Raw genomic sequence first — 72,089 nt, 5'->3', positions numbered from 1 at the left:
ATGTACTTATATCCGTATTTACACTTGAACTTGTTATTTGGATTGCCTTATTATTTGACCTTGGTTTTGAAGTTATCTATTATTCTCTTTTGAGAGATAAATAAATTTGCTAGGTCATCTACAAGATCACGACTCTGAACAATATTCAGAAGGTTTTAGTCATCAATCGTTTTTTATTAAAAAGTTATTAACAAAAATATTTAAGAAATGTATCGGTGCCGATTTATGCCAATGTTAAAGAATTCCTATATGTAAATATAGTACACGTGTGAATATGAAAAAAGCTCCCATATTGCTTTATGCTTCGAATGCGAAACGAGGTTTATAATACGATTTCATCTAGGTTTGCAACTTTCTGCGCGGAACAAGGTCCATCCCATGTTGCTCTATGCTTTGAATGCGAAATGAATTTTATAATTACATGATTTTATATGAATTTGCAACTTTCTGTACGAAGCAAGGTTCAACGCATGTTGCCTTGTGTTTAGGGCGAAACGAGATGACTGAAATATAAACAGAAATTATATAATTATAAATCTCGTTTCGCGTAGCACCCAAAGCACAGGGCAATATGGCATGGTCCTCGCTCCGCACAAAAAGTTGCGAACTCATGTGCAATTATATAATTCATCGATGCTTTCTATTAGATAATAAGTTCTCTCTATCTATTAAATAAATCAATTATTCTCTGTTTTATCAAAAAACACTGTTCAATATATCAACATTTTACTGCTAATGATTTATTTTTTCATTCATACATGTATTATTTTCACTACGTATTAGTTGTTTATGTTTTTCGACACTCAAAATTGCTGCTATATTATTCAAACATTTTTTGTTCATAATTTTTTAATGACGGCTGAAACTTTTTGAATGTTATTCAGTGTCATGACCTTGACAACATATTGCAAAGTCATCAGAGGTGCCTCATCATCATTTTTACCCAAGTCATTGGCATTTTTATTCTTATATGTGCACTATACAAGGTGATTCAAAACTATCGGATTTCCTCTTAATGCTAGATAATTAAATAAGTAATTAAAAATCAAATCATCATTTAAAAAATTTTAATTGTAAAGTAAATTAACTAATTACAATAAATATTTAAAATGACTATCATTGCATAATTGTAATAAATTTTTGTTGCTGATCATTTCTAATGTTATTATAGCAATTGCTTCAATAATTTATTTTTCTATTTTTTGCGATTATTAATTTACCGCTTGTAAATATATTCTTTTATATGACCTCGTAAAAATTAATCTAGGGGCGTCAGCTCTAAGGAGTTCTTTGGAGATTTGCTCGTTTTTGCCATAATTTGAAGAAAATCGCAAGAAAAAACGATTTTGATAAATCAATATTCAAAAAATTGTTATAAATATTGTCATTAAATCTTAATAATCGAGAAGAATTAGAAGAGAAATTAATTGAAGCAATAGCTGCTATAACGCCAAAAATGGTCATCAATGCAACAAATAATTTATCAAGATGCGCACAATTATGTATTCAATGCAATGGTGGTCATTTTGAACATTTGTTATAATTTAGTTGATTTTGCAATTTAATTTTGTTAAATACGTTAAAATTTATTAAATTAAAATTTGATAAATATGTTAAATTTTTATTTGCTTATTTAATTACTTAATTATTTTAATTATTTATTTTGTTTTTTGTATGATTGTATTTCATTGCAAACATATTCTAAAATATTGTAAAATGCAAAATAAATAAATGTTAAACCTGAATCTGTTACAATTTATTTGTCTCGCATTCTCGCATAGCATATCATCAGTAGATACCTTCACGGTAATATTGATTGACCATTTTGATAGCTGAAGTTAAAACATGTCGCAAATTTTTACTCGAATCATTATGACATTTATGACATTTTAGTTCTCGCATTCATTATTCGTAAAAAGAATGTGCTAAATGCGTAGAGAAGCGGCAAAACATATAATGACAATGTTATTGTAAATTTATACGATAATCATAATATCATAAAAAAAGGCACCCGTATAGAGCACTTCTTTCACTTGTTATTTCGCCGTGTCTAAGCGCGCGAAATCTCAGCCCTCTCATTCGTAAAATATAATTGCTTCCTGTTTAAAAACTATTATAGTCTTGACATTTTGGTATTAGGATTTTCATCTTAAAATGTTCTAAGGAATCTGCCATTAAGAGGAAATCCGGTATTTTTGGGACACCCTATATATAGGGTATCTGATAATTATCGCCCCATTTGGATAACAGATAGAGCGAGTTAAACGGAGCAGGAAAGTCATTTACATTTTGTGATTTTCATAACAATTATTAAGAAATTAAAAAATATCGATCAATTCACGCAAGTATAAGTACACAAGAAGAGACAATCCGAAATGAAGTGCGCAAAAAATTTTAAGAAGAGCACTCTACAAATGACAATAGTTACGAGCGGTGGATTCGATCACAATGCAACCATATCAATGCTGCCCATATCAAGTCGTCCTTTCTCACCGCACAGTAATTTGCACGAATTAACCAATCTTTTTGCTTTCTCATAAAAGAAGCTTTGTTTTCATGAAAATTTTTTTTTCTATTTTTGATGCGTTGCTAATGTTCTGAAACGTCAAAAAATCACATTTTTACAAAATGTCTGTATGTACGTATGTATGTGTACATGTGCACAAAAGGACATGATTACTCTTCCACAATTTTTGACATATCGGACTAAATTTTTTTACATTAATGGAGTATTATTAATAGTTAGTTGGTATTGAATTTAGCTAGAATCGGTGAAAAAATTTATTTTTTATAAAATTTTGAATTTTTCCAAAAAGAGATGGGGTTGCTCTAACTTCCGTAAATTCTGAAATGTTGGACTAAATATTTTTACATGAATAGAGTATCATTAAAAGATGATTGATATTGCATTTGGCTAGGATTGATAAAGGGGTTCAATTTTTATAAAATTTTGAATTTTTTAAGAAATGTCTGTATACCCTTTAACTTTTCTAAATTTTGAGATATCGGACTAAATATTTTTATAGGAAGAGGAAAGAAAATAAAATTATGAGGAAGCAATGTGAAAGTTTCTAATTTACACAATTTTTACTTGTTTAATTAATTTTTCATTAATTATTGCGAAGATTGTAAAACGGTACAGGATTTTTCTACTTGGTTTAATCCACCTTTATCTGCACATTATGGGTGGGGCAGTTATTATCAGGCACCTTATATACGCTTGACTATATAGTTTATTTTTACTTTTTTAAATGTTTTAAACATACATTTAAAAAATAAATGAATGATGTTTGAATGACATGAATCGATAGAATATCAAATTTATATTGATATTTTTCCCAATTGTAATTGATTGTCCTTCACATGTTCTTATATAAAATATAGCCGTGTTAGCAGTCTAATATATTACACAGGATGTCTGATAATAATTGCCCCACCCATAATGTGCAAGTAAAGTAGGTTAAACAGCAGGAAAGTCTTTTATCATTTTGCGATTTTTAAATTAATTAAATAAACCGAAAAAAAAAATTTTGTTAAATAACTCTTATTAGAGTGTTTTTTATAGAGTTTCGGCCACAAAAAAAAATTCCACAAACCAAATTGCTCCATCACATCAGGTTTGAAAGTTATTTTGAATTTTAAAATAAAAAATCGTTAATTTCTCATAATAAAATTCAAAATAAAACCCAGTACTCACGAAGCTGATTTCAAGCTGGTTTGTTCTTGTGGATAAATAATCATGCTGGATCGTAAGTAGGCAACAAAGTTTGATATAAAGCTAGACGCGCTGCAAGATTTGCGTCACATGGAGCTAGGTATTGTGCGTGGAAGCATGCGTGAAAATGCGTGATACATTTCTTCTTTGTATGCATTGATTAATACCAAAATTTGTTCCCTTGTTCACTACGTTAACTGGTCAAATTATGCCATAAACCGCGACATTTTTACGAAAGTATCTAGCTCGGCAAACATAAACTAAATCTGGCTCACATCACGAAACGGATAAATTATGCTAGAATTCGAGCAACACGCTTGAAAAATAGCACTGAATCTATCTTGAAAATCTAATTGCCGAGTCCAGCATGCCGCGAGTTACATTTCTCGCCACAAAACAAACTTAGCAGCACGTATGGCTACATAATAAAAATAACTTTAAATCACGGTCCATGAACACTGGGCTTAACTTTAAAGCTTGACATAATGGAGCAATTTAGATAGCGGCATTGTTTTTTGTGACCAAAAATCTGTAAAGCTGCGTCCTCACTGGAGCAACAACGAGCAATTTTTTGTTGATGGTCCATGTTTCTTAAAATAGTTGCTAGTTGTTACCAAAAGTTTTTTGAGATTTCTTACTGTTTCTGTTGCCAGCGACAAAAGTTGTCGCTTGTTGCGTGTTTCCATTCGAAACGATAAAGATAAAAGAAAAATTAGTAACACGTATCAACAAGTCGCAACAGGAACAAATGTTCCTTCGATGTGGACATTCAGTTGCCAGTAATACAGTCGCAATTACGGTTGCATTATTCAAAAAAGTCTTCCATAAAATGGGATAATGAAATAATTATCAAGTCAATAGAAGAATATAAGAAATATAAGGACACTTTCTGATAAAAAATATAAATGCAAAAGAAGATGCTTGGAATGAAATTTTCAAGGCTATTGGAGTCGATACAGCGAAAACGAAACGGAAAATGAAAAATTTGATTAGTCAAAATTTTGTAGGGAACGAAAGAAAATGTGTTTAAAATGTGAAAAAATCAGGAGCTGGAGCTGTATATATTTGTAAATGGTTTGCTTACAATTCCATGTTATATCTTCGAGATAAAAATAAGATTCGTAAATGTAATGATGAAACTGGAGTAAGTTATAATTCTATCTATATTTTTATTTTATTTAATTTTAAGATTATTTTATTAATAATTTTTTATTAATAATTTTCTTAATAATAATTTTATTAATAATTTTCTTGCCATTCTTGACCTGCAGATAACAAAACAAAAAATAATCAGTAAATTTTTCCTGAATATTTTGCGCTTCTTGAAGAATTGCGTGTTTTTTTACTAATAGAAACAAAATTTGATTGATCTCTCACTTCCTGTCTCCATGAACCGGGTATTATGTCCCCTGTCTTTCGCCCTTTATTCACATCTTTATTTTCAGAATCAAATGTTCCGAGAGGTGTATATGACTTTCTAGAATCAGAATTATGTCTAAAAGAATTGCAAGTGAATACAAGCAGCAACGATTTTTTAAATTTTAATTGGATTTAAAAGTAATGGCTTTCTTAGAGCTCTAAATCTAGCAAATAAAATTCCAAAGATATTCTCTGAGATTTTTCTTGATCTTGATAATCTATCGTTAAAAATTCTTTGAGATAATCCTTTTATTTGAGTTCCTGGATAGGGTTTTAATAAATTCAGACTTAATAAAAAAATATCATCTCCTAAAAACACGTAAAAAACTGCCTTATCTGCCATCCTGGAAGAGAGCCATCAGGAGGTAAATTTAATTTAATTTAATTTACATTTTTTTAATAACTTTTTAAATCAACTATTTGCAAATACTTCTCCATCGGATATTCGGCCTTGACAATCTATATTGTAGTACATAATTTGATAACTTGCGTTTGATATTGCAAACAGTACAACACTGAAAAATCCTTTATAGTTAAAATATTCGCTTCTACTATTTTTTTAGGCTTGCATAGCAATATGCTTTTCATCCATAATTTCTACACATTTTGGAAAATTTCATAATCTATCAAAATCAGCTGCTACATTCTTCCAATCTTCTCTTGTTTTGGGCATCTGGCAAACATAATATAAATAAATAAATATATAATTAAATAATATATTATTTTTATAGATAATTTATTATATATTTATTATATTTAGATAATGAATAAATTATTTTTATAGATAATATGTATATAGATTTTTATAGATTAATTTATAGATAATATAAAATAATTTTTACTAAAAAAAGACAAGTCATAATATAAGTTCCGAAAAGGTTATCCTTCGATTAGTTATTTTGAGTTAAAACGTATTATTTTTTTTCTTTCAAGGATTTTTCGCATTCAAATGGAAATGATATAGAAGTCGACAACTATGATTCCGAAAATATACACGACGATATTAACAGAGAGCACAATACTGAAACTATTGTGGATAACAATGAACAAAATCAAAATATATAACCAAAAGTATTACAAAAAGATCGATCTCTTCCAAGTACTTCTTCAACTCTTTCAACAGCAGATAATACCTCTACCGATAAAAATTCGAATAATTCATTCAATCAGAGAAACACTGCAGAATTTACAAGTCCATCGACGAAAAAAGCATCAAAGAGAAAAATAATTTATGAATGTATAAAATGCAGCGATGAAACCTATGCAATAATGAAAAACCTTGAAAATAAGCAACATTGTGATAGATTTACAGTTTCTGGTCAACACATAGCATGTAAAATGAGGATGCTACGTACAGAAAACGCACAGAATATGGTATAGCATATTATTTGCAATACTTTATGGGAAGTTTCAATGGGTAAGTACGATCAATCATCGTTTGGGCTGTATAATGCATCGTCAATTTCGCCATCTCCAACTTTGCAAACATATTTATCCTCACATTCAGCACTTTCAAATGCATTATATTACTCTGAAGATACTTTATATTCTGAATCACTATCACCTTTGCAAGCAAATACAAGTGCATTAATTCATGACTGTACAATAACAGTACAACTGAACCTACTGCCTAGTGGAGTAGTAATTTCATCTATAAAGCAATGCAAGATATTATTAATTAATTGTTTCAGTATTCAGCACCCTATTAAAATTACTCTCTTTAGAAAAATAATATAATAAAATGGAAAAATAAACCAGATATTTCTATTAAAATGTATACGTTTTATTACACTCATACTATGCTATATCATCTGATATATCTGTGTTATTTAATATTAAAATTGTCTTACCATTACTTAATCTTATAACACTTCCACAATTGCATTACAAGTCGCAAGTATAATTTCAGAAATCACTTGTTTTGAAATTCTGAAGAGATACGTTCATGAATGATAAGAATTTCCTGAAGCCTTAGGTACTTTAATGTAACAAGCAGAGGGGGCGCTATTGCTGCTCTGCAGTTTGTGTTTTTGTGGCTTTTCTTACAATAAGATCAATACTCCGAAGTAAATATTCTACATTCGAATGTGACAAACGTACAAAATTTTTTAGATGTTGCCTATCAGTGATTAAATCGTCATTTCTTAAGAAGGGAAGTAGAGGATAGAGACTGGTTCTAACCCAGATTCTATGAGGGGGGTGCGGGTGGAGGGGAAACTTCACGAGGAATTTGGAGACGCGGGGTCTGATGTCGCGCAGACAGGGGATGCTTATCGCGGGAGCGGACGTTTATGACCGGAGCGAAAAGGCGAGTGTCGATGATGTTCAGATATATGAATTTCTAAAAATTATAAATAATATCGTTTTGCACTATTGCACGTGCGGTCTGAATGCTGGGAATTATTTCTACGTCTCCTTCTTTCTTCTTCTCAACATTATAGATGCCTCGCGCTATTCTTCTCCCACGTGCATGTAACCATTAACGCTTTCTCTTTCCCACACTTATGTTAACGCAATCCTTGTTGCACCGTCTTACGAACACCTCGTGCTATATCTCCAATATATTGCGAATACCATTAGCGCTATCCTTCTCCGACATATTACAGACGCTATTCCTCCTACCCATACATTTTTTCCTACACGAATGCCTCGCGCTATCCCTCTCAAACACATTGCCATATCATTGGCGATTACCCTTCTTCCGTACATATACTAGAGCTATCCCTCTGTCATACCATACTTTTGCGTTCTTCCCGCGAATCTCTCATCCACAGGTCGCGTAACGATTATACAGAGTGTCTCATTTTAAAATATGCACCTCGATAATTTTTCAACGGAGCATTTTCAGCAAAAATGTTTTAGACAAAAGTTGTATAGTTTCAAGGGGCCATAAGATGATACATTGGTTTGATCTTCAAGAATTATTTGAAGGTCACATAAAGGTCATTTAATTTTTTAAATAAAATGTTACATTTTTTATTGCATATTCTTGTAGCCCATTGAGAGCTTTCCAAAACACTATAATAATGTGTTTTTTTAAAGTACTTTTCGAGTTATAAGACTTCAAAGTTGCAATAATTTTACATAAAATACAAAATATCTTGTATTGTTGTCATGTTATGGGGTCAAGTTGACTCTTAGAGATCATTCTAAGGTCAAATCAACTTTTCCCATATATCTGTAATTATGCATGTTTCAAAAAATTAGAATCATCCTACTCTTAGCGCTATCCAGGAACAATAATGTGAACGTAGTATAATTCAGACAGGGGAGTTCCAATACCGCTCCTTCGAGCGGGGTGCGGGGACGAGGGAAAATTGCGCGGTGATATGACGTCATACGGGGGGACCGCGGCGCGATCGATGTACGTGGGATTCGCGAAGGGAGAGGAGGACCGCGGTGCGACCGGTAGAACAGGGGAAGAGAAGGATACGTACGGATGAAAGAAACGCAGAAATAATTGATACATTTTAAATAATAATAATATTTATTTAAAAGTTTAAAATTTGTTATTTAAAGATATAAAATATACAATGTGTGTATGAGTATTTGTGTAAAATATAAAAAATATATAATAATAATAATAAAAATTGGGCTACGCTCCATCTGAAACAAAAACACATTTTATTAATTAATTAATATTAATTTATTATAATTATACAAGAATACTTACAATAATTACCACACTTTTTCTTCTTCTAGGGCTCCAGTCAAAACAATTTTCTTAGGTAGAAAAAATCAACATCATTTAAAGAGGGATACCGCTCATCTCATTCACAATCCTTTGCAGAATCCCTCCAAAATATCTAATTCATAACGCTGACTGCTTGCGCCGCAATCACCGCATATATTGTCGGTGCAAAATATTTAAAAATCGCATTTCTTGAATAAGGTGAAATATAATATTTTATTAATACATATATACATAACGTTACACACAGAGAGAACACTGAACACTCTACTTACATAGTGATGCGGCAACATTACTTAAATGTAAGTGCAGTTTCACGTGTGTTCCATTATTGTATTTTTTTAAATTCATTTCTTGTTAGACAGGCGTTCTTGATAGACACAGCGTTCTTGTTTCATACTAGCTGTCACACACAGTATAACAACCACAACGTGGTAGACACGGTCTTGATTAAATATTTTAGAGTAGGAATGTATCACTTTACAAAGAACGTTTATTTTCGGCACGATAAGAAAACAAAAGTTAGCATGTTTTCACAGACAACTCTGTGCAGTTAAAATTTTTTAAATAATATTAGGTTGGGGAAAAAGAAATCCATTATTTTTGCGTACCATCTACCGAAAAAATAATGGATTTCTTTTTCCCCAACCTAATATATTGTTATATTGTTACGTCCTTACAAGAGTGTTCGATGTGTGTGATATGAAATCGATATGAAAATGGAACATCTCCAAGCTTGTTGTCGTGGTTTGTTTATGAACAACGGCCATTTTGAGAAGAAGCCGCCATCTTAGTCTTATGACAGATGTCAATCCGTGTTGTGATTCTTTATGTCACCGAGATTAATTATTCTGAGTTTGTGTTATAATGCTGTTCTGTGTTATAATTAAAGTTTCCTTGTTCTTTTAAAAAGTGTCTTTATTTTCAAAACTTGCAGGTGCATTACACAAAGGCATAACTGTAAATTGCCATAAACCATTTCCAATAGAGAAAGCTGTCTTTTCTTTATCTTGAGGACAGATTTTAACTTGCGAATAAGCACTCTTCAAATCTGAGATCGAAAACCACAAATTCTCTAAAAGACGGTCAAGGATATCATTTATTCTAGGAAGGGGATAGGAATCTTTTTTACTGCATTTAACTTCCTGTAATCTACAAAAAAACAAATTGAATAATTTTTCTTCTTAACCAATACTGCAGGAAGAGTGGCCTTCACTTGGACACAGTACAATTGGACACGGTGCAAATGGACATGTTACAAATGGATACGAGATTTTGCACACGGTTCAATTGGACACAGTAATTTTGAATACAGTTTTTAGACACATAAGAAAATACGCATCGTATTTACTTGGACACCGCTCACTTACAAGGGAGGGCGCGACCTTGGGATCACCGAATTTAAAAAGGTTTTTATATATTGTAGTACTCTACTAGACGAATACTTCAGCAAAGTGATAGGGCGCCACGCTCAGCCATTTTCAAGAAAAATTTATTAAAAAAATATAGAGTTTCTTATATTCGGCTCCGTCGGACAGATTATCGAGAAGTCGGTGTAGCTAGTCGGGTGCTAAGCGCGTGGCTATTATGCAGCAGACCTGGGTTCAATTCCTAACTCTCGCAATTTTTTCTTATTTTTTTTTATAAAATCCAGCAATAAATATTTATTTCTATAAAATAAAGTTAATTTAACTAACAATTTTGTTTTTTTTAAATTTGCATGTTTCAAAGGTAATTTTTTTTTAATTTACTCCGAAAGTGGGCATAATTTTTATTCAATTTCCAAACTTATTATTTTATACATTTTCGATATAAAATGAAGCAAATAAAATCGTCATTTTAACGAGTGGCATTCACTTGGACACAGTACAATTGGACACGGTGCAAATGGACACGAAAATTTGCACACGGTTCAATTGGACACAGTGCATTTGGACACAATAATTTTGGACACAGTAGCTTTTGGACACGTAAAAAAATACGCATTGTTTACTTGGACACTGTTCATTTGGACGCCGTTCGTTTGGACACAAAAATACGCGCACCGTTCACTTGAACACCGTTCATTTGCTCACCGTTCATTTGGATACTGTTCATTTGCCCACCGTTCGTTTGGACACCGTTTATTTGCTCACCGTTCGTTTGGACACCGTTTATTTGCCCACCGTTTGTTTGGACATCGTTTATTTGCCCACCGTTCATTTGGACACCGTTCATTTGCCCACCGTTCATTTGCCCATCATTCATTTGCCCACCGTTCGTTTGGACACCGCTCGTATGCAGGTACGCGCGCGGTACATACACACACGCACACACACGGGAGGTGCAAGGAGGGTCTTCGGCCCCCCTCCCGTACCCGCTACACGGGTAGGCAAGGTGAATCTTTTAATAACTTATAAAGTACATGCTACATTGTGTGTGTCAAATAAACGGTGTCCAAACAAACGATGGGCAAGCGATCGGTGTCCAAATGAACGGTGGGCAAATGAACAATGTCCAAATGAACGGTGGGCAAATGAACGGTATCCAAACGAACAGTGGGAAAATGAACGGTGTCCAAACAAACAGTGGACAAATGAACGGTGGTCCAAATGTACGGTGCGCGTCTTTCTGTGTCCAAACGAACGGTGTCCAAATAAACGGTGTCCAAAATTACTGTGTCCAAATGCACTGTGTCCAATTGAACCGTGTGCAAAATCTCATGTCCATTTGTAACGTGTCCATTTGCACCGTGTCCAATTGTACTGTGTCCAAGTACGTCGCTCCCATTTTAACATAGTTATAATTTAATACAATAACTATTTTATTTATCATAATTTTGTATCATGACTCTGGGGAAGCAATTTGTACTTTGAAATTCATACCTTCAAAATGTACGTCTCTTTGTCAACCATGCGACGTATATTTTTATCGGCAAGTAAAAAATTTTAAAAGACGAATTCAAAATGCACCTGCTTTACTAAAATATCAACGAGAAATAGCATCGCGCGAAGATGCCATAAAAATACATTCTATATACATTCTATATACATTCATAATTCACTACCAATTGAGCGTTCTTGTTTTTTTCCCTATGTTAAAATATGCTTGGTTTGCTGCGAAACTGATAGAGGCAAGATCGATCTTTTTAAATGTAAATAATGTCTGTTTTTTCCTTCAACACTTTTGAAAAAGCATTGTGTGTGTCAGGATGTATCTTTTGTAAAGTGCGCATGGTGTGAGAAAAACTTTTGTTTCACGTGCTTTTATGACGAATATCATTCGAATAATTGTAAACGATCTGGAGAAAGTGTTGATAAGAGGATGAATAATAAAATTAAAAAAAGTTTTGGCCAAATATTTTTTGTTGTAATTTTATGAAATTATAACAATAAATTATAACTACGTTAAAATAAATAAATTATAACTATGTTAAAATGGCGTTTTATTTGCTTCATTTTATATCGAGAATGTATAAAATAATAAATTTGGAAATTGAATAAAAATTATGCCCACTTTCAGAGTAAATTAAAAAAAAAATTGCCTTTGAAACATGCAAATTTAAAAGGAAAAACAAAATTGTTAAATTAACTTTATTTTATAGAAATAAATATTCGTTGCTGGATTTTATAAAAAAAATAAGAAAAAAATAGCGAGATATAGGAATTGAACTCGCGTCTACTGTGTGATAGCCACGCGCTTAGCACGCGAGCAGACTTCTTGATAAGCGGTCCGACGGAGCCGAATATAAAGAACTCTATATTTTTTAAATAAATTTTTTTTAAAAATGGCTGAGCGTGGCGCCCTATCGCTTTGCTCAAGTATTCTTCTAGTAAACTACTACAATATATAAAAACCTTTTTAAATTCGGTGACCCCAAGGTCGCGCCCTCCCCTTGTTAGACATAGTTAAATTAGACACCGTTATTTGGACACCGTTTGGACACAGATAGACGCACATCGTTCATTTGCTACCGTTCGTTTGGACACAGTTAATTTGTATACAGAAACACTGTTTGTTGAATATGTAACAGATGGGGAGAAATAAAAATCATTTTGAAAAAGTATTCTTGTTATACTAGTAAATCTATGTAAAATATGAAATAGTGCGCGCGCACACACACACACACACACACAACAGGGGAAGGGGGGGGGATTCGGCCCAGCTCCGCCGGCAAGGTGGATCCCGCTTTATAACTTACAAAGTACATGCTACATTTTGTGTGTGTGTGTGTATGTGTGTGCGCGCGCGCGCGTGTGCGTGCTTCCTGTCCATGTATGTACAGATGAACGGTGTCCAAACGAACAGTGGGCAAATGAATGGTGTCCAAACATACGGTGGGCAAATGAACGGTGTCCAAACGAACGATGGGCAAATGAACGATGTCCAAATTAACGGTGTTCAAACAAACGGTTGGCAAATAAACGGTGTCCAAACAAACGGAGTCCAAATGAACAGTATCTAAGTGAGCGGTGTCCAAGTAAACAATGCGTATTTTCTTACGTGTCCAAAAGCTACTGTATACAAAATTATTGTGTCCAATTCAACTGTGTGCAAAATCCCGAGTCCATTTGTATCGTGCTCATTTGCATCGTGTCCAATTGTATTGTGTCCAAGTGCACCGCTCCCCTGCAAGAGATATGGACTGTGACTCTCTTCAATTACTCCCTGACTTTTCTTTTCTTCAATAATCTTATTTACCTCCTGCCTCATAGAAATGCATCAAGGAACTTGTTTAATAGAACGAGAATCAATTAAATTTATTTTATGTTGTACAACGTCACAATTTCCTGCCACAATTTCCTCGGAGAAAACATTCTGAAATTCTAAAAGAAAATCTACAAAAACATTTTTTTGCTTTTTATCTAAATTTCGAATATTTCCTTTATATAAATCTTTCAGTTTATATGAAACCTCTGTTTCCAAATCCTCTATCCGCGCACATTCTAGTTCAATGAAATTACGTTCTTTCGAAGAATTTCCAAAAACGGATTCAAAACGGATTCTCTACTTCTATCTTTACAAGAAAATCGATCACTAATAAACATTCAGCTTCAATTTCAGCTATGAAAACCTCCATTTCTTTGGAATATGTCCCAAGATTAATCCTAATTCTAACTTTGGTCTTAATCGGAACCTTCTCTCCTGTTAAATATCTAAAGAAACTATTCTCTACTGAAAATCTCTGTTTCGATTCTTTAATTAATCGTTCATTTACTATTAAAACATCTGAGCCCGTAATTTTAATCTTATAAAGTTCATTATCAATTTTTCCACAATAACAAAAATAATTATTATTTTTATTAATCCTGCAAATATACATTCTTGGTCCACTTCCTTATACATTTTCAGGAAATAAATATTTGTTAGTTATTATTGATTGTTTCACAAAATGGGTAGAAGCTTTTCCTCTTAAAAATATAAAAGCAGCCACAATAGCAGAAACCTTTGTTCAAGACATAATTATTCATTATGATATTCCTGTTGAGTTAGATATAACCAGGGAAAAAAAATTTGAATCAGAATTGTTTCAGGAACTTATGAATTTGCTTGGAATTAAAAAAAAACAAGAACGACAGCGTTACACCCTCAATTTGATCGTCAGCAGAGAACTATTTAGCGAAATTCGTTGAAGAGAAACAAAATTGGATTCCAACACTAATAAAAAAAAGTTGTTGATTTGACTAAATGTGTACAATGTGATTATTCCTTTAATTGAAATATTTAAGTATTTAAGTCAAATACGTCATGTTAAATTTAACATGACATATTTAACTTAAAAACTTAAATATTTCAATTAAAGGAATAATAATCACATTGTACACATTTAATCAAATCAACAACTTTTTTTTCTCAGTGAATGTATTTGTTAGTTTATAGATCTTCAAAACAGAGACCACAGGAGCGACTCCTGCCGTATTATGTTTCGCTCGTGATTTAAGACTTCCTTTAGATCTTTTGCGAGGACCTATACCTAATAATAGATCTGAAGAAAAAATTGGTTGTTTGTAAATGACAAGAGAAGTTAGGAAATCTTCATGAAAATGCTAAACGAAATATGGAGATTAAATAAAAAAAGGCGAAAGATTTCTATGATCGAAAAGCTAGGCAAATTTCTTTTAGAAAGGGGCAAATGGTTTGGTTATGCAATTTTCGAAGGAAAATGGATAGAGTCCTTAAATTACAAAGTCATTGGGAAGGACCTTATGTAGTGGTCAAGAAGCTTAATTATCTGTAGTTTTCTGCCTTCAAAAATGTAATAGACATAGGAAAAAAAAGTACATGCGGACAGGTTAGCTTCTTTTTGTGAAAAAAGAGATAGGGATTTGATTCATCTGAGACCTGAGTAATTAAATTGTAAAATAAATAAGCGCTAAAAAATATTAATTAAAATAGTTATACTTTAATTATAATACAGAGCAGAATTATAACAAGAATTATAACAGAACAATTAATCTCGGTGACATAAATAATCACAATACGTCTGCGCGGATTGACATCCGTCACAAGACTAAGATGGCGGCTCTTCCTCCCAAAATATCCGCCATTGTTCATAAACAAACCATGACGACAAGCTTGGAGATGATTTTTCATTTTCATATCGATATTACATCAGGCACAGCGGATCTTTTGCAAGGACGTAACAATATAATGCAAAGCACTATGGAACAGAACCATTTTGAACGGGTACTGAACGATTATCGAACTACTTTGAACCACTTTAAATGATTATTGAACGATTATCGAATGACTATTGAACTTTGAACGATTATTTACGCACTTTGAACCACTATTGTACGACTATCGAATCACATTGAACGGTTGTTGAACAGCTATCAAATGGTTTTGAATTCCCCGAGGTGGAAGAAAAATGTTTTCAATTAGAAAAATGTGAATTGAATTATCAATGAAAGCTTAATACAAAAATTTAAGTGTCTCATTGGCACACATCATCTTCTTTTATAATTAAATGCGTGAGGCGTCCACAATGTATGGAAGAATGATAGCGCGAAACGTTCGTAAGGTAGAGCAACAAGAATAGCATGATCAAAGATGCGGGAGAAGAATAGCGCGAGACGTTCGCATGTAGGAATAAGATAGCGAGTAGTAACCATGGTCCTCTGTGGAGGGGTGCGAGGCGACCAGTGGTCGAAGGTCCGCATAAAGGGGAGGGGGAGACCATGGCGCGACGGATGGACGAGGGGAAAAGAGATGGCGTGCATTGGCATGCACGTGAGAGAGAGATTTCGATAATAATATCATGCATGTGGGAGAAGGATAGCGCGAAGCGTCCGCATGATCGTGGGAGAAGGATAGCAATAATGATCTCATGCATGTGGGAGAAGAATAGCGCGAAGCGTCCGCGTGGTCGTGAGAGAAGGATAGCGCTAATGATTATGCGCATGGATGATGCGATAGTCGCAAGGCGGTGCGAGAAGAATAATGCACGGAAAAGGATGACGTTCGCATGCATGTGGGAAAAAGAGAGAGATAGCGCTTGAATACGAAAAGGAAAGATGGAGATGCAGAAATAATTCACATTTTTTATATATAATAATAAAAATATTTATTCAAAAATTGTATGTATCATATAAATGTGTGTGTGTATGTAAAAAAAAAATTATAAATATAAAAAATATATCAAATATAAAAATAATTGGATGCATTCACCTGAAACAGAAAAAAGAACAAATTTAGCTAAATAATAATAATAATAAAAATATTTAATATAAATTTTTAAAAAAGATACAATTATTTTAATTTGTGCAAATGGGACACATGTTGCACAGCAAGATTTGATGAAATGGTGTGCGACACTCTCTACAATCCTAGGATCAAAGCGTAATTTATAGTTTCGTGTTCTCGTACAGCATGTATATTGGAAAATAGGCCCGTTATCCGCAGGAAGCATGATATGCAGTATCTTACACTGTCAGTTGTGTAAAAAAATTATATACAGCACATTTTTGATATTTCATCCAAGCTATTTATTTCCGCATGGTAATATCTCGTGAATTCTATCATTCGAAATGTCACTTTGTTCGCTATCATAATCAGAATCATTTAATGGTGATACTTTTACATCGGAATCCTCTTCATTTTTTTCTTCTTTGTCAGCAATATACATATCAATATTTTCTTCCATTATAATTATGCCATTATCTTCTTCAGACGGTATTTCAATAACAGATTCCTAGTCGTCCGAAATATTAATCACCATAATACATTTTCTTCATCTTCGACAATAATAACATCTTCCTCAACCATAGCGCAAAAAAAAACTGTGTACTTCAACAAGATTGTTATAAGAAGGTTGACTGCAAGATGCTGCACACTCTTCTCGATTATATATTTTAATTTCATATTTTTGTTTCTTTTTAATTATAGTATCACGTCTCATCTACATCAGCATTTTTCTACATCTCTAGCAGAGTGTGTTGAGAGAAAGATTTAAGTTTTGTTGACTATGCATACGTTGTTATAAAGGATGTAAAAAATAATTAAAATCAGACAGATAAATATTAAAATAACTTATTTATTACAAGCATCACAAAGAATGTCATTTATAGCACATGTTAATAATTCGCAATCTATAAGTGATTCGCTGTCAAATTTATCATTTCCATGTATCACTAAGGGGAAGAGAAGGGGAAGTCCACGGGGAAGAGAAGGATCGCGTCACAATCTATCTATCTTATCACATATCTATCTTATATGCAAGGAAGAAAAGCAAAAGAAATAGGTAATTATCTTTTTCAATTTTTACATATTTTCTATTTATGTTACCATAAATCACCTTGTTTCAAGGTTTCATACAAAAGTTCATCCACAGCATAAGCTACTAATTCGCAATCCATAATAGATGTTTTTTACAAACGTCGTGCAAAATTTTGACTGCATCTTCTCTCATGGCACTAGGCATATTACTTTGCAAACAATGTCTTAGTGTACTAATTTAAATATTAAATTTATTATAATTTATAAAAGAGATACTTATAGTTAGTTCTATGTTTTTTGTTCGGAGGCCTTCCTGTTCTGTTTGTCCCTAATTTTCATCATTGAAAAATTCGCTATAATCATTGTAGGGCTCAAGCCTAAACAGCTTTCGAAGCCAAAATATGTCTTCATGAAAGCCAGCTTAATAGCGATTATAATCGCGGGCCTCGTCTGTTTCGTCCCACAAAATGTTCATTAAATATTTTTTATTGTGCCGCACCCATCGTCTATGAGCAATATTCGTCCCTTAATTCAGATATCACTGAGGAACAATAATGTTGTAATTATGCGTATATCGTTACCCGGCCGTCCACCCGCCGGACGCCGCCGCTCGACGACCATTGGTCGGGCCAGCGCGCGTAAAAGACCGCCGTCCCACGCCCGTCACGGGACCGTAGAGCGAAGGCGCTATACGCCCCATTATATCAGAACCGTTGAGCAAGCATAGATATTTTGTTTATATTTACGTTTATATCACCGATTCGGCATAGCGTACAGGAGCACGAGTCGTGCACTCGGGAAACCACTCCGACCATTTCCGAATATTCCCGAGCCGCGAACGGGCTCAACCGAATTGTTTAATAAACAATTATCGCGCCAACGCGATACCGTCGACACCGGGTATAAATAAGCGCTTCACCCAGTAAAAAGACAGAATCTTCTCCGCCGCTCTGAAGTCAGTACGACACTCAGAGCATCCTGAAGAATCCACACGCTTTAAAAGCGAGATCGAGGTTGGGAGTACTCCGCCTCTGCTGGGCTTTCCCAGCATCCCGCAAGCCAAGCGTTTCCAACCGAACCTCCGATCGTCCGGCAATATTTCTAGCGGTGGGAATTTACCCGCCACCGACGGATATTCCCGTCTGCCGGATGCTACTATTCCAACCGCGAACCGCTCCCACTGATCCCGAATCATCGCGAGATATCTCGCGAGCCGTCACAAGTCGACTGAGACTCGCCATTATTACGGCGACTGAAACCGCATGCCGAAGGCCGTAAGACCGCCCTATGCACCGAATATATCAGCGCACGATTTGCCAAGCCGCGAGGCTCCCGCCCCTCGCGAAGATATTACCGCGCGTCATCGCGCTATCTATCCGACGGGTGACACCACCTATCGATCGCGAGCATCGATTCTCGCGCACTGCACTCGATCCGCCGTATATGCGCACCGTCCGCGGGTGCAGTCTAGGCATCCACTCGAGCTCGTAACGCACCCGACCGCATCTCCGAAGTGCATACGCACTCGCCGTTTATAACACGCGGTATCTTACACGGGCACCCGCCCGCAACGCTCAATTTCACACTCGCACACTCGCATACACACATCCACACTCGCACACTCGTGTACACACACCCACGTACTCATTCATTCGCGCACGATCATACACATTGTAAACCACCATTCTGACCATTTGAATAAAGACACTATTTATTTACACAAATATTCGCATTTCTTACTTGCTATCCTTCCGAGCCCTGATCCCGACCGAGCTATCCCGCAACAGCGCTCGGGAAAAACCGACCGTTACAATGTATAACGTAAATTATAATACATATTACACAATTTTTCACAAAATGCATACTGCAAAATACTACATACTTGTGTCGGAAAAATGTCCGTCCTTACAACATCTATTATTTTATTATAACATTGTGTCATCCAGTGTGACATATTCAGCATTTGTTGCGTCATTTTTGTGATTTTATTTCAGTTTACTTCACAAAAACTATTGAAGACTATCAGATACTTTATGGTGGATACACCGGGGTAGACACTCGGTCTCGACGTCTCGATCAAACATTTTATAGTAGGAAATGTATCACTTTACAAAGACTTACTTTTTATATTTGATAAAAAGACAAAATCGCATATATTTGCAGACAATTCTTTACCTTTAGTTAGCCTTTTAAATAATATATTATTATAATGTTAAACGACTATTGAACGGCTATTAGACGAACCACTTTGAACGACTTGAACGGCTATCAAACGGTTTTGAACAACTGAACAGTTATTGAATAGCTATCGAACGGCTGTCAAACGATTATTGAACGACTATTGAACGGTTATCTAACGGCTATTGAACGACTATCAAACCACTTTGAACGACTATCGAATCACTTGAACGGCTATTAAACGGTTATTATTGAACAGCTATCGAACTACTTTGAATGGCTATAAGCAACTATTAATTCACAATCAACTATATGCAATAATAATCAAACGATAAATGGAGAATGGCGAATGGAGAACTGCCTTTTAATAAATCTGACAAATTAATTACATTTTGTAAATAAATCTTAAACTATAATTCTGATATAAAACACTGCGAAAAATGTGCAAAAATATAGATTTTCTTATTTTAAACTTATTTCATTTTAGTAACAAATTATATTAAATATTTTTAATAATTCTGACAAATTAATTACATTTTTGTAAATAAATCTTAAACTAAAATTCTGATATAAAACACTGCGAAGGATCGAGAATGGGATAAGCGGTATCCTTTCTTAAATGATAGTGATATATTCTATCCAGGGTTGGGAAGTAACGCGCTACTTGTAACGTCGTTACCATTATAGTTACTTTTTTTCGGTAACGACCGTTACTTTTTTTTGTCTGTAACGGTAATGGTAACGTCGTTACATTTTTACAGTAACGGTAACGAATTAGTCGTTAATTTTATCGTTATTTTTTGATTTTCTCTTATTTTATATTTATTCAATAAATTGCGCGCTGATCATGCGCATTATTCTTGATTGGATAAAATTATTTTGATATAAAAGCGCTGAAAGCATAGAGCTTATACTAATGGAGAAGCCAGGGCGCACGCAAGGAGGATCTCGACAAAGAGAGATATATTTTTCTGTCCTAACTGTGATCATAGAAAATAACGAATCGTTACTTTTTTAACTAACGGTAACGGTAACGCGTTACTTTTTAAAATCAGTAATGAATAACGATAACGAGTTACTTTTTACAAAAAATAACGGTAACGGTAACGCGTTACTTTTATAGATTAACGTTCCCAACCTTGATTCTATCTAAGAAAATTATTTGGGCTGGAGCCCTATGAAGAAGTGTGGTAATCATCATAAATGCAGTCAACCCTTTTACAATGTTCTTGCTATATTATAAGCTACATTATTAGCTATGGATGAGGAAGAAGTTATTATTGTCGTTGTTTTTCAATTGTATGTACGTACATACGTGTATGTACGTTTATATGTACATATGTACGTATATACGTATGTATGTATATATGTATGTACGTATGTATGTATATATGTACATACGTATGCATGTATGTACGTATGTACGTAAGTATGTACGTATGCATGTACGTCTGCACGTATGTATATATGTATGCATGTACGTCTCTACGTATGTATGTACATATGCATGTACGTCAGTACGTATGTATGTACGTATGTATGCACGTATCTATGTATGTATGTACGTATGTACATACATATCATTCTTAAACACTTCGGTAACGACAAACCGCCTAATAAGCGGCTGCATAAGCTGCTCGCTACCTTATATGTCGATAAGAAACGTATATTTTGTAATGCACTACCGTAATTTGCAACGTACACGTCACAGACTTCGCGTTACAAAAATACACCGTATATTACAATTTTCATAATCTCCTTGGCTTCGCAGTTATATCAAACTTACGCAATTCCGAACGCGCACGACAAATGATTTCGAGAAAAATTTATACAAATTAATGAATAATTTGGCATAACGATGGAGAATGTGCGCAATCGTTACTGTTAAGCTCGTAACATATTGGGACGGAAGATATGGCGTAGAGGCAATGATCGCAAAATCAAATTTTCACAGTTAGAAACATGTTTTCGGAAAATTTGATCGCCATCGAATTGCGCAAACTTGAGGTGAAATTCAGTAAACCAATTTACGTGAGCATGTGCATACTCGATATATCTAAAACATGCTTGTACGAATTTCATCATGATTACCATTATATCGAAAGAAATGTAAAATCATGTACACCGACAGTCTCATATATCACATTGAGCGTAAAGATGAGAATATAAATGAGAATATAAAGAGCAACGTCAACAAATTCGATACAGCGATTATGTAGTTGACAATGCATGCAGCATACCTCTTGTGGATAAAAAGATATCGGAGTTAATGAAGGATAAAAATAATGGTGCAATTATGATTGAATTTGTTGGGCTTAGAGCAAAAATATACGCGTTACGTGTCTATGGTAAAAAAAAGAAAAAGGTTAAATGTGTCAAGAGTAACATCGTCGCAAGAACGATAATGTTTGATGATTACATGCGGTGTTTGAACGAAGTAATTGAAATGACAGGTCAACAATCTTGCATTAGATCAAAATTAAACGAAGTATATACTATTCGCAAGACAAAAATTGCTCTAAGTCCGTACGATGATAAGCAGTATATTATACCTGAAATCATCAACACGTTACCGTGGAGACATTACAAAATACCATTGTAAATAAAAATTATGTATATTTATTATAAATAAAATTATATTAATTGTAAATAGAATTTATATGCATATTTTTGACAAGTGTACATTTATATGTATATTTATAATATTTATAGAATATTTTAATATTATATATATATATATATATATATATATATATATATATATATATATGTATCATTAATACATTTGAAAAAATACGCTTTACAAAATGTATTTATATATGTATTATATATATATATATATATATATATATATATATATATATATATGTATCATTAACCCCTTGACATACAATAACGTCTGAGAGACGTCATTCATTTTATGTGCCATTGTAGACTTTGACGTCTCCGAGACGTCAAAAACTGTCTTCGGCGAGCACCGCGTTTCACACATTACAGAATTACTAAATTATTATTTTATAGTATTACTTAATTATTGTACATTATCAGAATATATCAATCATATTGAAAGTTATGTAAATTTGAAAATAAAACGTTCTGTTTCTAAGCTTATACATGAGTGTCCAGTTGAGCAAAATTAAATGGTATTCTTCGGACGCATCAACGCGCATTTTATTTGTATGTCAAGGGGTTAAAGTACAGAACAAGGAAGATAAAAAATTTTTTAAAACCATCGATGGGCATTAAAGTTGAAATTTGAAGCTTTAAAATGCTTTTTTAATTTTGTGTACAATGATTTTTCGTCAAGTTTCAATGATTTGAAAATAGCTCAATTTTTGAGGCATAAAAAGTGTTCCTTATTTTTTTTAGTAGTATATTTTAATGCAATTTAGGCACGTCAAATTTTTATACTTTGCTTCGGTATAAGTGTTTTATGCGACTTAGAGTTTACAAAAAATTGTCTTTCAAATCATACATCTTGTAATACATACTTTGCAAATTAAAGAAATTTTAAACACAAAACAATAGCGCTGTATACGCCGCATATGTTGTACGTATGTCATCTGCTGTGTTCTGTCATATTCTCTGCCTTGCCTCCGTCCACTCCTCTCTTTCGCCCCTCACCCTGTCTGGCTCGCCCCTCTCACCTTTCTCTCCCTCTCACCCCTCTCCTCTCTCTCCCCTCTCTTTCTCCCACTATCTTTCTCCCCCTCTCTCTCTCTTTCCCCCTCTCTCACCCCTCTCTTTCTCTCCCCTCTCTCTCTAACCCTCTCTCTCTCTCCCCCTCTCTCTCTCCCTCCCTCTCTCTTTCTCTCATTTATCATATATAAAAGAGTGTATATAAAAGAATAATCAAACGTAAATATTGTGAATGCTCCTTGATGGACAAAATCGCTTTGCGTGTGTGCGTGCGAGCATACGTACGTGAGTCTGAAACTTATCCGGGAAAAAAAAGTCTCACGTTTACTATATACGAATATCATTTCTCAGGATTGACAGCACCAATCTTATTCGAACTGGTCGAAAGCTTGCATTCACATTTTATGGTAAAAGTGCAGTTAGATTTTTGATTACGGTTCTAGTTCCTGAGATATTTTAATCGAAAGTATTATAGACATAAAACTTCAGATAAACTACTTGATAGCGCCGCGGTCCTTGTACATAGGCAAAACTTTCGACAAGCCAGACAGATTTCTTTTATAATTGGCGTTTTTTTATGAACTTGGCATCGCGACGCTACCGCGTCGCTTGACTTGGTAGCGCCGCGGTCCTTGTACATAGGTAAAACTCTTGACAAGCCAGACAGATTTCTTTTATAATTGGCGTTTTTTTTATGAACTTGGCGTCGTGACGCTACCGCGTCGCTTGATGATGCAACGCCGGTCTCCTCGAGATGACAAAAAATAAATACATTTCACTTACTGAAATTTTTCGATAGAAAAAAACTAAAAGAAACCGACAAAATAAGAATTCTTGTAACAAAATACCCTTTTTTAGGAAAAGCCGTTGAGCGCCGATGTCCGGCCGCTATATAGATATCTTTTACTGAAATTTTTCGATAGAAAAAACTGAAAGATACAGACAAGATCAAAAAAGTTCTTTTAACAAAATACCCTGCAAAGAAAGCTTTGAACCGATATTGAACTCACCAATCAACGATCTATGAGTAAAATACGAAAAGTAGGAGAATCACCTCGCCTCATGAAAACACTAGCATAATTTTTAATTCGTTAAAGTTGGAAGATGTCCACTTCTACACAAGTCCAATTCGTAAATCATTAGAAGCTCCTACACAATTTTTGTTTTCTAGACACACCCTTCAAAAGCGATAAATAATGAACAACGAAGGATGTCAAATCATAGTAGTATACGATTTGAAAGTGTATACATCGAAAATATAGTGGATACTTTGAAATTTTTTTAAATTTTGTGTATGCCATATAGAGTATTCAATAGTGTTCAGTGTTCAGTGTTCAATATAGAAGAAAATTCCACCACAATAATTTGCAAAAAAAAAAAATGGAACAGATATACAATAATAATTTTGAAGTTATATTAGACATAGAGTCTGATAAAGATCATGTGTTGTCCGATGACAATAATTATATTAGTGATCAAAGTGAGGATCTTACGGAAACAATGGATAGGATAGTGTTCCATTCGGAAATCATTGCGCTAAATGGACGTACAAAGTGTTGCACCATCTACGTTATTCCAGGTGATGCTTTATTTTTATGCACTTCGTGCGTGATTGCTGTACACTCATTTCGAATACATGTATACTATTCGGAAGCATGTGATTGAGTTACATGATGCTGTAGATGGATTCTGCTCCAATTAGCAGCAATCCATTGTATCAGATCTTTCCGTGTAATATGTGTCCGATTTGCACACTGTAAAAAGAAAAAAAAATGGAAAACATCGAGCAGCAAAACATTGAACGCAATCTGTCGCACCAAGTCGCACCAAGTCGCTATCTTAGGCGAATATTTCGCGTGGGCGCAGCGGTGCGAAGAATTTATCAAACAGCTCGAAAAAAGTCATGCCAAGCGTCCGCGACTCTCGATCGGAGTTCGGCAATCTTTGGTGGCCAGAATCACGCGACTTGAAAGTGTAAAGACTCGATTAGAGAGACAATTTATTCTTAGTGGTGGTGATTACAGTAACAATAACGCGAAAAGACTCGTTTGGTGAATGATCGATACCGCGTTCGAAAACCACATATCGACTGGTGCAGTTATAAATCATAATCATATCGAACCGCGTCAATTTCTCGAGGACACCAAAGACATTGCTCGAACATGTGCAAAACGTGTTGAAAAAACATTTTAATAAAAGTGAATACAGTGTTTAATGCTGAGTTTGTGTCAAGTAATAAGCGCGCAAATAAGAGCATTAATACGAGAAACTGTAAACTCTTTCGCACGGCCGATCTATACAAGTAGTATGAGCGATGCGCCCATTCTTGCCTCGCTAGAAAAATTTCAAGAACGTGACAGCGGGCGGGCTTTGTCGCGAATACTAGATTTGACAATTAATGTAAATAAATATAATCCAATAATCCAATCCCGCGTGGGATGTTACATTGAATTACCGCGAGAAATAATAGTGAAAAGAGCGGTAATTAATGTACAATCCAATGACAATGCGTGTTTTGCGTGGGCAGTGGTCGCTGCTCTATATCCAGCTGCAAGGAATGTAAGCCCGGAATCATCGTACCCACATTATACGATAGTTCTGAATCTCCAGGACATTGAGTTTTCAGTGACTGTAAATCAAATTAAAAAATTCGAACTTGCTAACGATATCTCCATAAATGTATATTGCTTCGAGGAAAAGAATAATCCGACTGAGCGAGCCAAAGAGAGATAAACATGTCAACTTGCTTTACGTGCAAGATCCACGGGATGGCAACGTCGGACATTTTGCGTGGATCAAGAATTTATCCCTCGTGAGCTCGCAATTAAGCAAACATAATAGTCAAAAATACATTTGTGATCGGTACGTATATTTTATATATTTTATAATATTAATTAAATAAATATTTTATATATTTTATATATTTTATATATTTTATATATTTTAAATATATTTTTTCTTTTTATTAAATCCCTTTACAAATGAAAAATTAAATATTTCTATTTTTACAAATGTTTACATTACTTTGGATCAGAGAATAAATTGCAGTCGCATACGATGGATTGCTGAGAAATGAACGAGTGCGCCATTCGTTTACCGAACGAGAACGACAAGTGGCTTCAACAATTACAACAGGAAAGAGTGGCTGCCTTTTATCATATACGCCGACTTGGAGTGCGTTTTGAAAAAGACGAAAAAAGAAAGAAGCTACCAACATTATCAAGAATTTAGTATCGCTTATTATGTACATTGTGCATACGACGATTCGTTATCCGCGTATCATTCTCGCCGCAGTACCGATTGTATTGCGTGGTTCGTCGAAGAACTTAAAAATTTAGCATTGCGTATAAAACCTATTCTAACCATTAATGTCCCCATGGTAAATTTAACACGAGAAGAATGGGAAAAATTTAACAGCGCGACACATTGTCACATTTGCGAGAAACCATTCGCGCCGGACGATACACGAATACGCGATCATTGTCATCTGACCGGGTACCGTGGTACCGAGGTCCCGCGCATTCAAATTGCAATTTAAATTATAAGGACTCTTTTTACATTCCAATAGTTTTTCATAATTTATCTGGATACGATTCACATTTCTTTATCAAGGAAATAGCTACAGCGTTCGAAGGGAGAATCGATTTATTGCCGATAACAAAAGAAAAATATATATCTTTTACAAAAAATGTTAAACTTGCAGAGAGGAATCAAAAAATTGTATCAAATTGCGTTTTATAGATTCACATAAATCTTTCAGCCAGTCTTGACAAATTGGCATCTTTTTTAAATAAAGACAAACTCAAAATTTTAAAATCGAAATTTCAAAATGTACAAAAAGACAATTTCAATTTATTAACACGAAAGGGCGTCTTTTTGTACGAGTATATTAACTGCGTCGACAGTCTGGAAGATACGTGTTTACCACCGCGCGATTCATTTCACAGTTCTTTGACTGGTGACACTGCATCCGAGAGCGATCACGCGCACGCTGAGACTGTCTGGAAGCGGTTCTCCATTCGAACGCTAGGTGAATACAGCAATCTATATTTAAAAACAGATGTCTTGTTATTAGCAGATATATTTGAAAATTTCCGCGAAAGTTGCATTAAAAGTTATGGGCTTGATCCCGCATATTATTTTACTCTTCCCGGATATACGTGGGATGCTATGTTGAAACATACAAATATTACGTTCGAATTACTGATATCGACATGGTTATATTTATCGAACGGGGAATACGCGGCGGTTTAAGTCAATCTTCCGGCAGATACGCGCATACTAATAAGAAGTATATGCAGTCGTACGATCCATCGAAATCTTCATCGTATTTGATGTATTTCGATGGGTCGATGACATCTCTGATTTTAACATTAGCGCGATCGCTTCGGATTCGCCATCAGGTTATATTCTCGAGGTCGATCTGGATCCACAAAATAAACATGACGCGCACGCTGATCTACCGTTTTGTCCGATACGGGATAAACTTCCAGGTAGGCAGGAGGACAAGCTCTCGCGACTCTATGCGATAAAAAACGTTATGTTATACACTATCGCAACCTGCAGCAGTGTACGCGTCATGGTCTTCGCGTCACAAAAATACATCGTATTGCAATTTGCTCAATCCGCATGGCTTTGCGATTACATTGAACTCAATACCCGATTTAGAATGAGCGCGACAAACAATTTTGAAAAAATTTATATAAATTAATGAATAACGCGGTATTCGGTAAAACTATGGAAAACGTGCGCAATCATGTTAATATAAAATTATTGACGAAGTGGGACGGACGATAATTTTCATAGTAGAAACGTGTTTTCAGAAAATTTAGTCGTCGTTGAACTGCGCAAATTTGAGGTAAAATTCAATAAATCGATCTACGTCGGTATGTGCCTACTTGATATATCGAAAGTGTGTTTATACAAATTTCATCATGAATACATGTTACCATTATATCGCGACAATTGTAAAATAATATACACCGATACAGATAGTTTAATTTATTACATTAAATGCGACGATGTATATGAAAACATGAAACGCGATATCGATAGATTTGACACGAGCGATTATCCAGCTAAAAACGTGTATGGTATACTGGTAAAGAAAAAGAAAGTCCCGGGCTTGATGAAAGATGAAAATAACGATGCCATCATGACCAAATTCGTTGGACTTAGAGCAAAAATGTACGCGTTACGAGTAGATGGTAAAAATGATACAAAAAAGGTTAAAGGCGTCAAGAGTAACGTCGTTGAGCGTACTACTATAACTTTTGACGATTACACGCAGTGCCTTCACGAAGAGATTGAAATGACTCGACAGCAATCATATAAGGTCAAAATTGCATAATATATACCATCAAAATATATACCATCCGCGAGACAAAAATTGCTCTGAGTCCATACGATGACAAGCGGTATATCGTACCCGAAACGACCGACATGTTACTATGGGGACACTACCGAATACCCTTATAATGTAATGTAATATAATGTAACATAATATAATTTAGTGCATGCGTGTGTGTGTGTGTGTGTGTGTGTGTGTGTGTGTGTGTGTGTGTGTCTGTGTGTGTGTGTGTCTGTGTGTGTGTGTGTGTGTGTGTGTGTGTGTGTGTCTGTCTGTGTGTGTGTGTGTGTGTGTGTGTGTGTGTGTGTGTGTGTGTGTGTAACACAATGTATTATACTATAGACTACCAAAGCAGGAAAATAAAAAAAATATACATTTATCTTTATTTTTCTTTTATATTTTATGTGCTGTACACATCTTACATATATTTTTACGTATTTCAGATTCTTTATATGTATCATATTTCATTTCTTTTATATATATATTAAAAATAAAATACTGTTTGTATATGAATTAAATTACATTGTCCTTGTGTATCCAAGAATTGTGCGAGCCATCGAATCCCAACCATTTCACGTAAACCTTGTCACCTTTCTTACGCAGTACTTTTTTCACGAGATACATGTTCGGATAATTTGCGCGATGCAACTCATGCTCGTAGAATGCTCCAGCGACAGATTTCTTATGATAGTCCTCGAGTAAATAAGTTACGGAGTTAATATGCTGCACTTTAATAATCTTAAACACCTTGATGGTCCAATTCGGTGTATAACCTTTTTTGAAAATCGTCTTGTATTTGCTAACGCGTATCGAGTCATCTACTTTGAACTTTGCCGGACCCGCTATCTTTATCGTACTGTACACCGTAGCCAAGAGTTTTTCGGCGATCGCGGAGGTAACGTCGATGGGTCGCATACCGATCGTTCGATGTTTGCGCGCGTTGTAATCCGATACGAGTCGCGGCAACTCATCCATTCATTTGCAAGTTCCGTTGAGCGTAAACATTTTCCACATGTTGTTCTTTAAGGTGTGATTAAATCGTTCGATGACTGATGCCTTCAACATCGAATACGTTGAATAATGATTGATGTCATGTTTTCTCATGAGGCGTTGCACGTCGGTGTTGTAAAATTCCTTACCCATATCGGTTTGCATGTTTCTCGGACATCTCTTACTATCTCGAATTATCTCAGAGATAGCATTAGCCGTCTCACTTCCACCTTTACTCTTGAGCGGTACGGCCCACGTATTTGCTTAGCACATCAATGACGGTAAGTATGTAGTGGTGGCCTTTGTTGAAACGCATGAGTACGCATCTTGACGATGTCAGCCTGTCACAAGTCATCGTATCCCTGCATTATGACAAGTCTTCAAGGAAAATTTCTTCTCGCCGTAGCATGCAGTTCCTCGACGAGTCTTAGCTTCTCGATATTTTAGCGGTGCAACTGGTCGGCGCGTAATAATATATGCAAGAAAATTACATTATGTTTTATAATATTTCAAACTTTTTTAACCATTCAAACAGTCGTTTATTTCCGTTGAATTTCCGTTTTATTTTTATCATTTAATAGCTGTTCTTTGTCATCAGTTTGCCGTTTATAAAGGTCCGTTAGCTGTTCATAGCCGTTTTTGATCCGTTCCTGAGCAGTTTGATAGCTGTTCCTGAGTCATTCCTGAGCCGTTTGTTGCCGTTCATTGCCGTTCGTCAACTGTTCATAGCTGATCCTAGATCGTTTGTTGCTGTCCATTGTTATTTGTTGGTGTTTTGTTGTCGTTTGTTGATGTTTGTTTTCGTTTCGTTGTCGTTCGTTGGCGTTTCTAATCTAGCGTTATTCGCACGGAGCTCGTTTACCACAGTCTGCAACGCTCGCACGTCCTTCTCGAATGCAATAAGCTTCTAGTTTGACTCTTTCTGTTGATTCCGCAACATTTTAATGTACTGATCCACATATAGTTTGTTGTACGATATCGGTATCAGCCTCAGATTGTGCTACACGGCGAATCTTGCATGCCCTCGCGTCAAAGCTCGGACTCCTGCCTCAACATCCATTGTCGACATTGGCGGTTAACCTACTGGCGCACGGGGGCCGAGTCGAGGTCGAACTCACGCCGACAGTCCGCTGCTGTGGGTCTCGTCCCTCGTCCTGAAACAACTGACGCTGTACAACAGTGGAATCCGGGTGAGCCGCCAGACGTGGCAGCACATAGAAGACATCGAACTCGCCGACCCGGACTTCTTCGCAGCCGACCCGGTAGAACTTTTCCTCGGCGCGGATGTGGGCGCGGTTATTCTACAAATCGGTCTTCGACGTGGAGGACGTTGGCAACCTGTGGCGCAGAGAACGCTGGGTTGGATTTTGTCGGGTTCCGTCGACACTTCAGCCGCAACCCGGTCCGCCCAGTCTCACCAATGCTGCAGCGACGACGACCTTCACAGCTTGGTGCAGGAGTTCTGGCGACAGGAGGAAGTCGATGCCAAGACTGTTCCACTCACCACGGACGAGCAGGAAGTCAAGGATCACTTCGTCCGAACTCACTCACGGGACGCCAGCGGCCGCTTTGTTGTGCGTCTCCCGCTCAGGCTGCCTCTTCCAGACCTCACGGGAATAAAACGCACCGCCGTCCGCCTGCTCGGGCAAATGGAGCGCAGGCTCGCCCGTGACGATCAGCTAAAGCAGCTGTACACGGACTTCATGCGGGAGTATGAAGTCCTGAGGCACATGTCTCCTGCCCGGCCTGCCGGCGCTGCTGGACCAGCCGACTGCTACTTGCCTCACGCCCATGGCGTGATGCGCAAAGCAAGCTCGGCCAAGATTCGAGTCGTCTTTAACGGCTCGTCTACGGTTCCATCAGTAGCCAGCCTCAACAGGCATTTCAAGGCGGGTCCCAATCTCCTGCCCGTCTTGGAAAACGTTTTGCTTCGGTGGCGAATCCATCGCTACGTGCTGGCGAGCGACATCGAAAAGATGTATCGCCAGATACTCGTCGCCCCGGAAGATCGGCATCTACAACGAATTCTGTGGCGTTCCAAGGATCAGACTACTCCGCAGACCTTCGAGCTCAACACCGTGACTTACGGACTGGCCTGTGCTCTGTTCCTGGCAGTGCGTTCTCTGCGATAACTCGCCGACGACGAGGAGGCTCACTTCCCTCATGGATCAGCGGTTCTGCGCCGGTATGTCTATGTGGACGACATCCTTACGGGCGCACCCTCCATCGAGGAAGCCATGGATCTCCAGCGGCAGCTGACAGAGCTGTGCACGGCGGGTTTCAGCTGAGAAAGTGGTCGGTCAACGACCCCCGCCTGCTAGCGCACATCGCGCCGGAGCACAGGACACAACGCGACCTATTGTCTTGGACGCCGCAGGAGAGTCACGCTACTCTCAGCCTCCACTGGCACCCGAGAGGGGAATGCTTTTCCTTCTCCACCAAATCCATCACTGTGGCAGCTTACACGAAGCGGTCCGTCCTCTCGCTGACGGCCCGCTTCTTCGACCCACTAGGCTAGCTGCCGCGGCGACCGCGTGGTCACCGCGCGCGCGAAGCGAGGCGGCGTTTTTGCGACCGAGCGAAAACGCGCGGCATCAGTAAACACCGTCGCCCTTCTCGATGGATCCAAGATGAAATTGTGACAAACAAGTCGCATAAAAATAGTCGGCGGAAATGAGCAAATTTCGAGAGCCTTCTGGATCCTTCGAGAAGGCGGCGACTTTTATAAAAGTGAGCTGGCGGCCGTAGTCCGCGCAGTCCGCTAAGAACAATCGACGTGTGCACGCTATTCTAGATAACAGAAATTCTGTTTCGTGGAGAAATATTCATATATTTCAGTGCCGTTGTGTGACGGAGTTATTCCGAGACAGACGATTTATCGCTGTTCATCCGTTTTCGCGTGCAAATTACGATTACAGTCGTATGATACGCGTAATCTGTCGTGTGACTAATGTGTGTATCGTTCTAGACTTAATCGCGTTGCGATACTCGCGGATGTGTCTGTCCGTTGTCCGCCTCACTTCGCGCTTAACTTTACGTGGCACGCTCGCTCGCGCATCCACATCACATTCGCGCACAATATGCATTACCGATGCGAGCGACGTTGATAGATCGATTGATTAGTTTTGTCGAGACATCATTTAATTTATAATAATGCCGGCGTCGCAAAGTTCTTCGATGATCGATAGGATCTCATTATCGTGAGCGTTGTGGCCAGCTCGGCGCGAAGTATTGAACAATCCACGATTCACCAGCTCGTTGGCCTCGCATCCCAATGCACATAGTCGATCTTGTTGTCGGTTAGCGTCATCGCGCGAGGCATGAATATTCCTTTTTCAGATTTTTTTTTACGATCGACATCAAAGGTGCGATTATTTGTGTATATTTGTATCCCCTGTTGCTCCGTAATTGGCCTTGCGCATCGTAATTGCGTCTATGCGCGCTCGTTGTCAATAATATGCTCTTGTATTTCTGCATATTATCCTCCGTGTAAATGATATCATCGGACATTCTCTTAAAGATCAACTCGTATAATCCTGTATACCATTGTACTTCACTTTATCTATTATTATAGAGTCATCTTTATTAATATCGAATCGTTTGTTACCGAGCATCATTTTATTCTTGTCTAAATATATCCCTTATACGTGATCGCTCTCGTTTTTTTCATCGCCACCGAAGAGAGTACTCATGTATTTTTGTTCCAGTAACCCCAAGTGCTCTCGCAACATTTCTTGACCTTCCGACGTTTGCAATTGATTTCGAACGGACGTTACGAGTGAGTCGTCCGTGGTTTTGAAAACAGCTTTGCTCGCGAGTGATTCGGGTATCGTAGGTTGCACGATTCTCGTTGTCGCAGTTGGTGTAGAGGTTATCGGCGGTTCATTCGGTCATTCGATCGTTTCGATTTATGCGATGTTAGTGAGCAATCCGACTTGGCGTTTCCTCTTTTTCGGTGTCGCATCCTGCTCTTTCTCATCTTCCTCCTTCTCGTACCGCTTGTAACGTTTCAATTTTCGCGTCAGCATTACTCTCCGTCTCATTCTTCACCACGATCGAGTTAGAGTTATCGACGATCTTTTGTAGCGGTCCGATGAGAGGTCTAAAATGTCTGTTCAACATGATATCCTCCTCGATCTTACCTCGGTCTTCAAAGCGCGATTTCTTGCGAATCGATTCGCGCGTCTTCGCAATTTCCCTCGCAATCTTCTCGCGCTCGCGAACATCTTCGCTCTTATCGGTAGCAACCATCGCGGAAAAACAAAGTGTTGATCACCTTTCACCCTGATGAGATATCGGCAACGACTAATCGTTTTGCGGTATCGCGAACACGTTAAACTCCTTTTCTGTATCGACCATCATTGATCGAGCTGTAGTCGGTAGCATCGTATCATGCTTGCGCTTCTCCGCATCGTCCCCCATTTATTTTAATTTGTTATCGCAATTTATCACTTTGATTATCGCCAATGTTTGTTGCAAATCTCATTTTCACTGCTGACTGAGAGGAATGCTGGATCAAACACCTATTTATAGATGTGCGGATCCGCGAATCGCACAGTTGTAAAAATGTTCATCCTGCTATCGAGATCTGATATTTGTGATTTAAGCGCGGAACAGTTACAATTTGTGCCGAAAGCCATTCTGCTGCGAATGTACAGCTATCACGTCTATTATCTGTGGGACAAGCTTCCAAAACATATAAAGGCGGATTTCAAGGTTCAACTATATCGTCGCTGTTACGAACATTACAATCAACCGTGCCAGCAAACGCACATTGATGGCCCAGCACCGTTGATAAAAGATTACAGCGAATGTTGTAACGGGCCGCTTCACGAGCGGTTTCGCGTGCGCGGACAGCGCAATCGGGATCAGGGTTCGTGAAGGGTTTGAAACACAATAGGACGTGAGTTGAAATGTACATCGTTTATTTGCCACTCGATGGCAATGGTCAGCTGTTACAATTGTTCTATAAGTCGATACAATGATACTCGCGATGTTGTGACGCCGGTCTAGACGGTGTTTTGCGCGTCTAGTTAAATGGCCCGGCTCGTGGCGCGAGGCGCGTGCGGTGAGACAGGCGCGTGTTGTCGTTTCGCACTTGTAGGCGCGAAGTGCGCGCGGTAAGGCGGGCGCGTGTTGACAACGTATGTCAGTACTATCGATATCTCGCCGTGTGATATCGTAATAGATACGCGCGGTAAGGCGCGTATCGTATGCGGCCGGGTGTTCGGCGCGAATTGCAGGGTAGCAGCCTGCAGTTGGTCTTAGGCGTCGGTGTCGGTGACGCGGAGCGTATTCCCAGAAAATGGTCGTGGGATGCGTCGTTGCGCGGAGTTCGGATGGTCAGGTGTACAGATCGTAAGGGCTCGAGAATACTTGAGGAAATCGGCGAACTCGTCCACTCTCTGTCCTTTACGGAGGTATTATGACGGGATTCGTCTCGAGAACAGATAGTCGAGAATTCTCGACGGAGGCTGCGAACTCGTCAACCTCCGGGTCACTGTCTTTTAACGTTTTGGAGCGGTTTCTGGTATATTGTCTCGAGCGTACTGCTCGAGCGGATTCAGGTGCCGGTCTGGTGGTCGGTCGGGCTTTTTATACCTTTTCGGAGCGGTCGCGACACCCGCGCTGTTTACATCCCCTCGGGGAAAACGACGCGAGGCCTCCGGCGTTGAGCGTTCGGCGTTCGGCGTTCGCCGGAAACGTTCGGCGATCGGTTGTTTATGACAAACACCAACGTTTGGTGTTTGTCAGCTATCAGTTTTGATCAGTTTGTCAGGCTATCAGTTTTGAGGCCCAGGCACTCATTTGAAAAAATGATTGGCGAAAGGCGATCAGGGTATAAATTCACTTAACACAGCGTGCCGCGAGCACGATATAACATACTTTCGGAGCAATAATGTCATCGAGAGACACGTGGCTGACAGAATACTTGCCAAGAGAGCGCGAAGACGCATCGTTGCGAAAGACTCGGCTTTCGGTGAGAGAGCCGTAGCCACAGCTGTTTGGGCAGCGATGAAAGCCAAGACAAAAATCGGTATGGATACAGGTATGAAAACGAAGACAAAGACGAGGACGATGACTACGAGAAAAAAATCGACGAAAAAACGTATACTTCCAACAGCGAAACGAGATGTATTGCTGATTCTACCGATGTTGGGCGCACTCAGATCCTTGATCGGTGGAGCGGCTGGTGTGGCAAAGGCGGTGAGCGACAGCAAACCCGCACGGAGTCAACTGGAAGAGCTGCAACGTCACAATCGCGCGATGAAAGATTACGGATTTTATCTCGCTCCATACAAATATAGAGATGGATTGTATCTCGGCCCGTACAAACGTGGACAGGGAGTAATAACGAAGAAAAGAACGTCAAAGAGGTGTTAAATATGCCTAGGAGTGTGACAACGAACATACAATTAGAACAACTGGCGAAACACATGCGCGTACCGTACTTTAGATGTTTCTTTATGCGTGACTCGTTACTGATTGGTGGCATACGTCGAAACGAGAGCGATATCATAAATCTGGACAATGCAGCCGGCCCTAGTACTCATTGGATAGCGTATGCAAAGAGGGGGAATCGCTCTATATATTTCAACAGTTTTGGTAATCTTCGACCACCGAATGAATTGGTATGATATTTTAAACGGAACGTGATAAAGATCGAGTACAATCGCATATTCTTTCAAACTTACGATCAAAGAATCTGCGAACAATTGTACCTGCAGTTTCTCCTAACGATCGATGCATGCAAATTTAAAGCCTGATAATGCGCCGTTAAGATTCAGTATTCATTAAACAGCTTTGCCGACATGTCTATGACATTCACGCTGACCGGGAAGAGTAGCGTCCTCGCGGCACATTACCATCCAGCCGTGGATTTGAGCGACGGTGACTACGAGCGTTCTAACAAATTTTGAGACTTATCATACGATGCCGAATGTGAATTCCTCGAATAATAAATTTTATTTTGATGAGAATGACACGGAAATTATGATTCCCGAGGGATTGTACGAGATACATGCCATATATAAATTTTTGAAACATGCAATTTTACGGAAACGCCCGCGATGTGTAATTCGTTCCGGCAATCGTTTCGATAAACGCGGTGATATCCCGAGAGGAGATCATTCGAGCGAACGGTGACGAGGCTGTAGAATACCCGATAGTACTCCGTGCTAATTACAATACGATGAATAGCTAGATTAAGTGCGCTTTCAGAATAAACTTTAACAAATCCAACAACATCAGATCGTTATTGGGATTCTCAAACCGCATATTGCAGCCGAGACAATGGCATCAATCGGACGTACTAATTAATATCATCAACGAAAACATTATCCGCATAGAGTGTAACGTGACCGTGGGTGCGTACAGTAACGACAAACACGTTCATACGATACATGCATTTTCACCGAGTGTGCCACCAGGATATAAGATATCGAAGACACTGGCGCAGATCATTTACTTGCCGATCATCGCGCGCAGCATTACGAATCTAATGATACGCGTCGCGGATCAAAACGGACGATGCTCGATTTTCGAGGAGAAGAGATCACCATCAGATTGCACAAATGACGACGACAAAATTAACGTGCGACACATGAGATGCTCGTGTTGAACGACTCGAAGCAGACGAGAGATAATATTTTATGGGATCGATTGATAATATCATCCGATCATCATCATCATCATCATCACCATTATCATCATTATCATTATCATCATCATTAAGTTGCGCTAAAAAGACGAGAAAGAAACTCAACGCTACGAACGTTAAATTTTTACAATCTTCGCGGTACGAAATATCTGAGAAAACATGATCGATATCCTTAACATCGGGGGCGAGCCGGTTTTTGACAACCGTATTGTCAAGATCGAGACTCACACAACCCGTACGCCAACACGACGTTTGAGCACAGCGACGAGATACGAATACCTATACAACAACATGATTTGTATACGCTGCTGTATCAGAGTTTTCTATACATCGAGAGAAAATTCACGATAAACAAACCAGCCGAAGAGTCTGATGTGGCACTAGAAAATAATTGTATCGCGTTCATGTTCGATGAGATTCGATACGAACTCGATGTGGAGATTGATCCTAATAGAAATGTGGGAATAACAAGCACACTCAAGAACTATGTAACGATATCATCCGATAGAACCGTAATTATGAGGAACGCCGGCTGAGATGCGCACACTAATGCGATGGATATTTCAATTTTTGCGTACCACTCTACATGTTATTGGGATTTTGCGAGATTATAGATGCGTGGTGATTAATGCTCGTCATGAATTAATTTTAATACGATCGCGCAACGACAACTATTGTCTGATTGAAAATTTGACACTGGAACCTGTGATCGACATATTCAAGATACAATGGCGAATACCACACGTGATATTGAATGAGATCAACAAGCTGTTCATGCTGCGCGCCTTGGAAAGCGGACGATACCTCAGCATGGGTTTTCGCTCGTGGGATCTGTACGAGTTTCCGCTATTGCAGCGTACAACCAAACATTCGTGGGCCATTAAGACCGCGACTCAGTTAGAGAAGCCGCGATATGTTTTCTTTGCTCTACAGACAGGTCGGAAGAATACCATGTTCAAGGATGTGAGTCGATTCGACGACTGCAAATTGAACATGAAACTTTATCTGAACTCGGAATGTTATCCGTACGATATGAATCTGGATTTTGATAAAAACAGATGGTCGATTATATACACGTACCAGCGTTTCTACAAGAATTATTACGGGTACGAGTATCTCGAGCCGAGTCTCATCATCACACAGTTTCTACAAAATAGTCCGTTCGTGATTATCGATTGCTCTCGACAAAACGAATCGGTCAAGAGCGCAACCGTAGATGTGAGATTAGAATTCGAGTGTAAGGAGAACGTGCCGATGAATACCACTGCGTACTGTCTTATCATACATGATCGCGTGATTCAGTACAACCTGTTGATCAACGTTATGCGCAAAATTGCCTAAGTATGGCGGATGAGACGATATAAAACCTACAATGCATCAGGATCAATCGCAGTCTTCTTCTCGACGTACTGATATGAAAAAGTTATGTTCGTACTAACGTTCATGGATTTGGAAGGATTCCTCGGGATGAAATTTGTCGTAAAGGAGGTGGCGGTGCTGAGAAAGGGGACCATTCTGGCGCATTATATTTTTAAATATCCTATGCCATGGAATCTCCTCACAAAACCGACAAGTCATGTGCTTCCTGGCTGATTGCGAATTATCATGGATTACGATGGGATGATGAAAACGTGCCGTACAGCATAGCTAAACATTTGATTACATCGGCGGTGCTTGGTACAGAAGAAGATGACGAGATGCCGGCTCTCGTGTACGTCAAGGGGTGCCAGAAACGAGAATGGCTGGTGGATTTGCTTGAAAATTATGCGAGAGATATACTAATCATCGAGACTTTGGATGCTGATTATGAAGATATTGAATCTTTAAATAATTTATATGTTACTAATACTATACGATGTGGAAAACATCGTTAAGAATTGCGTATTACAAAATGTATTCAAAATATTTAATTTGGCCCAACGCCAAAAAGAATTGCGATATTTTAAAAAAATAAAATGTATTAATGTAATTAATGTTTTTCTTATTTCCTTCCACCACTCCTTTCCTCACGAGTTATTTCTAAGAATTCTTTTTAACATTGACCGTCTCCTCCTTCTCCTAAATTTCAGAGCATTAATCCCATCACATTGTACTTTGGAATGGGTGTTGTCACGTGCCTTCATTTTGTCTCGGGAAACGTAATAATTCTAGTCTTCAGTCTTGTATCAGCCGCTCGTACCAATGTTCCACTTCTCATAACCGATAGACAAAATGTATTCCGCTGAAGGAAGCAGCAATAGTGACAGACGCATGAATTATTATGATCCCCGAAACGAAATTAAGCCATACAAGAAACCGCTTGATTCGTAAGTATTACAAATTTTTCATATATATGTGTATATATATATATATATATATATATATATATATATTTTTTTTTCATATATGTTTTTTCCACATTTATATATACTTTTCTATATTTAATTGTATTCTTTTTTTCAGATGTAGTAAATCTCATTATAGACCACATATTTTGGTACAGATTTATGGCAGATTTGCATTAATGCACATTGCGTATAAATACTTGGATATTGGAATCAGCGTGGGACCTGCGTCCTTTGTAGAATTACATCTTAGCGATATATGAGAAAATCACATAACATTATCTCATGAAATGTGGGAAACGGTTATCAAAAGACGTGTTGATAGCGATTGAGCGATTCCTGCAATCAAATATCCATTCGTCGCTAAGAATTAAATATCTAGTAATGGAACATGTTAAAATACACAATGCTCGTAAAACTTACAGTAGACGATTCTTGCTTATACGTGAAACCATTAATTATATTATTTTTATTCGAACTCGAACATTGTATTAATCACGAATATTTAAAGCTTTATGAGAAAACTGAGGACGTAAATGTGATCTTTGATGTATTTATTCGGTGCAAAGTAATATGCCTAGTGCCATGAGAGAAGATGCAGTCAAAATTTTGCGCGAATTTTATGATAAAAGATCTGTAATACATTGCGAATTAGTAGCTTATGCTGTGGATGAACTTTTGTGTGAAACTTTGAAACGAGGTGATGTATGGTAATATAAATAAATGTGTTAAAAAAAATGAAAAAAAATGATTATCTATTTCTTTCGCTGCCCTTCCTTATATGTAAGATAGATATGTAAGCGATGGAAAAAACTTTTCCTAAAAAAAGGCTCTTAGGAAAAGACTCTTCTTGGAAAAAAAGAGGACACCGCAACGGTTCTATTCTTAGAAAAAATCAAAACGACGCCGTAATGGTTCTATTATGTTTAAATATTTTGTTAGAAAAAATTATTATTGTTATTTATAAATTCATGCATCCTGACCGATGTATCGACACCCGATAAACGGCTCTTCCAAGAAAAAAAAGGAATAAAACACCGCCATGATTCTATTTTGTTTAAATATTTCATTAGAAAAAATTATTATTAATGCGGTTGTGTTTGTTGGTGAAAAGAATTTTATTACATCAACCTTTCTATTACGCACCGATTGTAAACATATCCTAAATAAAAACATATCCTAAATAAACGTGCGAACATCCTCTGCCCGCGCACGTCATTCCCCTGCGTGACGTCATTTCCCCGCACGGCTTCCCCTCGCCCTTCATCCCTCGGAGGACCTAAATTAGAACTATCCTACCATAATGTTCGATTAAAATCGCATCAAAATATTTGATTTTTTTAAATGAAAATAGGGTTGAAAAATCCAAACATAGTGGCGCCAAACATATCACTGGCTGAGCTAGGCATGGATTCAATGATGGCGGTAGAAATAGGCATTTTAAAGAGAATTTGATATTTTATTGACAGAACAAAATATTTGAAAACTCAATTTTGCTGTACTTAGAAAAATGACAAATGCAACCGAACAAGAAAAGTATAATGCTACTGAAGCTGCTGCAAATAATTTGGACGGTTTCGAGATATTGACAAAAATTAAGGATTCTAATTTAAGTTCAGATATTTATGTAGAACTTGATATAAAAAAGGAAGTTGTTGGAAACATAATATTTCTTATATCAGAAATCGACGGATCTACCAGTGTATACAAACTGATAGACTCGAAAATTAAATCTTTGGCAATGTGTTTGCAACACGGTGCACTTACTATGCCGAATGTTATTGGTTCAATAATAGAATCTGCAGCATATCTTCTGCCTGTACGAAAGTATATGAAAATCTGTTTGATTTTTACTTAAATTGTTATGTATTTAAACAATAATATTTTATTATATACACGATCTAGCATTTTTTATATGTCTCATATATGTTTATGTTTATGTTTTAGTATATAACGGAGAAAATGAAAGATCAAAAAGAAGTTTTAATAGTAGGTTATTCATTTAAATCCTTAATTGTTATCAATTAAGGATTTAAATGAATAACCTACTATTAAAACTTCTTTTTGATCTTTCATTTTAATTAGCAAGATTATTAGAAGCTAAGAATTTCGTAGGACGGTTAATAATTATAGATGGAACTCCAGATTGGATAAAATTTTTGTGTAAAAAATTGCTTAATCATACTTCGCAACAAGAACTGCAAAATGATATTCTACTTTATTGCATGAAACTATATCTCAAATCTGACACTAAAATGGTCAGTCAATTATCAAAACCACATTATGACTTTTTATTATAAAAACAGTTTAACTAATTACATACAGTTAATATAAAAAAAATTTTTATTAAATACTTTATTAAATTATTTGTATATCGTTCTGAAAGTCTTATATATATTTTTAAATAATAAAATATTTTTTATTATCTTTTTTTATATATAATACAAATTACAAAAATTTTAAAAGATGTTTTAAACATTTCATTGATATGTAAAAATGATAATAATAACAATGTATGAGAATTATATAATATTTACAACAATTGAAATGTAGTGTTTATTTGAGAATATGTAAAATAAGTATCAAATTATAACAGTAATTCTTTATTACAAATTATTACTAATAATTAAAAAACAAAGTAATTTGACTTACATATTTCAACAATGCAGAAAAAATAATTAAGCAATAAGAATACAGATATGTAGTCTCCAGCATGCGAAAATACAGTATAAACTTTCATATTGTCTCAAAATACAATATATTTACATTATTTACAGGTTGCGTTAGACCTGAAAAAGTGCAGTACATGGGAAGAAAAATTAGAACTAGTTACTGCTCACTTTTCGAAGAAGATTGATATGTTCAGTGTTGAAAATCAAAAACTGTTATTTACAACGGTTTATGATCATATAATCACTATGCAAGATTATGATATATCATATTCATTACCACCCTTAAAATCATCTGTAGTACTATTAAAACCTACACTTACGCCTATCACTTTTCTTGAAGAGAATTATGGTTTACATAAGGTAAATTGTTTATTAAAGCATAAAATATTTTATTATTTTTAAGATATTTCTTAGGAGTAATTACTTTTAGGTTACTGAAAGTGCAGTGCAAAATCATTACATAGAAGGTACTCATGTCACAATGATGGAAAAATAGCATCATTTATTAACGAAGCATTGTAAAATAAATAACTCTGTTGATGCCTTGCCGAACGAATATCGATTAGTTAAAGGAAAGGTGGGCCGAGTGTAAAATACTGGTATTTTGATATAACGGTTTATTATAATAAAATAATAGAATAAAATATAAAGAAAAAATGTGCTTTTTTATTGCGATTAGTAGTTCTGGGACAGATTTTGTAGTGCAAAAGAATGTCAAGTGTTTCCTTGCCTGATCCACTTGAATGCGTCAGAGCGCGACTCGATATTACCGAAATTATAGCTCAAGGATCGAATTTTTTAGAAATTTCGATAGCTTGGATCAGAAACGTCGATGAATATCGAAAGCGCTCGTTAATGGTCCAACAAACTCTGTATCAATATTAAACTATTATTTAAACGATATTTTTTGGAAAAAATATATGATTAATTACTTTATTACTTTTATTAAAAAAATATGTAAAAATATAAATATTTAAAACTATTTAATATAATGAAAGATATATATATATAGGACTTCCGTTTCCAGTATCGAGTAAGGTGCTTCGAGGTGGATTGAAGTGTGTGTTTTGGTAGCTTTTGGGTGACAAAGTGAGGAGTGGAAGAGGTGTGAGTGGATAGTGTGAAAGCGTGGGTGTGAGAGAGTGTGGAGGGTTGAAGTGTGAGAGTGAAGGAAGGTGTGAGGGTAAATTTAGGGTCATAAAGGGAGGTATAGGATAGTGGCGGTTAGGCCATAGAACATAGAGAACGGAGAGAGATAGTGGATAGAGAGAGTCTTGGTAGAGGGTGGAGAAGAAGATGAACCACAGTGAAGGAAGGGAAGGAAAGAAGAGGTAACCATGGAAATGGAGGAGGAATGGAAGAGAGAATGGAAGGAAGAGAGGACATGGAAGGGAAGATGGAAGTGGACGGGTGGAGGGAGAAGGAAGTAAGGAAGATGGAATGGAATGAATGAAATGGAAGGGGTGGTGGGGAGGAAATGAAAATAGAAGGTGGAATCAGGAAGGGCAATGGAGGAGAGGAATGAAGAAAGGAGTTAGGAGAAAGGAAAGATGGAAAAGAGGAAGAGTTAGAGAAATGAATGGAGGGGAGAAGAAAGAATGGAGGGAAGGAGAAGGAGAGAGGAAGGAATAGGGAAGAGAGGAAAGAGATGGAAAGGAAGGAAGAAGAAATGGAAGAAGAATGGAAAGGAAGGAAGAAGGGTGGAATGACATGGAATGGAAGATGGAAAGAAAGGTGGAGGAAGGAAGGAAATGAAGATAGAATAAAGGAACGGATAAGGAAAGGAAGGAATGGATGGAAGGATAGAAGGAAGGAATGGAATGGAAATAAGGATGGAGGAAAGGAAGGATAGGAAGGATGGAAATGGAATGGGAAATGGAAGAGATAAGAATGGAATGGAAAGTAAGAAATGGAATGGAAGTGGATAAGAAATAAGGAAGAGATGGAAATGAAAGAGTGGAGTGGAAAGTGGAATATTGGAAAAGGATGAGATAGGATGAGATAGCAATGAAAGGATGGAAGGAATAGTGGAAGAATGAAGAGGGGTAATGGATGGAATGGAATAAGGAAGGAAGGTAAGAGAGATGGAATGGAAGGAAGGTGGAATGGAATGGAAGAAATGGAAGGAGAGGAGGAGATGGAAGAATGGAATGGGTGGAGGAAGGAAGAAGAACATGGAATGAACAGGGGACTAGAAGAAGAGGTGGAGGAGGGGGAAGGACAAGACAAAGAATTGAACGGTGGAGGGAAAGGAGTTGTATGAAGGATGGAATGAAAAAGGGGTGGACAATATCACGAAGGGATGAAGGGAATGGAATGGATCATATAATGGAAGGAATGAAGATATGGGGAATGAAGATGTGGAATGCAGAGGTGGATAGATGGACTGACCATCACCAATCATAGTCTGGATGAAAGGGGAGAAAGATAAGGATGGAAGGAAGAGAGGACGAGTAAAGGAGGTGGACGGATGGTAGGATGGAAGGAAGGGATGGGGAAGGATATGAGGGAGTGGAAGCAAGATACGGTGGTACGATGCACCGAAGGAGTGAAAGAGAAGGAGATGAGGATAGAAGAGGCAGCGTGGAAGATGGTAGAAGAAGGGAGGGATGGGAAGGAGGGAAGGAAGGAAATGAAAAAGATGGAAGATGGGAAGGGAGGATGGAGAAGGGTGGATGGAAGGAAGGGAAGGATGAGAATAGGAATGGATGGAGGATGGGATGGTAGTGGATAGGTGGATGGAGGACAGAAGTGGATATGGATGGAATGACGAATGGAAGGAATGGGATGGATGGAATGGAGGGTGGAAGGAGGGATGGATAGATGAGTGGAAGGAGTGGAGGATGATGGGCGGAAGTGGAATGGGGGTGGATGAAGAATGGGTGGTAGGATCGGACGCTGGAAATACGCCTCGGTGCTGGACAGATTGAGCGATGAGGTGGAGAAAAAAGGATTGGTACCGCAGAATCAGACGGGTTTTAGGAAGGGGTTAGGGACAATGGATAACAAATTTGTGCTGAATTATTTAGTGAATAGGCAGTTGAGCAAGAAGAAAGGGAAATTAGTAGCGTTTTTCATAAATCTTAAAGTAGCTTTTGATTCGGTGGATAGGAGGAAATTGGTGGAAGCGATAAGAGAGGGGGATCAGGGAAGGGCTGATCAGAGCGAGGATATTTTGAGAGAAACTAGAAATAGGGTGAGGAGGGGAGAGGACTTGGGAATAGGATTTTGGACAGGAAGAAGAGTAAGGCAGGGATGTCCATTGAGCTCTCACTTATTCAATTTGGTAACGGCGGATATGGAAGAGGTAATGAGTAGGATGGGGAGGTTAAGTCAGGGGAGATGAAGGTTTATACTTTGGAATACGCGGATGATGTGGTTTTGATTACGGAGGAGGATGGGATGAGGAGTATGATTGGGAGGTTAGAGGGCTACCTGGAAAAGAAGGGGTTTGAGTTAAATGTAGGGAAGTCGAAAATATTAAGGTTTAGGAAAGGAGGAGGAAGAGAAAAGAATCTAAGCTGGAGGTGGAAAGGGAAGGTGATAGAGGAGGTAAAAGAATTCTCTTATTTGGGTTATGTAATGCAGAAAAATGGAGGAAGCACAGATAAGAGACAGGTTAAGGAAGGGTGCTGCTGTAATGGGTCCGGTGATGGGAAATTTGAGCGATGGAAGAAGGTCGGAGAAGCTTGATAGAGGTTATGGACGAGATGGAGGTCGAGAAATGGAAGGATGGAGGAATGGATTGGGAACACCAAGCATGGTGATGTAAGAATCGTCAGAGGCAGAGACTAGTGGAAGAATGGAGGGTCCAGGAGAGAAGTGCGGAGAAGGGAGTGGCCAGGAGGAGAGGTCGGTGGAGGGTTGGAGGGAGGTTGGAGGAAGGAGTGACGAGGAAGTATAGGAGTGGAAGAGGTGTGGAAGAAGAAGAATGGATGAAGAATGGAAGGACAGAGGTATGGACATGGAGGTAGATGGAAGGAATGGAAGGAAGGACATAGAGATGGATAAGAAGGAATGGAAAGGAATAGAATGATAAGATAGGAAACAGTGGAACAGGGACATGGAAGGATGGATGGAAATGGAATGGAATGGAATGGAAGGAGGAAGAGAGAAATGAAGGATAATGGTGTGGGGTGAGGAGGAAACTTGGGAGCATGTGTGGGAAAGATGTGTGAACTGGGGAGTGGAGAAGCAGCAGGGATGAGGTGAGAGTTGTGGAAAGGGGATTAGTGAGATTAAGAATGGAGAGAAGAAGATGAGAAGGTAGAATGGAATGGAGAATGATAGGTAGAAGATGGAGTTAGAAAAGGAGGATAGAAGAGGAAAGACAGAGAGAGAGAGAGAGAGTGGGAGAGAGGGACTAGGTGGATGTGTGAACGAGAGGTGAAAGGACTAGAAGCATCATATGAGTCGGAAGCGGAGGTCCCAAGCTAGAGTAGGGCGAATAGCGTGTGTATAGGTAGTTAGAGAGATAGATAGAGATTAAGTAGGATAAGCTAAAATTAAGTTAATTGTAAGGTAGTCAAGATAGATGGTATATGTAAGAGATTGTAACCTTAAGGGATTCAATAATTTATACTATATATATATATATATATATATATATACATATATATCTTTCATTATATTAAATAATTTATATATATATATATACATATACATATACAGGATGTCCTAGGCCACCCGTACACCCCTTTTCTTTCAAAAACTTAGCATATCAGAGAAAAATGTTTCGAACAAAAATTGTATGGTTTTGAGGGGATAAGATGGTGTCATTGGTTTGACTTTAGATGGCATCGTTAAGGTCAAGTCAAGGATACCTTTAATTTCTTAAATGGAATCCCCTATATTTTATTGCATATTCTTATAGTTTATGTCGAGAGCTTTCCAAAACACTATAATAAAGTATTTTTTCATAAAGTTTTTCGAATTATAAGGCTTGGAAGTTACAGTATTGTGACATAATATTTTGTTAAGTATTTATTTTTCAAATTCCTTACTTTTTATTTTTGCAAACAATACGAATCAATTAATGTAAAGAAAACACATATATTTCTTAAAAAAACACTTGTGTAAGGGCGTAGCGTGGCACAGTACATAGCACACTAATTTACAAAACTGGAGAACAATTTTAATTTCATTTACAATGAGTGCAATTCTTGTGTTCTTGTTAAGAACAACGTGTAAAATACCTGGAATATTGCTCGCTGTGTAATCTCTGTAGGCATTCACATTTATGCATTAAGTTTCATTCTTATGGAATGTCTATTCACCAAGTACATATTGAATTGTTTTCGACAAAAACTTAAATTTAGTGTATACCATCAGGAAAGAAGAGTACCGATTTTTTATTGCGTGATTGATAGTTATTAAAAAAGCATTGTTGTCATTCGCGTGGCATCATTCGTGTGTGTCACTCCGTGTATTTCATTATTATCCTGTGTAACTTGCGACAGGTATTAGAACGCTACTAGAACTTCCTCTTTTACTTTTGCAGCATGCTTTAACGGAAGCAAAGCCTTCTATTTATGTACTTCTAACAGAGCATTCCAAAAAAATGTTTTCCAAAAAAGTCGTAAAAGGTTCAATTCGGGCTAATTCATATTCATTATTTTTGGTTTATCTAGCCATGTCTTATTCGAATGAAGAGGCATATGATATGTTCCTAATTTTAAGTGAGTATCTAAGTACATTCGCTGCAGCTGAAAGATTGTGGCAAGAGCGGTATCGGATTCTTCATTCGCGAAATGTTTTTTCACGTTTGACTAATCGAATCAAAACTAAAGGTGTTGGTCAACCTCAACATAACAAAGACAGATTCGCCGTCCATCAATTAGGGATGAAAGAACAGCTTGAGAAGTTCTTGCATCGACAGAACTGAATCCTCATTAATTTTTAATACGCCGAGAACTAGATTCTAATATTTCTCGTAATACTAATTTGCTCATTTTAAGGGAAAACAGTTCCACCCTTATAAAATGTCTGTTTACCAAGCGTTGAATTATAACGATTTCCGACAAAGACTTGCATTTTGCAACTGGATAAGACAGCAGCCACCTGATTTTCATTTAAAAATTTTATTTTCTGACAAATGTACATTTAAAAGTGATGGGTCTATCTATACTTAGAGCCGTTATTGGGCACAAGTTAATCCTCACTGGTTGAGAGAAATGAATCATCAAAACGTTTGGAAAGTCAATGTTTGGTGCGGCATTATTGGAAGTCAAATCGTAGGTCTTATTTTCTTCGACGAAAATTTAAACAATGATAGATATTCCGTCTTATTAGAGACAGATCTTCCTATCTTACTAGAAAATCTTCCTCTGCAATGGCGCTTGGACTTGTGATTCCAGCAAGATGCATGTCCATCACATACATCCAGAGTTGCTCGTGCAGCATTAAATGTTGTTTCCTAACAGGTGGATAGGCAAATACGGTCCTATCAATTATCCACCCCGATCACCAGACCTCACTGTCCTTGATTATTATTTGTGAGGAAGAATAAAAGACTTGATTTACCGTGAACGCACGACTACGAGGGACAATATGATCTGTAAAATAAATGAAGCAATTCAATCTTTAGATGATGATGAAATTCTTCGAGCAGCCAATAGCTTTCAAAATAAAGTAGATGCTTGCATTGCAGAAAATAGTGCTCAATTTGAATACATCGCTTGAGCAAACACAAACACATACATACTGCATTCATCCCCGAATCGTGAGAGGCAAGGGGACTCACGTTAATCAAGCACCCCGAATCGTGAAAGGCAAGGGGACTCATATTAATCAAGTACCCTGAATCGTGAGAGGTAAGAGGATTCACGTTAATCAAGCACCCCGAATCGTGAGAGGCAAGGGTACTCACGCAAATTAAGCACCCCCAATCGTGAGAAGCTAAGCAAATAATGAATATGCAATAATCAGTTACACAAAAGTTTAAGAAAATTATGTGTTTTCTTTACATTAATTGATTCATATTGTTTGTAAAAATAAAAAGTAAGAAATTTGAAAAATAAATACTTAACAAAATATTATGTCACAATACTGTAACATTCAAGCCTTATAACTCGAAAAGTACTTTATGAAAAAATACTTTATTATTGTGTTTTGGAAAGCTTTCGACATAAGCTATAAGAATATGTAATAAAAAATATGCAATTTCATTTAAGAAATTAAAGGTGTCCTTGACTTGATCTTAACGATGCCATCCAAAGTCAAACTAATGACACCATGTTATGTTTCCCTCGAAACCATACAATTTTTGTTCAAAACGTTTTTCTCTAAAATGCTTAGTTTTTAAAAGAAAAAGATGTACGGATGATCTAGGATACTCTATATATATATATAGGCACATTGTATGTCCGCTAATAACTTTACCACCGTATACAGGTACAGCGGATTAAATCTATTAGAAAAGATTTCTACCATTTTATGATTTTTGTCATAATTAATGAGAAATCAATTTAAAAAGCACGGTCAATCCATGCAAGTGTAAGTACGCAGTGAGAAAGGACATTCCACTATTACGCGATTGTTAGACGCAATACATAATTAAACTTAATTATTAATTAATTATTAATTGCTAGATTATTAATTTTAGTGTGTTTCATCTCACAGAAATTATTATAAAAATTTCAAAATACAATTTTATATTCAGTTTAACTTGTTATACACAAGTGCTAGTGATACAGTTATGCTTACGCAGTATATGTATGTGTTACGTCTTGCCGACTCTACGATTGCTTCCTTCCGTGAAGATGCAGCAATGATCGTTGATTGATGATAAAAATGAATCGTTCAACAAACAGAGCATCTTACGCCACACTTTAAACACTTATTGTTAGTCACTTGTTGATAATTATGTTTACAAGGAATCGTAAGAAAGACGCAAGAAAACCAGTGATGAAACGTTGGTTTCACACTCAGGGCACTTTTAAATTTGAAATTAGTAATCAATGTGATCAACGTTATTACACTAAGGATTAAGTAGTTTTTTTATGATTTACTTATTTATAATAAAATCCGTAATGTAATAGTACTATTTAATATATTATACAAAATATTTATTTGGCGGAGGGAGAATATAATAATGTAATTTCTTGATAGAAATAAAATGTATTTGATAAATATGCATAAAAGATTACCTCACCAATGAGGTCACACCAGCGATACGCAGGATCTTACTCGGAAGTGGACGGATCTATCTGCGCTACTCTACCTGCTCATTTGCGGATCATGTGAGAATTGTGCAGTGTTATAGATGTCTCTCGTTTGGTCATATCGCTAAAGATTGCAAAGGTAAACCTTCTTGCGGACATTGTCTGGGGCTCATGAGATGAAGGAATGCAAGAATAGAGATCAACCACTTAAGTATCTGAACTGTGAGCGTCATCAGATATCTCATGGTGACTTGGCTCACTCCGCTATGGATGCTGCAAAATGTTCGATACTGGGTAGGAGAGTTAAGGACAAAATAGCCAACACCAGCTATGAATGATGACTTTGAGGACCTTAAAATTTGCCATGTCAATTGCCAATCTCTTTTCACGTATTTGGATGAATTTAGTCATTATTTCTGCGGTGCTGGCTTTCACATCATCTGTACGTCGGAGACGTGGCTTCGGTCTGCTATTACTGATGCTATGATTAGACTGCCTGGATCTTTGCTCTTTAGGAGCGATAGAGTTCGAAGATCGGGTGGTGGAGTGGCATTTTATTTGGCGGATTATTTACGCGCCTACATTCTTTGTTGCTCTGATGGGTCTGTTACGGATAGACCAAAATTTATTATGGCTGAGATCTTATTTAACGATAGGTCTAAACTCTTGCTAGCAGTGGTATATCGACCCCCAAACTCAGGTTATCTTAACAGGTTTTTCCAGTCATTCTTAGAATTCCAGGTAAACTATAGGCACTCGGTCATCCTAAGAGACTTGAAGCCAGCAGCTTGGCTCCTTTATCTTTGCGTCGAGCTTATATCTGGTACCGTTTATGTCCACTCATCACCTTAGGAACTCCAGCACGCTGTTAGATCTGTCCATTATTGATGACAGGAATAAGCTTAAGGAATTTGATCAGCGTGGAGTAGCATTTCTATCAGCTCATGATCTTATCTTTATAAGGTACGGGATCAAACTGCAGCGTCGTCATGAGAGGCTTGTAGGGATTGAAGTGGCTTTGATGCAGCATCTTTCCAATCTAATGTTGATGACATCGACTGGACTGACGTGTCAGTCTCGAATAATATGGATGAAAAGATTGAGATCTTTGGCACTAAATTACTCAACATATTTAATGCGCATGTGCCTTTGAAACGACGATACTTCAAGAGTTTGCCTGCCCCATGGTTAACTGATGAGATTCGTTTGGTGATGCGCAATAGAGATCTGGTCAGAAGAACTTGGCGCAGGCAAAAAAATGACGTATTTTATGATCGATACAAAACATTGCGCAACAAGGCACAGTATCTTGTGCGTTTTGCAAAGCGCGAGTATTATGCCAACAGGAGGACAAGGCATCTGAGGTTTGGAAGAGGCTGAGACATCTTAGTCTGATTAAGGCCAGGATACTGGAGTGCGTCTTTCGCACTCTGTTGAAGAGTGCATTTTTAATGCATTCTTTGGACATAATGCGGAGTATACTGATTGTATGGAGAGTGGCTCTCTGGGGGAGATGCTTGCAGGTGATTTTGATGATAGGAGCTTCCACTGGAATTATATTGTGCCGCGAGATATAGTGAAGGTGATTTCCAGGGCCAAATCTAATGCGGTTGGAGGGGATAGTATCTCATTGAGATTGTTAAAACGGACAATCCACGGTATACTGCCTATCTTGCAGCATCTATTCAATTTCTCCTTGATGGATGGAGTGTTCCCAGTGAAGTGGAAATCGGCTCTTATCTGCCCGATTCGTAAAGTCAAGAATCCTACATTGGTGCAACATTATCGACCAATATCGATACTTCCTACTTTGGCGAGGCGTTGGAACGGATAGTTTGTGCGCAGATTCGTGTCTATCTTGAGGACTCTGGCCTATACGATCCATGTCAGTCTGCTTATCGGAACAACCACTCTACGCAAACTTGTCTGATCAGGATGCTGGACGAGGTGAGACACGCGGCTGACCGTACGATGGTTACCTAACCGTAGGATGTGTCTGTATTTTTCGATTTTTCGAAGGCTTTTGATAAAGTGGATCATCTCCTGCTAATTGAGAAGTTGAAGAGCTTAAACTTTTCTGAGAGTGTCTTACGTTGAATGCACTCTTATTTGATTGAGCGGACTCAGGCGGTTGAAGATAGCATAGAGGGTACTACCTCGTCTCCATCTCTCGTCAGAGTTGAGGTGCCTCAGAGCTCTGTTTTGGGACCCTTGCTTTTTACTCTATATTTAGCTGATTTTAGTGGTCAGGCACTGCAAGTACAATTTTTATGCTGATCATCTTCAAGCCTACATTCATTGTGAACCAAGAGATTTACCTGACACTATCCGAAAGGCCAACGAGGACATTAATGCTATTCTGAACTGGTCTGTTACTAACAGGCTCATATTAAACTCTGATAAGACTCAGGCTATAATCATGGGAACATCGAGATTTATTAAGGCCATTGATCTGAGTACACTTCCTGAGATAAGAGTGGATGGGTCTAGGATTCAATATTCTACATCTATTAAATATCTTAGTGTCATGATCATGAATACTTTATCTTGGGAGAAGCAGGTTACCAATATGACAAACAGGATCCATTCAGCTCTATATCAGTTAAAACTGTGCAGGCACCTATTGCCGGAAACTCGTAAATCTAAGCTCGTTGTGTCATGGCTCATCATCCATATGTTGATTACTGCTGTGCAACTTATACGGACATGACAACCGAACATAATCTGAGACGTCATAGAGCAGTGAATGCTTGTGTCAGATTTATCTTTAAGGGCCGTGAGGGCCAATGAGCACATTATACCTTATTATGTAAGGCTACATTGGCTTAAGGTCGATGCTAGAAGAGCTTACTTTGTTGGATACCTATTGTATAAGATATTAGAAACTAAACAACCAAGTCTCCTACACTCCACTTTTAACTGCAGGAACATAACTGATCATGCCACTAGGACTCCGAGGGATATGCTATTTCTGCCAAAATGTAGGACGGAACTGTATAAACGTTCGTTTAGACTCACATCGGCTAGGTTTTGGAATGGTCTTTCTTAGTCTATTCGGAGTGCGACGACACTGGCAGATTTTAAACAAAGATTCTATTCGCATTTGCTCGCTTGTGCCTCTTCATAATTGGGGTTTAATTTGGAATGTTTCTTAGAATTCTCAGTACACTCTTGTGTCTCTCTCTCTGGCATGCCTTAAGACTGAAAATTATCAGTCATAATATACATTTTCACATGTAAGCATATTGCTTGTTCATGCACACTCGTACTCATATTTGTACATTTATCATACACATACATACATACGTACATATTCACCCACACATTTTTTTGTATATACTACCATTATGTTGTTACTTTGAATGTATTTTTATTTACGACACTTGAGGGGATTTTGTCCCAAATTATGACGCATCTCTCTTTCTCTTTCTCTCGACTCTCTCTCTCTCTCTCTTCTCTCCCTGACTCTCTTCGATCTCTCCTTCCTCTATCTGCTTCCCTCGACTATTCTCTCGCCCACTTCACTCTCTCTTCCACCCATCCTTCGACTTGACGCCCCATCTTTCAGTCTCCTCCTATCCCTTCTTCCATATTCCATCTTTCCATGCTCCATCCTTTCCATCATTGCTCTTCCATCCTGTCATTCCATTCCTCCATTCCATTCCCAACTATCACCTACTGCTTTCCCATTCATCCATTTCTGAGTCCATTCCTTGATTTTCCTTGATGTCTTCTTGACCCATCTTATCCTTTCATCCTTCTCATGTCCTTTTCAATAACCGAAGTCTATCTCCTTCTGATCTTTTCGCTTCTACCTCCATTATGTCCATACCTCTATCTTCGAAAAACCCACACCTTTCTTCTTCCCATTTCTATAATTCCTTTTTCTTCCTACACCTCTCCTTCAATTCCTCCCAACATCTCCTCGCACTCTCATTCCCCCTACCCTCCTCCAATCTTTTCTCGAACCCCCACGCCCTTCTCCCGGTCGTCTTAACTTCTCCCTCTGCAATTCCTCCCTTACCATGTAGCCTGACGTTCCCCAATCCAATTCTAACACCCATCTTAGATATCTTTCCTGTAGCCTCTCCAACTCCTTCCTCTCCCTCCATCCCCAAATTTCCACCCCATACCCCACCACCGTCCACACCAGTTTATCGAAGAGCCATAATCTTTTTCCCCAATCATTCTTAAATTTCCTTTTGCCAATTCCTCAAACCTGACCCATTACAGCGGCACCTTTCCTTAGCCTATCTCTTATCTGTGCTTCTTGTCCTCCATTCTTCTGCATTACATAAACCAAGTAAGCAAATTCTTTCACCTTTTCTGAAACCTTCCCTTTCCATTTCCAACTTACATTCCTTTCTCTTCCTCCTTTTTTCCTGACTCTTAAGATTTTTGACTTTCCCACATTTAACTCCAACCCCTTCTTTTCCAGATAGCCCTCTAATCTTTCTATCATACTCCTCCGCAATCAAAACTACATTATTCGCGTATGCCAAAGTGTAGATCTTCTTTTCCCCTAACTTAACCCCTCCCCAACCTCCTCTACTCATTATCTCTTCCATATCCGCCGTCACCAGATTAAATAAGTGAGAGCTCAATGGCCACCCCTGCCTTACTCTCTTTCCTGTCCAAAACCCTGCTCCCAAATCCTCCCCTCTCCTCACCCTGTTTCTTGTCTGCCTCAGAATATCCTCACTTCTAACCAGCCCTTCCCTCACCAACCTCTCTCTCATCGCTTCTACCAATTTCCTCCTATTTACCGAATCGAACGCTGCTTTCAAGTCTATAAAGAATGCCACTAATTTTCTTCTTCCCCAGCTGTATATTCACCAAATAATTCAATATGAATATGTTGTCCATTGTTCCTAACCCTTTCCTGAAACCCGTCTGATTCTGCAGCACAAATCCCTTCTTCTCCACCTCATCGCTTAGTCTATTTGCCAGCACCGAAGCATACACCTTATAGAGCGTCGAAGTCAGCGATACCCCCCTATATTCTTCTACCCTCTTTCCCTTTCCCTTCTTTAATATCGATACAATCACTCCCTCACTCCACTCATCTATCCATCCTTCTCCCTTCCAAACCTTATTGCATATTCTCCACACCCATTTCCTTCAGGTCTCTCCTCCGTATTTCCACACCCTGCCGAATTCCCATCCAGACCTACTTATTGATCCTTCTGTCTTTCACAGCTGATCGTGATCTTCATCTACTGTATGGTTTCTTCCGGATCGCATCCGAAATTCGTACTTTATGTCCGACATTTACTTGCATGATCTTATCTCTCGAACGATTCCGATCCGATGTAACGATGCCCGACTTTTGTCACGATTCCTCGACGACGATCTCGAATTTCCGAGCTGTTTTCTGCCATTTTCCTTCCGATCCTGATCCTTTCCGGATCCTATCCTTCTTTTCTTCTACTGATCTTACTTGACGCCGACTTTATGATCGACTCTATCTCTTGATTTGATCCACCTACACGGATTTGACTCGACACCTTTATCTACCTTCTGCTTTCATCTACATTTCCCAGCGCCTTCCCTGATTACTTCTCACGCGTCCATACCCACCTTTGTTCGTCTCTTCATCTATCAACTTTCACGATGATGACTGCGCCTGCATTATCCTTCTACCTCCATCCCGTTTACCAATATCCTTACTTATCCTCCACCATAATCTATTACTGAGCTATTTACTTCCTGAGTACGTCCATTCCCTCCATTCCCCTTTCGTGCATCCATTAATATTGTCCATCCTAGCGCCTTATCCATCTTTAGCAACTCTTCCTCCTGACGTCCGACCTCGACTCCGCGACCGGACATTCTTCAGTGCCTCGAGAACTCATGCCGACCGAGTCGACGAGCCGACCGACCGAGGATCCTCGTATATTCTTATCGACCGGATCTACTCGACACCGTCTGACCCTTCTCGTATCTTGATCCTCTTGATCTCCGACGGATCCATTATCCGCTCCTCGGTATTTTTCTCTTGCCTCTTCGACCGGACTTTCCGACGAACTTTGGTGATCCTTGATCTGATCCGATCTGATAACGAAAGAAATGACATTTATTTATACGACGATTTTTCGAAATGCGCGAGGGATTTCTCGGATCTCTTTGCGATACCGAACGAGATCGATTCTGAGCTCTTTATTTTCCGTGTTCTGACCCGGAGATTTCTTTGATCTCGACTTTTCGACGATGACGATTTCGATGCCTCGATCTCTGACGTGCGTTTGCGCGGACTGCCGCGACCGATGCGATTTCTCGACTGTCGGATCGATCCGAGACGCGCTGAGTCTGATGACCGGATGAACTGCGCCTGATACCGACGCGATTTTGATCTGACTGACCGCGATTAACATTTGATACGACCGGACTCGACCATGCGACTGATCCGATGCCGGATCCTGATCGGATTCGATGATTTCTCGATGATCTGTTCGATTTCGCCTTTATTGATGACGCGATGAGCTTTCGATCCCGGATATTCGGAGCGCGCCGATGATTTCCTGAACCGGGATGCTGGATCTTCGATTTTATCGTGATCGATCCTTGATTCGTGATTTTGCGACGCATTTCTGACTTTGTCGATCTCTTTATGAGACTTTGATTTCGAGGATCGAGACTTAACTTCTTTTTCGATCTGACTTCATGATCCGATTTATTGATGCGATGATCCCTTATCCTCTTCCCCTAACATCGACTTTAATAGCTTTCGCATTTCCAGTGATGCATTCTTCATGGCGAACTCGCGCCATCTTGTTTTCTCGCGCCCTCTATGCAGACTCCCGTCACCTTCCACTAACCCGCTCTACGCTCTCCGCTGCCTATCTCTCTCTAATCTAACTCTATGGCCTAATGGTCACTGCCCCACACCTCCTTTTACACCCTAAAGCGGGGAGCACACACTTTTGCATAAGCGCATAACCATAAACATAAAGAAATTGATTGGTCCACAAATGTATGCATAAGAAAATGTACCAATCAATTTCCTTATGCTTATTGTTATGCGCTTATGCAAGAGTGTGTGCTCCCCGCTTTATAATCATCCTTACGCCTTGCCTCCACTTTTACCCTTCACTTCTCCACGCTCTCTCTCACTCATGCTTCCACACCAACACATTCACTCCTCTTCCACTCTTCACTTTAACTCCCTACAGCCTGCAAAATATACACGTCACCATCTCGAAACACACTACTTGACACCGGAAACGGAAGTCCGCACACATACATAAATATATATATATATATATATATATATATATGCACACATATACATATATAAATCTATATAAATGTATATAACATAAGAAAATGATATAAGCATAATATATAAAATTTATAAATTTCATATGAAACATAAATTAGTAGCATGAAGCATGTTGCTATACATATACATATATAAGATACATTTATATATTATTAATACCATAATATATATCAGTATTTATTAATAATAAATGTAATTTATGTAATTTACAGTGAATCATTTAAAAAAATTAACAAGAGAAATATCGACGGTAAAATACGATATCAGACAAGCATTGAGCTCATTAGATATTTTAGTTGAAAGAACTAATAAGAACGCATATGGTGCTAAAATAAAATTTTTTTTTGAAGACGCTGAAAATCGATTCTGTTGTAAACAATAGCCTAGTTAGCGGAAGTTGAAGAGGTTTTGAAAGCTTCAGATTCTCAATATAACATTGAAATAGTAAGCGCATATAAATTCATATATAATAATCATGTATAACTATAATTTAGTAATTGAGTATATATATATAGTGTATTTCACTATTATTATCAAGTCTTATAAGTGCAGTATATAATCAATCTCAAGTAAACTTTTCCACAATAGAAACGTTGTATGTCTTTTATAAGAATTTTAATTCTTATTTTATTTTATACATAAAAGCACAATTAAAATAATTAAATATAAAAAACTATTTTTTTGGCTTATAAGATTATCACATTTTTTCAGATATTAATTATTTAAATTACTATCAATTATTTATTAGATGTTATCATAAATATTAATCACTTAAAATTATTAGGAAACGAGATTGTTAAGAAAAGACATTGAGATTGTTACTGCGTTAGTACGCAGTAGTAGATAGTGATAAGAAGAATGAGGTTAGAAATTATAAGCATGATAAAGCAAGGGAATAGTTTCCCTCGGTTCCGTATCTGCGCTTATTCCCCATCAATTACCACGTGCTCGATCCTTGTAAATCGCATCTCTTTCGCCATCTCTCGGTATTCTTTCCTCAACATTATTTGTCCTTTACAAGAGTTGCTCCCTGTTTTGCTTTGTATGTCCTTTCTCTTGTCAACATATATTTTCTCTCTCTTCCTTTCGCCTCTCTTTCTATCCGTATGCCTCTTTCTCTCTCTCTCTCTCTTTCTCTCAATATTTCATTCCATCCTAACCTCCAGCTGCTCATAAAACCATTACTCCTAAATTCTTCCTCTTTTAACCATCTCACTTCCCTTCATTCTCATCTGCACTTCTCTCTCCGCTTTTCCTTCTCTTCCCTTCTACAGCTTTATCTTCCTTCTTGGTCCTACACCCTATGCAATTCCACACTCAAGCCTACCCTCTCTCCGTCACCCAGACACGGAACCCTCTCTATAAATGTTAAATATTAAATATTATAATATCAAATGTTAAATATTATAATATATAAATGTTAAATATTATATGTTACAAAGTGTTTAAAATTACTGAAATTAATTAGTCATTTTTATGTACGAATAGAGAGGAAAAAAAGTAAAATATCTTCTAACGGAAGATATTTGCAGTTATGTATTTATATATAAACGAACTTACTGAAAATAACTTTTATTAGTTCCAGCTTATGCAGTGGCTCTTTTCCGCGTCGGCCTTCCCAGTTATATTTCTCCGCCAATTTATTTGAGAACGTTTTATACAACGTTGTTTTTACGGCATCATCGACGCATGTTCCTCCGATAGATTTGATATATGCGCGCTATAAGGTAAGAGTAAATTATTAGAATAAATTATAAGAGTAATATTATTAGATTAATTAAAATAACATCTTTTATTAACAATCTCAATGTCTTTTTCTTAACAATCTCGTTTTCTAATAATGCGTTCTAACGCAGTAGCACGTTGTAGATAGTGATAAGAAGAGTGAGGTTAGAAATTGTAAGCGTGATAAAGCAAGTGGAGGACAGCGGAGGAGATAGAGAGAGGGAGGAAGAAAGTGGAGTGAAGAGAGTGGAAGAGAGACGATTCAAAGCGTGAGAGGGGAAGAATGAGGTGGAGTGGTAAAGAAGAGAGAGGGAAGGCGAGTAGATAAAGAGCAGTACGGGAAGAGCGAAGAAGCAGAGGAAAATTAGGAGACGGGCAGAGACGGATAGAAAAGGGATAGAGAAGAGAAAGTGGATGGAGGACCTGGTGGAGGAGCTGAGGGGTACAAGAAAAGAAATGAGAGGGCTGAAGAAGGAGATAAAAAGATGGAGAGAAGATAAAGGGGGGGAGGGAAGGAAGGAGGAATGGAGGAAGGAGATGGAAGGAAGGAAGAGAGGAAGGAAGGGAATGAAGAGATGGAAAGAGAGGAAGAGGAAGGAGATGGATTGGAAGGAAGGAATGGAAAGAAGAGAGAATGGAAAGGAAGAGGATGGAAGGAGAGGAAGGATAGGATGGATGGAAGAGAGAGGGAAGGAAGAAGGAATGGAGGAAAGAAAGAGGAAGGAAGAAGGAAGGAGGAAAGAGAGAAGGAAGAAAGAAGAAGGAAAGGAACAGATGAAAGGAGGAAGAGGGAAGAAAGGAAAGAGAGGAAGAGGAATAGAAGGAATGGATGGAAAGAAGGAAGGAAAGATGGAAGGAAGGAAGGAGGAAGATGGAGAGGAGGAAAGAGAAAGAAGAGAGAAAGAGGAAGAGGGAGGAAGGAGGAAAGAGGAAGCATGGAAGGAAGAGAGGAAGGAAGGAAGGAAGAGGAGGAAGGATAAGAGAGAAGAGGAAAGATAGGAGGATGGAGGATGGAAATGGAGAATGGACAAAGGGAAAGGAAAGAGGGAAGAAGAAGAATGGAAGGAAGAGGATGGAGGACAGGAAGAGGAAGAGAGGGAAGGCAAGAGGAAGAAGTGAAGGCAAGATGGAAGAGGGAAGGAAGAAGGGAAGGAAGGGAAGGAGGAATGAATGGAAGGGATGGAGAGGAAGGATGGAAGAATGGATGGAGAGGAATGGACAGGAATGGATAATGGAAAGACAAGGGAAAGGAGGAAGAAAGGATAGGAGGGAAGAGGAGGAGGACAGAGAGGAGTAGGAGGAAAGGAGGAGATGGAGGTGGAGTGGATGGATCTACAATGGAAGAAAGGAGGTTAAGATGGAGGATGGTGGAAAAGGTAAGGGAAGAAAGAAGAAAAGGAAGGAGTACGCTGGTGGATAACAGAAAGTTATAGATCAACGGGAAGAAATGGAATTGGGACGAGGAGAAGAAAGTATGGTGTGAGAAGAGGGCTAAGCATTGAAAGAAGTAGAGAATAGAAGGGAGAAGATAAAGGGGGGAGTAAAGAAAGGGGAAGGACGAGACGAAGGGGAGGGGGGAAACAGAATGTGAGGCCACGAGCCAGGCCGGGTTGGGGAGGAATGAGATATGTATAAGTGTAGATATTGTTACTTGAAACCCTTAGGGAACCAATAAAGACTCATACATACATACATACATATTTAACATTTATATATTATAATATTTATAATATTTAACATTTGATATTCAATTCATCTAAATTAAATTTTATTTCCATCTTTTGCTTGTAACTTAGAAATAATTATTTAAACAAAGATAATGCACTATATCGATCACTATCAATTATGCTGAGGAAAAAGTAAAAATAAAGAAAATGTTTTTAGGATCCATACTTCACAATATCCCAGATTCCAATCAGGGCAAAATACAGCGAAGGGATATGGAGTGATTTCGACATTCCAAGGCGAGATATGAAAATGAAAAAAAGCGGATCCATAGAAGCAAAGGCAACGGTTCATCTAATTCATTAGAATAAAGGAAAGGTATTATTATAATATTAAAAGATATGAAATATTAATTAGTTTAATTACTAGCATATTACATTATCTATTCTGTTGTATTCTGTTGTACGTTGTGTTATAGAATTATTTTCACTTGCAGTTATTTTTACTTGCCATATTTTCACTTATTCCTTAATATACTTAGTTTGTTTTCAGCTTTCTTTATGGAATAGTCAATGATGAAACTCGATATGCAAGTTTCCAATAACTTGTATATCGCAAGTCTGAGATTTCCTAAAAAAAAAAAAATTAACACAAAAGGTATGAGATGAAAGCGAAATATAATAAAAATAGAAATATATTATATTATTTTAATATGCAATTCTCTAAGCTTGTATTTATAATAATATGCTTATATTTTAAAGGTTTAAATGTATACTCACCATTCATGCACACTATATATTAAAGTTAAATTTGCACGGCCCTTTAATAGGTTATTTCCGACACAACTTGTATCCTATATTATTATTTGTTTTTATTAGAATCACTGATTTTAGGCAGAATGGACTGTATCCTGATATTCTCTGCTAATACTAAAATCAATAATATATGTCACGTAAACACAAAATTTCATTTGAAAAATATAAACACTGTAAGACTTTAGACAATAAACAAATTGATCAATTACAGTTGAGTGTTCTCGAAATAATTCTTGCGAGGCTCAGATTATGATTATGATTGGTCAATTCGCTTATTGCCTAACAATAAATCTAATGTAATAGATTTTATGTATGTTTCAGATATGTTTGGACAATTTTTATCCATATTTTGTTTAAAAGTTATATAGTAGTTTCTTGAGTTATGCGCATTACAAATATATATTAAAAATTAAACATATATTCATTGGTGTTATTAAAAGTTATAATTTGCAATTTTTATTACAGATTATTTATATATTTGTATATGATTATTTATATATTTATTCAGATATTATATTTATTCAGATATTATATTATATACAATTATACAGGGTGTCCGATAATTCGCGGATTACCCTTTAAGGGAAGGTAGAGGGTGTTATTCTGAATAGAAAAGTCCTGTACCATTTTGTGATTTTCTCAATATTTAAGAAATATTAATTTTAAAGATCAGTCAACGAAGTGCCGCGAAAGCTCGTGGCGCGAAATGCTCCACTGTCAATTGATACTCAGTCCGCGGCGAAGCGATGGGAGGAGCAGTTTGCGAGCATGCTTCGCTATGGCAACCAAAAGAAATACACACATAATGCGCGCTCCGTTTTATGTATGTGATCTTTCATTATGTGTGTATTTTTTCAGTTGCCATAGCGAAGCATGCTCGCAAACTGCTCCTCCCATTGCTTCGCCGCGGACCGAGTATCAATTGACAGTGGGAGGCATTTTCGCGCCACGAGCTTTTCGCGGCACTTCGTTGGCTGATCTTTTAAAATTAATATTTTCTTAAATATTGAGAAAATCACAAAATGGTACAGGACTTTTCTATTCAGAATAACATCCTCTACCTTCCCTTAAAGGGTAATCCGCGAATTATCGGACACCCTGTATATTAGTAGATAGTATATTATATACAATTACTGCAAAATATTTCTTATTATATTGTTTTTTATATTTGTTATTGGTGTTACAATAAATAGAAAAGTTTTTCACTTTTCATTTTATATTATTTATGTGTTACAATTATTTTTTACTATTAAGATAAAAATAAAACCAAAAAGTGCGAATAATATTAATTATTAATTAATATATCTTATTTGTTTATTAATATTTTTTATTTGCTTTAAGAATATTTTGCAATTTCATAATGATAATATGTGTTGATGATACTAATTGTAACTTCAAATTTATCTATAAATACGGAAAAATATTTTTTTTTTAAATAAAAAATTGTATAGATTTATAAGCAATAATTAAGAAACAAAATAATTTTTTCAGTAGTTGGATACATTTTATTTATTCATTTATCTGTTTGTGTAAATAATTGTATTAAAAACAATTAATATATTTTTGCTCGTACGAATATGGTTCTTGTATTTGATACAATTAAACACATGTATTATACACATAAAAATGAATAAATAATATTAATTCAACAATTTAAAAATGATATTTTAATTTTTAATTTTTTTAATTTTAATTTTAATTTACGGAAAAAGCATCCATTATGTATCTATATAATCTCCCGTTAATATCTATTATTCATCTATCAAGTTCTATAAAATACCTATAATTACACCGTATGACGTCGATATGACATCTATGAAAACGTATAATGGATATCGAATGGAAGTAAAAAATGCGGAACTGTGGATGTTCAGTAGATATCTATAAGAGATCACATAGATGTCTAATAGAGGTTTTGAATCTTCATGACGGACGTCTACTGGACATCCATTAGAGATTTTTGTTTGGGCCGCTATTCGTTGCGGGAGGCGCGAAGAGTATCGATCCCCGGCGAGGATCGTATAATTTAGATGCACGATGGAAACTGCAATCAATAAACAATTACCAGCGATTATCAATAGCGCAAAGAAAATATGGTAGCGTACACAAGTCAAGAATATTACGACTAATGACACTTAGCGAGTGTCACAGGCAGCAAAACCATGCTGCAAGAAGATGCGCCGAATTGTATCCAAAACGAAGATATCCATCGGGTCACGTTATACTTGCAGCAGCTCAAAGACTTCACGATACTGGCAATGTCCTGCCGAACAAACACGACACTGGAAGAGATCGCTATGTTAAAAATATACGGAACACGGAGGAGTCATACGTTCTTTCGAGGATAATCCGGGAACGAGTATTCGGGTAGTTGCTCGAGAAAATGATTTATCTTGTACAACCGTACAAAGAATATTAAAAGAAGATAAGTTGCACGCGTTTGATTATACACGCGTGCAACATTTACGACCAGCAGATTACCCCGCAAAATGTTTTGTGAAAATTTTCTGCGAAACATCAATCAAAATCCCAGATATTCCTCTCATGTGATATTCAGCGATGAATCGCTATTCACACAAAAAGGAATTTTTATGTGCATAATATGCACTTTTGGAGCTAGGAAAATCCAAGAATCACGCGACTTCGAAATTTTCAAACTCGTTGGAAGATTAATGTGTGGGCTGGAATAATGGGCACTGAAATACAATATCCAGTTATTCTTCCAGATATTCTAAATGGAAGAACTTACGTTGATTTTTTAGCAGAAAATCTACCAAATTTTCTAGAAGATGTGCCATTATTTGAAAGAAACGAGATTGTCTTTCAACAAGACGGTTCTGGACCACACAACGCCAGGATCGTTACAAATTATTTAAACAAGTATTTTCCCGGATGCTGGGTGGGTCGGTACGGCCCAATACGTTGGCCCTCAAGATCTCCGGATTTCAATCCTCTGGATTTCTTCTTATGGGAATATTGTAAGGAAATAATTTACAAATCGCTTCCCGAAGATATCGAAGAGCTAGAGACAAGATTACGACATGTTAATTGGAATGTGGACGAAAAAATAATGGAGAACGTTAAAAGAAATTTATTGAAACACATGAGAGCTTGCGTTACGATGGATGGTGGGCATTTCGAGCATCTGCTCTAAAATTTTTTTATCAATCCGCTCTTTTTAGAGCGACCAATACATTTTAATGTTGGAACGTTTAATTTGAGCAGAATAAAAATAAATTTTCCTAAATGTAATTTATAAATTACATTAGTCTTGCGATCTTGCGATTGACTGAAACCTTCGCATCGTGAATGCAATAATTTCGAAAACGTAATAATGTATAATACATGCTTTTTAAAATAATAATTATTTATTGTAATTAGAAATAGTTATTAATTATGATAAATAATTAATTTTTTTAAGTACGTCATTATACGTTTCATGTTTTCTACCATATTCGCAATGCGAAAGTTTTAGAAGATCATTTGTCTCATCTCGCGTCAATTACGCGCCACGTCGCAACTTGCACGGTTACATGTCGCATTTCTCGCAGCGCTAGGTAACGTAACAATGTTCGCGTGGGTGGAGATGGCATCTCCTTGAGATTGTTGAAATTGACAATCCACTGTACACTGCCTATTTTGGAGCATCTATTCAATTTCTCCTTGTCGAAGGCGATGAATGGTGTTTTCCCTGTGAAGTGGAAATCGGCTCTTATCTGTCCGATACCTAAAGACAGGAATCCTACATTGGTGCAACATTATCGACCAATATCTATACTTTCTACCTTGTCGAAGGCGTTGGAGCGATTGGTTTGCGCGCAGATTCGTGTCTATCTGGAGGACTCTGGCTTATACGATCCGTGTCAGTCTGCTTATCGGAACAACCACTCTACGCAAACTTGTCTGATTAGGATGCTGGTCGAGGTGAGACATGCGGCTGACCGAAGGATGGTCACTGCGTCTGTTTTCTTCGATTTTTCGAAGGCTTTTAATAGGGTGGATCATTTTTTGCTAATCAAGAAATTGAAGAACTTAAACTTTTCTGAAAGTGTCCTGCGTTGGATAGACTCTTACTTGACTGAGCGGACTCAGACGGTTAAAGATCGCAGAGGGTACAATCTCATCTCCGTCTCCCGTCAGGGTTGAGGTGCCGCAGGGCTCTAGGGTGTTGGGACCCTTGCTTTTCACTCTGTATCTAGCTGATTTTAAACATGTGATCAAGCACTGCAAGTACAATTTTTATGCTGACGATCTCCAAGCCTACATTCATTGTGAACCAAGTGATTTATCTCACACCATCCGAAAGGTCAATGAAGACATTGATGCTATTCTTGGATGGTCTAGCACTAACAGACTCATCTTAAACTTAGATAAGACTCAGGCTATAATTATGGAAACATCGAGATTTGTCAAAGCCATTGATCCGAGTATACTTCCTGAGATAAGAGTGGATGGGTTCATGATTCAATATTCTACATCTGTTAAATATCTTGGTGTCACGATAATGAATACTTTATCTTGGGAGAAGCAGGTTACTAATATGACAAACAGAATCCATTCTGCTCTATATCAATTAAAACTTTGCAGGCACCTATTGCCGGAAGCTCTCAAATCTAAGCTCGTCATTTTAATTATCTACCCACATGTTGATTATTGCTGTGCGGCTTACACGGACATGACAACCGAGCAAAGTCTGAGACTTCATAGAGCGGTGAATGCTTGCGTCAGATTTATCTTCAACGTAAGGACTGATGAGCACATTACACTTTATTATGTAAAGCTACGATGGCTCAAGGTTGATGCTAGAAGAGCTTACTTTGTTGGATGCCTGTTGTATAAGATATTGGAAACTAAACAACCAAGTCTTCTGCACTCCAATTTCAACTGTAGGATCGCAACACCGTGCCACTAGGGCTCCGAGGGATAGGCTATTTCTGCCACTATGTAGAACTGAATTATATAAACGGTCTTTTAGACTTACGTCGGCTAGATTTTGGAATGGTCTCCCTCAGTCTATTATTAGTGCGGCGACACTGGCGGATTTTAAACAAAAGTTATATTCGCGGTTGCTAGTCTGTGCCTCTTCATGATTGGGATATAAATTGGAATGTTTCTTGAATGCTTAGTATACTATTGCATCTTTCTCTGGCATGCCTTAAGATTGTTGATTATAAACCACATTTATGTATAAACACTTTCTTTATATGTTTAAGAACATTGCGCACACATTAATTTTAAATGTATTTTTACTTATGTATTAGTATTTATGGCGCTTGAGGGGATTTTGTCCCAGAACGCTTTATAAATAAAGCTTTCTTTCTTTCTTTCTCTCTCTCTCTCCCCCCTCCCTGCCTCCCTCCCACCTACTCTCCCACCCACCCTCCCTCCCTCCCTCTCTCCCACCCTCCCCCTCTCCCTCCCTCTCTCATTTATCATATATAAAAGAGTGTACACAAAAGAATAATCAAATGTAAATGGTGTGAATTCCCCTTGATGGACAACATCGCTTTACGTGTGTGCGTGCGAGGATACATACGTGAATCTGAAACTTATCCGGGAAAAAAATCTCACGTTTGCTATATACGAATATCATTTCTCAGGATTGACAGCACCAATCTTATTTAAACTGATCGCAATCGAAAGCGTGTATTCACATTATATCATAAAAGTACAGTTAGATTTTTGATTACGGCTCTAGTTCCTGAACTATTTTAACCGAAACTATTATAGTCATAAAACTCCGGATAAGCTACTTGGTAGCGCCGCGGTCCTTGTACATAGGCAAAACTCTTGACAAGCCAGACAGATTTCTTTTATAATTGGGATTTTTTTATGAACTTGGCGTCGCAATGCTTGATATAAATATATATATATATATATATATATATATATATATCCAGGGTGTCTCAGATTAATGGGAGGATAAAACTCGTGTGCAGACCAAACTGAGTCCAAAAGTCCTTTATCATTTTTTTATATAACATTTAATAAAGGAGTTATTATTGAGTAAAGTCTGATCAATCATTGCTGATCTTTAGCGGAGCGCACATTGGTGAACCGCCTGGTAGTGTGCGTGAACGCTCAGCTGTACACGCGGCTCATTGGCGTACGCCCCTAAGCGTTATACAAAAATATGGATAAAGAACTTTTCGACTCAGTTTGGCCCTTTCTATCTGCACATAAGTTTTGTCTCCATTATTCTGGAACACCCTGTATATATGTGTGTGAGTGTATATGTATATATATATATATATATATATATATATATATATATACAGGGTATGCGGCGTCAATCGCATCACCGGTCGTGTGCAGGTAGAGCAGGTAAAAGAGAAAAGTCCTGTACCACTTTGCTATTTTTGTAATAATTTTCGAAAAATTAGTTAAAAAAGATTGACCAATTCGCGTAAGTATATAAGTGCGCAGTAAAAAGGCACAACCCATTGATATGTGGTTGCTAGGACTCGAGAATCCCTTGTTATGTATCGCTCGTATATAACCGTTGCCATTTGTAGAGTGCTCCTCCCAAAATTTTGTCGTACGCCTAGCGACCACAAACTTTTGAGTTGTCTTTGGGTCGTCCTTTCTCGCCGCGCGCTTATACTCATGCGAATTGGTGGATCTTTTTGAAATAATTTCTCAAAAATTATTGCAAAAATAGCAAAGTGATACAGAACTTTTCTCTTCAGATTTATCTGCTCTACCTGCACACGATCGGTGATGCGGTTGACACCGGACACCCTGTACATTAATACACATATAGTTGATTAATATACAGAGAAAAATAACAACCATTACCTTGTATATCTTTGAAAGTATATGAATAGAAAAAAAACTACTGTCTAACAGAAATTATACGGTACAAAAACGGTCATGTTATGGTTATAATAATGCATTTTTAAAATGGAGTATCTTTAAAAGTCTATCTTAAAGATTTGGAGCTTTGTTTTTTTTAATGAAATGTTATGGTTTGTATTTATTTTTTTATAGAGCGTTATTAATAATAAGAACACAACGATATACATAAGATTATTAATATTTAATTATACATAAGATCATTAAAATTTAATTTTATCACAAAAATAGCTTATTAACTATTAGATGAAGATGAAAACAACTTCTAACGTTTCTCAAAAAATATAGTTTATAAATATTGTTATTAAGATTTTCTTTGAGGACATAAATATCAATAATTTTATCATTAATAATTTATATCATACATGTGAGGATTTCTAGTCCTAATCGCGAGAGTACTACTGATATTAATCTTATCATTTATCTTTATATGTAAATTTACTATAATGTCTTTTATATATAAACAGTATTTATGTAAAAAAAAGTGCTATTATTATAAAACGTTTTCTGTAGCATGTAATTTCTGTTAGATACATTTTTCTTCTAAATTTATAGTTTCAAGGATGTTCAAGCAATAATTATTGTAACGGGCCGCTTCACGAGCGGTTTCGAATACGCGCGCGGACAGCGCAATCGGGATCAGGATTCGTGAAGGGGTTGAAACGCAACAGACGTGAATTGTCGTGTACGTCGTTTATTTGCCACTCTAGGCAATGGTCAGCTTTACAATCGATGCGTGATTACAATAAATCGTGTTACTATGATAACAATACGAGCGTAAGGTTGTGACGCGGGTCTAGACGAGGTTTTTCCGCGTCTAGTTAAAGGGCCCGGCTCGTGGCGCGGGGCGCGCGCGGTGAGACGGGCTTGTGTTGTCGTCTCGCGTTTGTTGGCGCGAGGTGCGCGCGGTGAAGCGGGCGCGTGTTGACACCGCGTGTCGGTGTTTCGATATCTCGCACTTTACTGTCGCGCGAGATATGTAAATTAAGACGCGTATGGTGTTCGGCGCGGACTGCAGGGTGCCAGGCCTGCAGTCGGGTGTATGCGTCGGTGACGCGATGCGCGTTCCCAGAGATAATCGTGGGAAGCGCGGTTCGGACGGTCGGATCGTCAGGTCTCGAGAATACTCGAGGAAAGCGGCGAACTCGTCCACTCTCTGTCCTGTACGAAAGGTTGTAGGCGGGACGGTCAGGTGATCGGACCGTAACGGCTCGAGAATTCTCGAGGAAAGCGGCGAACTCGTCCACTCTCTGTCCTATACGGATGTGTGTTGCGACTGGATTCGTCTCGAGAACAGATAGCCGAGAATACTCGGCGGAGGCTGCGAACGCGTCAACCTCCGGTGTACTGTCTGTTTGACGTAAGGATCGGTATTCCTGGAATTTGTCTCGGAGCGTACCGCTCGAGCGGATAGCAATAATTATTGCAATATATATATATATATATATATATATATATTGCGACGTCTTTTCCCTTCGCGAGCTCGGAGCGCGTCCGCCGTCGCGATCTCTCCGTCGCGCGGATGTTTCGTGGCGCCGGCGAACGGGAGCACGATTCGCCGGTCGGGAGATACGGGAACAGGGTCGATCGTCGTCAAAAACACAAGGAAATCGAGAAATGGTTACACGCCTGGAAGGAACGGGATGGAAGGTGTTCCGCGCGTGCCGTGACGAAGCTTTAATACTCGCGAGAATTGCAATTGGGCGCCAGATACGGTCTTGCACGTATCAATTTTCGTTGAATACGCGAGATAAGCGCGAAAAAGACGCGAAGAAAGAAGTCGATTTCGTCACGGGCGGACTAGCTCACCTAACGGTAGAGGGGCAGGGCGGATGTTGAATTTACGCGATATGGAAGCAAGAGGCCATACAGATAGATCGACAGACACGCGAAAAAGAAGTTAAGTTCGTCAAGCGTAACACAGAAATAACAACTTTATTAATTTGGAAACGGTGCGTCCGAATGATGAACAAAGATAAACGGAGTTATGCCCGATATCGATAATTTTGCCGAAGCGAGACTTGGTGTTCGAAACGACTTAGCGCCATCGAGACGAAGACGCCGTGAAGTCATAATCGGTCGGGCCGGGGCCCGAGCGCAATTCTACCAGGTCGATTATCGGACCCCCTCGTGGATCGATAATATTCCGCTCGCTGTTCGGACAGGCTACGCAAGCACCACATGCATCCGGTGCACCCCTAACATGCACCGCGCAGACATCGCTCGAAACGCTCCATACAGTATTACGCATTAATCGCGAATTCACTCGATCGCTAATTCACTTCGAACGAGGCATTCGACACCCATAAACCGAATTAATTTCGCGCGAAACACACTCACACTTGACGACTAACCGACGACATACATGATCGCGAAACACACTCACACGGCACGACAGACCACTCACACATACCGGACTTAGACGCTAGACGGGCGACAGATTTCGCGACTATCAGATTACGCCGTATTATCGAACTGCGATCTCCAGAGAGACGACTTACGCTGACTCTCCCGCAGGATATAAATCGAATCCGCGAAACCAATGATCCGGACGCTTCGGGGCTCGCTTCGCTTGCTGACGTGGCCGTGTTACACTCGCAATTTCGCTAATGCTAACGCGATAAACACCAATAATTTCGAGCCGAGCTCGAACGCACAAATAACGCGAAATCGCGGCCACGACGGCAGAACGAAGGATTCTGAACGGGATCGCGCGTGGCTACTTTATAGCGGGATAACCTCACCGGTAACGATGATCTTCCTTCGGGAATCTGGGGATTCGGCAGCTTCTCCCTATTCGGCCTCTCGAGGTCCTGCCGTTACCCCTCGCACCCGCTTATCTCTCGGCCGGGATTCCTCCTCGCTCTCGCTCACGCTTCACAAAATCGCTCTCGAATGTCGTTCTCGCCACGATACGTCTTACGCCTTCCTACGCTCGCGCCAGTATGACCCGGGAGCACCGCGATCTAGAATCGGTAACGCCGGGCCAGCCGGGAATGCGCAACCGGAGTGCGTGTTATCACGGCCAATCACGCGATAACACGCAAGGCCGCCGCCTGACGGCACGCTCATGATCGTACCGGGGGCGCGCGCACCCCCGAGATCGCGATCAATATATTTTCCACGGGGCCCTTCGGAGAGGGCCTTGGCGAGTTCCGCCGGGATCTCGGAAACGAGGAACGCAACGGTGTCCCTCGCCGGCCTCCTCTTTTTCCCGCCGTGTCTCGCGGCGGTGAAGCTCCTTCGGGAT

The 72,089-nt window shown here is 38.0% G+C and overlaps 3 protein-coding genes across 3 annotated transcripts; 2 read left to right on the top strand and 1 right to left on the bottom strand.

Moving 5' to 3' along the window:
• Positions 1-29,202: 29,202 nt before the first annotated feature.
• On the bottom strand, positions 29,203-29,664 carry LOC126853402 (uncharacterized). The gene has a single exon (XM_050599116.1). The coding sequence runs from the start codon at positions 29,662-29,664 to the stop codon at positions 29,203-29,205; it is 462 nt and encodes a 153-aa protein (XP_050455073.1).
• Positions 29,665-29,954: 290 nt separating this feature from the next.
• LOC126853396 (uncharacterized) lies at positions 29,955-31,811 on the top strand. Its single transcript, XM_050599104.1, has 3 exons — positions 29,955-29,960; positions 30,644-30,869; positions 30,934-31,811. The coding sequence occupies exons 1-3, from the start codon at positions 29,955-29,957 to the stop codon at positions 31,809-31,811; spliced, it is 1,110 nt and encodes a 369-aa protein (XP_050455061.1).
• Positions 31,812-39,616: 7,805 nt separating this feature from the next.
• On the top strand, positions 39,617-42,831 carry LOC126854653 (uncharacterized). The gene is made up of 3 exons (XM_050601590.1): positions 39,617-39,618; positions 42,440-42,695; positions 42,766-42,831. Coding segments are annotated over exons 1-3 (324 nt in total).
• The last annotated feature ends 29,258 nt before the right edge of the window (positions 42,832-72,089 follow it).

The sequence above is a fragment of the Cataglyphis hispanica genome, chromosome 1, assembly GCF_021464435.1.
Source record: "Cataglyphis hispanica isolate Lineage 1 chromosome 1, ULB_Chis1_1.0, whole genome shotgun sequence".
NCBI classification, from domain to species: Eukaryota; Metazoa; Arthropoda; class Insecta; order Hymenoptera; family Formicidae; genus Cataglyphis; species Cataglyphis hispanica.
This window is presented reverse-complemented; position numbering and strand designations above follow the sequence as displayed.

Excerpts from the sequence above, each read along its gene's own strand:
- LOC126853402 (XM_050599116.1), bottom strand. The coding sequence starts at position 29,664 with ATGGATGAGTTGCCGCGACTCGTATCGGATTACAACGCGCGCAAACAT.
- LOC126854653 (XM_050601590.1), top strand. Across the intron at positions 42,696-42,765 it reads AGAATTATGGTTTACATAAG|GTTACTGAAAGTGCAGTGCA; the intron begins GTAAATTGTTTA and ends AATTACTTTTAG.
- LOC126853396 (XM_050599104.1), top strand. Across the intron at positions 30,870-30,933 it reads TGTACAACAGTGGAATCCGG|CCGACCCGGTAGAACTTTTC; the intron begins GTGAGCCGCCAG and ends ACTTCTTCGCAG.